Below are 55,015 nucleotides of genomic sequence, written 5' to 3'. Positions count from 1 at the left end.
CAACAAAAAAGTTCAACTGGGGTTATTTTAAGAAATCGAGCAGAAGTTGCCGACTTATTTACATTTCATGCAATAAGACACTGAGAAATGTTGTGTTTAGACAGTTTATTAGTTGCACTTTTTCATTGTTCTTATGTTGAAAGTAGGTGCCAGTATCTTTTTAAAGGTAGAAGTGTTTTAAAATGCACAATTGTTTTTATTTAAGAAATGTTAAATATAGATCAGAGACCTATACAGTTTAGGTTGAGTTTAAGTGAACCGGAATCTCTTCACTGCAATATGGACCTATAACCTAGAGGAGGATGACAAACAGCCCATACTAATGCACTTTCTGTTAAGACAGGATGTCAGGGAAACACATCAAACAGGGAGGTGTACAGAAATGGTTGGACACAGGCCTCTCTCTTATCTGATATTAAAAAGGTGTGGGGGGGATTGTCTAATAGTCTACAGCCAGTTTAGTAGCTTTATATAGTTGTAATGTACATTGTAAAAGAAGCCAAACTGCATAATGGATAAAGGTGAAGCAGTTGTAGTTAAGTAAATCCAAAAAAAAAAAGGAAGTGTAATTTAGTTAGAAATCAGAGTATTGGACAAATGAACATGATTTGATGATGGCACAAGATGAAAAGTCAGAGGATCAAGTTATTACAATTCATCATGAGGTGAACATGAATGTTTGTACCAAACTCCACAGCAATAGATAGATAGATACTTTATGTCCTAGGGGAAATTCATGATACATCCAGTATATGTAGAGATATTTGACTCAATCAAAAATGTTTACTTGCTGGTGGCACAACATCACACAACACAACAAATGTCAGGGGATCACCAAAATCATTTTGATATATCATCTGGGAACCATGTATGTCTGTACAAGATTTTGTGCCAATCTATCTGGTAGATATCAAAATACTTCATGAAAACATGAATGTCTACATGATATTTCATGGCAAACCATCTGCTAGATGTTGATATTTCTGTCTAGAGCAAATGGGTGGAACAACACGACACTGCCATCCCGACAATGAAAACATGACATGACAAGCTTCATTACAGAAAGAAATTATACATTTTCTTTAAAAAAACCCAAAAAAAACAACAATAATTTAGGTGTTTGGTGGATAAACTGACAAATTAACACATTGAGACTTTGAGACAGACAATGATGATCCTTTGTTTTTCTACTTCCTGCACTGATTTAATCACCTAAACTCACAGTGTTATACAGTGGCCATAAAAGCTCATTAACACGCTAATGAAAACAACAAAATTACTGTCATTTACATATCAAGCCTGTGTCTTACATGCCGCCGCCTCTGTTACTCTCTTTGATCAGGGAGTGGAAGCCTCGGGGAAACGACGCTGCTTTCTAGGTTAAAGTGCAAGCCAGAGAATCGGATTGTAAAAAAAAAAAAAAAAAAAAAAGAGGCAACAGGTCCCAAAGCGAGTGAGAACACAAGGATACAGATGCTGTGTGAGTGCGGAATCTGGGTAAAAGGTCATTGTGTTGGAAGTGAATGAATGGAGTATCAACCTTTGAATTGTAAATAATAGCTGCTTTAAAAGAATGCCCCATGTATGACATCAACATATGAAGCTGTATACAAGCTCTACCTCTCACACACTTTTCAGTTCTGCCAAACGTCTCCCTTAGATGTAAAAAAAAAAAAACAGGAGTCAGGCTAGGACGGAGACTGTTTTCCAAAAATGACATCTTCTGTTTATGAATGGCTCTAACGTGAATAAAGCAATAAGATAAATAAAAGGCTGAAGCATTAAAGTACAATCCTGGTAAGTTTTTAAAATAGTGCTGGTAATTTGTGGTGAATAACAAATATATTTAAAAAAAAATTGATACCACTCTTGCCGACTAGAAACGAATTATTTAATATAGAGTTGATAAAATTCATGTAAATAAAAAAATAATATACTGCCTAACAATTTTACTCCACAAAATAAAATTTTAAATAGTGAAAAACAATGCAAAACTAGATTTAATTAAAGGAACAGTTTCACATAATGGGAAATACACTGACTTGTCTTCATCTTGAGAGTTAGATGAGAAGATCTCATGTCTTCCCAGTAAATATGAAGCTACAGCTAGTAGCCGTTAGCTTAGCTTAGCTTAGCTTAGCATAGCATAAAGACTGGAAACAGGGAAAAAGCTAGTCTGGCGCTGTTTCAAGGTAACAAAATACAACTACAGCATCTCTAAAGGCCACTGATGTAGACATTGTATCTCAATTGTTTAATCCATAGAAAAACTGAAGTGTAAGAGCGACATGTTATGGTTTCGTGGGGTGTTATGTGCCATATTATTTCTTAACGACGTCACTACACGTGGCCAAGACAAAATCCAGCACATAACTGAGTTCTTACTTCTTGGTCTTTGTATAAATTAAACAAAAGAGATATAACATGTTGTCAATTTTGTTACCTTTGGACGGAGGCAGGCTAACTGTTCCCCTCTCTTCCCAGTCTTTATGCTAAGCTACACTAACCAGCTGCTGGCTGTGGCTTCATATTTACCACACAGACAAGAGTGATATAAATCTTCTCAATTTACCAGAGGGTGAAAATGAATATTTCTATTTCTATTGAACTATTCCTTTGATCTACATTAACTCAATATACTAAAACGGAGATAGACTGACACATGAAGAATGAATATAATTTCTAGGATTATTGGTGATCAATCAATAACCTCACAGTATGCATATAGTCCCAGAAATAAATGAACACAATGATCTAAAATCCAGTTTAGTACTAGAACTGTATATCAGTTTTGGGAAATGAAACTGTTGGAATCTATGCGACAACTATAAATAACTCTGAATTATGTCAAATAGGAAACTGCAGTCATCAACAAAAAAGAGAAAATTCGATAATAGACAAAAAAACTCCAAATACACAGAAACGGCTTTCAAGCAAATTACAAGCTCAGACTGAAACAGTTTTAGAGATTTAAAGAGAAACAGACAGAAATGTTTCACCATTATCTGACAAAAACAGTTTAGTGTGGTGAATCTGGAAATATTGTAAATTAATGTCTCTGCTGTAGCAGCTCGAATACGCAAACCAAACCTGGGTCTGTTATTTTCAGATTTAGGTTTTCTGTTGACGGTTTTATTTTCCTCATCTGTTGTCTCTGTGATTTTTTTGTTTGTTATTTGAGGTTACTGATAATTACAACAGGAGGTTAAAGATCACAATAAATGTTAAAAATAACCTCTGATCCAGCTGCACTGTGCACTTCTGAATGTTTTTGTCGCTTTGAGTTGAGGTTCCTGCCGCGTTGGTCTTGCTGTCCAGCTGTGCATGTCTGATCCTGAACAGAGTCAGGGGGTATTTTCTGCCCCTGAGAGGCTGATGCAACATACCAGGCACGTGACAACACCCTCACCTTTCACACACTAACCCACTGGTGCCTAAAAACACTGTCTACCCCCACCTCCCCGCCCTTCGGTGGAAGCTCATGTACTGTACATGTGCAGATCTGATGGGACGTGTTGTGTTGTTGTAATCTCCACAGTTACTGTGCCCTCAAGGTTCATCAACAATCCAGGAATGTTTTTGTATGTGTTTGAAGATGAAGACCGTCTTAACTTCCAAACGTAACAGTATGAGGTGTTGAGATTTATAATCTGCAGATAACCACACTCAGTCTGATGTTTAGGGACAATAGCACCACTTTATCAGATTTCTCAGTACATCCGAGAATCAGTATTAGTTGTATCAGTACAGATACAGAAACTCACAGGAAAGTAATAGTCGTTTTGTGTCTCTCTTTTCCTTGGACATTTTATAAAATATGCAGGGGGATCACTGCAATCAGCATCCACAATTTAACTTTGCCATATCCCAAATTATATTTTCATTTATGGGTAATTTGAAGTGAAATATATATGTAAATTGAAAATTTGAATATGTTAAGGTTTTAAGGTTTGAAATCTACAGATGATGAGTGTTTCATACTCAAAAGACTGATTTTTGCGTGGAGCATCATGAAACTGCATTGTTTGATTTTTTTGGACACTAGTGAGGAGCACATCAAGCTGTAACAACATTGACAAAGTATCACCTTATAAATCTGTTATGATGAACCTTTCAATGAACGCTGAATTAATGTTTTTTTACACGTCAAGGAGACATGGAGGAAAATTAGCATTCATTCAAATTCATGTTTCTGAACTCCTGAGGGAAATATCTGAAAATATCTTCAGCTGCTAAATGCTCCACAATGTTCACCAGCTAGTGGCTAATTTTGTCCGTCTACTGTTTGGTGCTGTGCAGGTGATGTACAGTGCGTTTTTAGAGCTTGTTTTTAGCTAAAAGCAGCTGCCTGAAAAAGACGCTATGAGAGCAGTGAGAGTGAATCAAAGGATTCAATTTGTTGGCTGTAAAACCAAAACAAAGAGCTGAAAGATGCTAAAAAAGCTCAGTGGAGCTGAGGGGACCTGCAGTGTCAGGTGATAATTCTTTCACTACCAGTGAGGCCACTGACATTACACATATAAAAAAAATAAGCTGCTAACAGTGTCAATAAGAATTAGAATAACTTGAGTAACTTTGTTAAATTAGTCAAAAGGACTGTGTGCTGTCAACACATTTCTGCAAAGAGACCTTCATCAGGCATTTCACACAGCGACGCACAATTCTGTGTAAGTACATAAAATCATCCAATATTAGTGACCAAGCAACCGGCAATCTAAGAACAACACAGGACTGGGCAGAGAAAATACACTGAGGCCCAACAGGTGAATCAGTTATTGTTTGAAAACAACTATCAATATAAACTAGTAAACAATCCATAAATATATTCTAATGCAAGTAGGTTCAAGATCAGTGAACATAAAAATATATGCAATTACCCAAAAAGTTAAGTGTTTTACTGGACCCCATCCAATATATTTAGAAGACTAACATTCTCACAATACGCATAATATCTTATTACATTAATAAATAGGTCAAAATGTATTACTCCCCAAAAATGTGTACAAGAAACACTGATTCTCACACTGATGATGGGTCAAAAGTGCACAATCTCAATACAATGTGAGACTAGAAAGTTTCCAACACCCTGACTGAAGATTTAGTTTCAAGATTTTGTGATGACTACCACCACAAATTTAAATCAGTGTTTTTATAACTTTTTATACAAACACTCGTCTCTTCCAGTGTGTGAACCTCCCGGTTGTGTGACGTTCGACTTGTACATGACCTCGCTCTGCGGCTGTGTGATGTTGAATGGGCTTGGACACACATCCTCATTTGCAAGTTGAACATTGTGTTCTGATACAGCTGAGTGAAGGAGGGAAAACTGCCTCGTCCAGCTGATTTTGGATGGAACTGCAGACACGATGCTCTGCCTCACATCAGCTGAGAGCAGGAACTTCGAGGGTACATGCAGAGCAGCAGACTGCAGCACAGTTACGTGCACATGCACCAGCTACTAGGAACTACCATGTTCCCCATTACAGTCTCATGATGCGACAATAAAACCACCCCTGGTATTAGCAGTGTCATATTGTGGGCAGAGCTCAGGGCAGCATGAAAAATGATCATATAAACAATCTGAACATGTAAAGGTCCTGTAGCTATATTAGGAACACAAACACACATGGACTAAGGTATCCTCGTTCATATTTCAGCAATTTGTCAATGTTTGTTCTAGTTTTATCTTACTGTACTTTGTACTGTGTAAAACGCCATGCAAATAAAGTTCCCCTTAGTGTGATTTAATTTTCAGCTTTTTCTCGTCATGTTTTTTGTAAAAAGATTAAACAAATGGATCAGCTGTCAAGTCATATGCTCTTGCATTCAGTCAGAATATGGAGTTTTCTTTCAGTTTCAGTTTCTAAATATACAATATTATGAATTTTGTTTATCACCATAATGACAGGGTGTTATTCAGTGCCCTCCCTCAAACATTAATCACAATGACCTCTTTCTTCTGTTCACATTTGTTGTCATGTAGTTCTTGCCTTGCCAGCAGCACGGCTCTGGTGACGTCTGTATCTCATCCATTCACTAAAATATCTCAACAACTGCGAGATGCACTGCCATAAAATCTGGTTCAGGCATTCAGTAATTACTTTATCGACCCTCTTTTCCTCTATAGCGCCACCTTGAAGTCGATATTTGTTGTTCTAAGTGAACTATCTCAACAACTATTTGATGGACTATCATGAAATTTGGTACAAACATTGTTCGCCTCAGGATGAATTTTAGTAACTTTGGTGAAACCCTGAACGCCTCATCTAGCACCAGAGCAAAATTCACTTTGTCCTATTCTTTGGTTTAAGACCAAATTCCTGCAAAGCCAAAAACATTCCCATCAGCTGCAGCTGCACTTTGCATTTAGAGCTAATTGTGAAATGTTAGCATGAGAAACATCACAATTGCTATACTTCAATATGCTAGCATTGTCATTGTTAGCATGCTAATCTTAGCATTTAGCTCAAAACCCTGCTGAGCCTAATGTTGTGTTCCATTTTCCTTGGAGGTCGGATGTCGGACATCACACCTGAGTTGACCATGTTCCAGTACAAGAAATCAGAAGCTTGTTATTGCTGTTAATTGCTTTTTGTTGGTATTGTTAGCAATACCGGTTGATAACAAGACATTATGCGGTATTTTGGCAAAACAAACAGTGTAGCAACAAGTCCACGAGTAGAAGCTGAACAGTGCTGTCTTTACTACTGATTTAATGTGACACAAATAAGAAATTCTAATAAACAGTATATTACTACAGCTTTTGCTTCTGTTGATGCGCAGAGCAGCTATCTTGGATTCCTTGGCTTATCAAAAGAGCGATAATTTATTGTTGTATTGTTTGATTAAGTGAATAATGAAGTTATCACTTCATATGTCTGACGTAAGGTTTTTTATCTCACCTATTTATTCTAGAAGAATAAGTAAAATATTGAAAAAAAGCTCAACCAAAGTCACGGGCTGCTAACATGTATGTGTGTGATTCGGTGTTTGTCATCTGCACCTCATCAGTACACCACGTGCCTTGTGTCGGGGTGTGTGTGTGTGTGCATGTGCGACTGTTGGATTTTGTTGTCAGGAATGAGTGTGTAAAAAGGCCTGAGGGTTGAACTTTCCCCTACTTCTCACAGTGACTCCGTCTCTGAACATTCTGCAGCATTCCTGATTCATACCGAAGACACTGAGCAACCGGCTCGCTCCTCTCACTGAGACGAACAACAACATCAGACTGCATTTCCACACAATAATTTTGCAGACTGAAATCTTTCAGTATTGGGTTAAATCTGTTTAAATCTGCCAGAATAAATTTGAAATATAGGAAACATTATCTACAGTGTGCTGGGGATGGAAATTGTATGCTGCAGTTGGATGTATATTCCATAATAGTCTGTAATTAATGCAAACAATATGAACAATGTCAAATGTAGTTAAAGGAACCTTTGAGCTTGTGGATTATTCTGTTACACAGCATTAAATCTGCACATTTATTCAATTAATTACAAGAAAATTTATCAGCAACTATTTTGTTGATCAATTAAATCATTTTAAAAAGGAAAAATGTCAAATATTTGACAGCTCCAGCTTCTCAAATGTAAGAATTCAACTCTTCTCTTGCTCTTAAATTGTAGTAAATTAAATATTTTTGGATTTTTTCAAGATATCACTTTGTGGTCTTGAACATTGTCATGGACATTTTTCCTTTTAGTGTCTTCTTGCGTTTTACAGATTAAACAATGATTAACTGAGTATATAATAGGCAGATTATTTGGTAATGAAACTCATTGGTTGCAGCCCTACAGAGAATAATAATAGTATATGAATAACAACTGTAAGACGCAGAGCTGGAAAATAAAATTTATGGTAACATTTTATCAACAAAAATCCTAGAGACTATATCACTGGGATAAAAATCAGATGCGGCTTTACTAGAAAAGCTCAGAGCTTTGAAAATAAAATTGAATCCATGTCACGTCCCTGTATGCGTGAGTGTTTAACCAGTGATTCAGACCTTTCATTGCATCATGGTCCATGTCCTCAGAAGGGTTACCACAACGAAAAACTTTCCACGCCCCCCAATCCTGAGCTCCAAGCTCAAGCAGCCAATCAGAGGAGACCTCAGCTGCAGCACTGAGCTATAAAAACCTCACAATGCCTTTCAGCAGCACACAACAGACAGAGCGACATCAGAGCCAGCTTTCATAACGCAGCAGACCACAGACTCTCAGCACACACAAAGATGAAGATGCCACAGCTTCTCATCCTCCTCTTGACCATTTTGGTGCATGTCGCAGCAGGTTTCCCCACTGACAGAAGAGCTCTGCCAGGCCAGGACAAGCACGCCTCCTGGGACGACGTGAACGTGGTGGCTCATGGCCTCCTGCAGCTGGGCCAGGGTCTTAAGGAGCACGTGGACAAGACCAAAGCTCAGATGAGAGACATCAACGCCAAACTCAAAGCTTTCAACAGCACGATGGCCGAGCTGGAGAAGAAGCAGCAGGAGCAAAATGAAGCTCTCATGACCAGAGGAGGAGAGGTGGAGGGGAAGGAGAAGATGGCTGTAGAGCTGGCTGAGGAGGTGAGGGTGAAGGTGGAGGAGGTGAAGAAGCAGAGCGAGGACATCAGCTCCCGGATGGACAGACTGGAGGAGAAGGTGGATGAAGTGCTTACAGGATCGAAACTGGACAGCAACTACAGCGATCACTCAGGAATCCCATTTATCCAGGTGAGGGGAAAACACTGTTTTCATGTTGTTATTTCACCCCAACAGAAAACATTGATCTAATGTGGGTTTTCTTCTACAATGAGATGACTGGTAAAAACTCTTCAAAATCAGAGATCATTTAAAAGGTTTAAATACAAAATTAGATTTAAAAATCAATCAACACTTAATGAAAAATAGACACCAATCAAACAAAAAGCTTCTTTCTTTTTTGTTTTTTAACCACCAGCACTTCAAAATCCTCCATTCTAGAGAGACAGATGTTACATTTGAGACAAAGCTGTGAGAACACAATGATGCTGTGAAGCTGATGTTTTGTTTTGTTGTTTGTCCTGCTCTTTCCAGAGGCTGGTGGCAGCTCAGAACAGACGAATTGACCAGCTGGTGGAGAAAATCAAGCAGCAACAAAGCAAACTGGAGAAGCAGAGTCTGCACCTGCAAGCGCTGCAGAGCAAGGTGAGTTACACGGCGTGGACATATATATAATATTCATATAACACTGACTGTACTGATAAGAGGGGACAAAAATATAGGATGATGCCTCTAGCCGTAAGACTACCGTAACTTTAACAAGAATACAGTTTGTGCTTTTCAGTTTTGAAACAGAAGTGATCTGTTCTGATTTCTGGACTCTGCTCTGTGATTCCTTCAGGTTTCACATAAAAGAGTGAAATCACACAGACGGAGAGATGAAGAGAGGGCACTGAGAGGAGAGGCGGAGGAGAGCAAAGGCACATCAGGTAAGAAAACTGTTCGTCTTAAAAAGTTTATAATGATCATGTTGAAAAGACTTTTTATTAGTGACCAGTGTGAGAGGTTTGAAATCTCAGGCTGCCCTGCAAACATTAACAGCTGAGTTAAAGCTCATCTCCCCCTCAGAGCAGATCTTAAACCATCACCCAGGAGCAAGTAACCTTTGCCCTCATTTCCTCCGGGAATCCCTCTATTAGCATTGAGCCCCACAAACAAAAACAAACCATCCCGTGAGGGACACACCTTGTACCAACCATGGTTCATAGTTAACATAAAGTATTTTGAGGTGAAACACAAATGGTTTAACCCAAACTCATCAAATCAACAGATGCCTGAAAAAAAAAGACACAAAAAGTCTATAGGTCATTAGATAAAACAGCTGTAAAACCTGAATAAATGTCATTCGGTTTGCGTCAGCCAAGAATAAAAAGCACGTACAGTGACATAAGAACAAAAAAAAAAAACTTCACCTTTGCACCTGATTTATAAAAACTTGACTCAGTGGCTGAGCAGCTCACACAGTCCAAAGATCAGGGAAATGAGGACAGCAGCTTCAATAACACACCCACTGTACTGTATGTCTGTAGGACACTGCAAGCTTTGCTCTTAGCAGACTTTAAACTCTAGGTATTTTTTTTTTCGAGTTGCACAGAGCTGAAAATTATGATTAATATTGAAAACTCCAGCATATCTGCAGCTGGACTGAGATTCTGCAGCTGTGAACAAAAACCTCAGTGATTTGATTTACTGAATGATCTGATCTTTTTTTCTGTGTTCTGGTTTTCTCAGGTTTGGCCAGAGATTGTCATGATCTGTTTGTGCAAGGGCAGCGAGCCAGCGGCATCTACACAGTCCAACCCGAGAATTCCCAGCCCTTCAGTGTCCTCTGTGAAATGACTTCAGGTGAGTCAACAGATACGATGCCTGAACACCTCTGGTTTTAATTAGATTAGACCACATTACACAGCTTTTTATCCAAAAACACACACACTTAACAGCACATAAGCAGAGCACAGAGCAGAGTCTCAGAGAGGATTCGTGGCCTTATAAATGGAGTTAAATTTGCTGTATTTTTTAGTGAAATACTGTTTTGTCCTCTTCGGCTCAACCTTTCCTCTCCTCTCTCTGCAGAAGGTGGATGGACCATCATCCAGAAACGTCAAGATGGATCTCAGAACTTCAACCAGCTGTGGGAGAGCTACAAGAAAGGCTTTGGCAGCCTGAATGGTGAGTACAGTTTGCTTAAAATGTTAAAATAAAAAGAATAAAAAATCAAACCTCAGTCACAAAGATGTTAACCTGAACTTTTGTCGTCCCTCAGGTGAGTTTTGGCTGGGCTTGGAGAACATCCACTCCCTCTCCAAACAGGGCCAGTATGTCCTGCAGGTGGAGCTCTCTGATCGTGCGGGAGAGCAGCACATGGCTCATTATCGATTCCAACTTGACGGAGAGGAGAAGAAGTTCGCTCTCCACCTGGAGCAGGAGACATCATCTGGGGCTGAGGAGGAAATCATGACCACTGCAGCTTCTGGTCGTCCCTTCTCCACAGCCGACAGAGACAATGACCTCACTGCAGACGTCAACTGTGCTGAGCTGCTCACAGGTACAACCGCTTCTCTAAAAGGGTCAAATCACCCAAATCACACAACACAAAACATTTCCTCACTTCCCCATTGTCCTCAGCACATGAAGACAAAATTCTCTACTCTTTTCAAATGAAAATAAAAGTTAGTAGCAGTGGCTTTAACAAGGAAACTCTTTTGTTACAGGTGGTTGGTGGTTCAGTAGCTGTGGTGAGTCAAACCTCAACGGCAGATATCCCAGAAGGCCGAGCCTGCTCAGGAGACAGAAGTCCAGAAGACAAGCAATGTTTTGGACGTCCTTAAAGGGACAAAACAATTCTCTGAAGACCACGCTTCTGAAGATCGCACCCGTCACAATAAAGCAATGAGCTGCTCAGTCCGTCTCAAAAAAGTTCATCAGGAAAAAACCAAAGAAAACAAATGTTTTATAACTTAAATGTTGAACTACATCAACAAGCTCTCCTGATGTTTATTTATTTCTATGCTATGCCATATGACAACTATTGTCTCAGTCATATTGACAGTTGTAAAGTTCTTGCCTTTATAAGGGTTTTATGTCTTATTTTGTAATATCTGTTGTATGTGTTTTAATTGCTTTGTACTTAAATAGTGTATAATTTCTTACTGTCAACATTTATACACTTTAAACATTTTATATTTCATTTGTATGAAGTGGATGAAAACAAAGTTTTTAAACTTTAAATAATAAACTCAACACAACTAACTGAACTAACTGAAATAATGGTGTCAGTACTTTGTCTCTATTTTTCCTGTAATTAGCACCAAACCACACGGTTCTTTCCAGGAAACTTTAAAGACGTTATAAAGAAATTACAGACCTGTAAAATAAAGCCATAAAGTCAACTGGCACAGTGTGCTGCATTTAAATTTCTCTCCACAAATGATGCAATTGAACAACAATTAAACAGTGAGATTTGAATTCAACATCATACATCTTTAGTGTCGATTAAACAACTAAATGACACAAACCAAATTTCAGTGTTTGTTGTACTTAAATTAATAAGAATTTGTATCTTCATGTGCTTGACATCTATTATCTAGCAGAGTTAAATCAAAGGCTCTCAATGGCTTCCAATACTTTTTTTCCATTTACTGTAATTTTGTTTTGACGTCTCATGAGTTTCATAAAGGATCCCTTTGGCACTACTGCCCCCTGCTGGAGAAATGACAAAAGCATATCTTTCTCCAAAATAAAACAGCCTAATTTCTTAACGGGTTTTCACCTTGTTATAAATGGTTAACATATATCTGACTAACAAATTCTTTCTCATTCTTACTGCTGCTTTGATCTGTAATTTTAGACCAAAGAAATAGGAGCTATTTTCTGATCTGGGGGTCTGATGATAAGAGAGCAACTATGTGGCACAGACTGTAAAGCCCCCTCAGCTGAATGTATGAATTTGGGTTATGGAGGTAAAACTGACTACACTTTAGTTTTGTCTGTGTTGAGAGGAACCCCCTTAGGCTGTCTTACTCTTCCTGACAAAATATCTGAACTTTGTTTTCGATACTGGCTTATACATTGAGGTTGATTAAACAGGTTTATTTTCTAATTCAAATCTGTTTTATCCTTCTGCTCCAAAACATATAAGGCTAAAACTGCTTTAACTCTCACAAGCCTGTAATTTTTCAGCTTTATTTTTTCACAAAATTACCACTGAAATTGTTTTTTAAAATAATACAGTTTGTTTGGTGACAAGACTTTGAAAAAAGATTGTTCACTTCTGTTTATTTCTTCAGTATCTGAGAGTACAGGTGATGGTAGCTCATCTCACAGATGGTCATCAACAAACATGTAACAAGGCAATTTATTGTCATAGGTCCTCAGACAGATTCCCTGATATAAACTATATGAGCAGGTGCTCTTAAGCTCTTGCAAGGCACCTCAGGCTGCCAACAGTTGGGTCAAACATCATCTCATTGGTCGATGAGTTTGTTGGCACCAAGGCAAATATGTAATATGTGCAAAAGTCCTCAGCAGCAGAAGAAAAAGAAGCTCCCGCAAAATGAAAGCGAGCGATTGTGTGAAGAGGTCAGCAAGAGGTCACTACATATTTCCACCAGTTATGGATGCATAATAATCCATAAAAATATTTTTTGAATAATACACAATAAAATGTGACAAGTAACTTTTTTTTGTAGATCTGCCAAAGAGTGACACACCACATAAAACAGCACACACAAGAACATGGAGTCAAAGCAACACAAAAAAGAGGGGAAGGGGTTTAAGATCTTGTTTGTATGATCTTATAGAGGTTTACATTTTCTAACTTCACTCCAGTGTTTATTTGTGGAAACAGGAGAACAATAAAAGAGTTGGGAATGGCACGAAAGAGCATAAGTGCTAAATCACTTGAAATTGCTTCCAGAGACTGGACGCAGCAGGCCCACTTCTCCATGTTTGCATCGCGGAAAATTCTGTTCTGTTAAAGGTGCATTAAGAAGCGTTTTATAACATCAGTATTCATCACTTTCAAATTTTGATTTGGTGTTTTTTTTCTTATCCACCGTAGAATCTGTTAAAGCTTCAGCCATGTTTGTTCTGGGCAAACGGCGCCCCCTGCTTGTTTTGAGGCAGTTTTCCCCTCAACTGTAAAAATCAAGCTTCAAGACTACGAGACGGTTATTTGTGGTAATTACACTAACGTGTGAATATTAATCTCATGATGATTTATCGATGCTAAAAAGCTACAGCACCTATAAGACTGATGAACGACTCTTGAGGTGTGATGAGGTTTGGCATAGCCTGCATTCAGCATATAATAAAATCAAGTGAAAGAGAAGGTGATGCAGGTTTAAATAAATGAAGGAATGTGAAGGAGGAGACAAAGAGAAGAGGGTTAGGAAGCGAAGAAGGAAAGGTCAGTGTGTTGAAAGGCTTATCAGAGGTTCTGCTGGAGGAAGTGCAGCAGCGTAATCTCATAATGTTCTCCAGACTCTGGACATCGGATGCTGTGTCGCTCATTTGGATAAACCTGGAAAAATAGGAAACCACCGAAAAACATCTTCAGTCATTGTGGGAGCAGCTGGATACTTCAAATACTTCACATTTTATTCCACCTCACTTTTAATTCCAATCTGTTTTTTGTTTTTTTCATACAATACGATGCATGATGCTGGTGACTGGAGAAAAGCATCATGTGATTCTTTTCTTGTCTACAGGCAATTATCATTAAGTTTTTAGGCAACAACAATATCCAGGGTTGTAGATGTACTTTTCTTGACTGGTAGGAAACTATCATATCCAAACTTGGATCTTGGATTGAAACATTTGTAAAACCACTGAAGTTTTGACCTTAAAACGTTGCACCTTGCTCTCTGCCACTGTCCCAAACAAGAACAAGACCCAATATGACAAGTTATCTTTTAGATTTGTTGTTTCATACTCATCTCATCTAAAAAAGTTTTCACCCTTGCTTTAGTGAATGGAAGTAACCCATTCAGACATTTTGTTCACATCTATATCAGAGTCTACAACTAAAATCAGTGTATGTGAGTAAATCCTCCTACCTGCAGGTTGTATGGTTTCCCTGCCCGGATGAGCTGAGACACCAGAAAGTTGGTGTGGAAAAAGTGCACATTCTCATCTAGAAACCCGTGCAGGATCAGCAGTCTGTTGGGCCTGTATTCGATGGAAAGATAGAGGTCTTAGTTTCTCTGCTTCCATTCACATATAAACATGTAGAAGTGAATACAGCTAACACCAAGCCTGTCAGAATCAAATCGTACACTTCTACACTACACCTCCTGACGAACCACCATCTGCGCCAGACTGCAAAATCAACTACGTTGAGACCGGACGTGTTCGCTAACAGACGTGGATAATAGAAAGTACAGTATAATATTGCTTTTCTTTATCTTTTTCCTATTGCGGTGCTCATAGCTGTTCGGTAGACACAGTAACTGAACGGCAATGAATTGAAAGCATTAATATGAAAGTATGTATTTTAAAACATGACAGCTCTCACTCGTTTGGGAGTTTGTTGACATGCAGGGCGACAGAACAATCCTCGTATCCCTTCTGGTTTTTTTCAGGCGTGTCCAAATATCGCTCTGTGTAGCCGGTGTCATAGGCCATCCACAATGTCACCGGTGCTCCTGCAATGGCAACCTAAAACAAAACAAACTAAAACTGTTTTTTTTTGTTTTTTTTTTTAAGTTGTTTCTTTAAATATTCATTATCAATCATTTGAGCCTGTAACAGTAATTGATGCAAACAAATCTGACGACACGAAAAAACACTATGAAGATAAAAGTTTTTCAAAAAAAGCAATTTTCAATGAAGCTGAAACTGTCACTTAAGTAGCTGTTACTGTCTGACAGGTCTCCACAGGATTATCTCGTACATATATTTTCATGAACCAATCTGCCGTTAAAGGATCTGTAAACATGTTTTAAATCTCCATGTGAAGTCTCCTACTTGGCCACCAACTGTAAACTCACTATTAACAGAGTAAATGTTCATGATTTTTACCTTGAAGATGTCAGGTTTATGGACCAGGCCCATGAGGGAGAGGAAGCCTCCATACGACCAGCCATGGATGGCAACACGACTCAGGTCCACAAACTTGTACTTTTCAGCTACATAGTGCAAACCTTCCACCTGGTCTTCAATCTCCACCTGACCCTGGTTGAAAAAGGAGGTAAAAGCAGAGGTCGCTCACTCGAAAACAATGTTTAAAAATGCTAAAACTCAAACTCAAACACAAATTCGATGAAAGTATTAAAAAAAATTGAGTCACTATACCATATATGTTCCCACAAGTTATTAAATTTCCATTTATCATGCAGTTATTGAATAACAGAAGGGGCGGGCTGCTCTCTCTTCATCACTATACAGTTCCTCTGATAGACAGACGGATGCTTGAGTAAATTAAATACCATTTTGTCCTTCACAGCTCCTTCAAACTGGAGTCCTCGCTGACAGGATCCCCGCCCATCGATGACCAGCACAGCGTAGCCCAGAGAAGCCAGAGTGCTCAACCGCAGGTACTTCACTCCTTTATAAGAGTTATTCACTAACTGCACCTGGAGGAAAAAAATCAAGCATGTTTACAGTGATGTAAGTTGTTAAAAACTGAGCCCCTTCCATCACCCACTTCAGTCACAGCAACTTTGACAACGATGGCATCAAGGCATCAGACACAGTCATATCTTTTATTGAATTTACTTAAGCACCAAAATATACTGGAAGTACCAAAAGTACAAGTGATCATTTCAGAATAATAAATACTATATTATTGGATTATAATTATTTTATGTTTACTTATGTAGCAGCTGTTAGAGGTGGGGCTACATGTAATTTCTTTACATACTGCTCAGTAGCTTGTCAGTTTTATTTGTGGATTATATTTTGTAGTATTAATCTGAATCTGCAAAGTAACTTAAAAGTTCTCAAAATGAAGTTTTTCAAATACTTAAATGTATATTTTACTGTGCAATGTAGTGGAGTACTAACGTACAGTAGTTGAGAAAATGTAATTAACTACTTTTCACCACTGACTCTACAGCAATCACAGATTTTACAAAACAGGGCAGTTACAGACAAATGTGGTAGAAATCTTTTTTTAACAATGAAAGTAATTATTTGTATGTCTTCACTAGGCAAGACAGTTAACAAGCAGCAGCTAGACCAAGTGGAGATTAAAGATTCAGATTAATTGTTATGCAGTGTTGAACAGCTGTTGTAAAATAAGTGATAAACCATCACCAAAACCATGTTATCTGAAGTTAATTCTGCTTCAGTTGACAGAAGTTCACAAAAAAGGCAAATTCCTTATTGTTCTACAGCTTCTAAGGCGACACAACATCAATCTGATTTTAAAGTGGGAGAGATCAAACCTGCGGACCGCCGTAAACAAAGATGACAGTGGGATGCTTCCTGCCGGGGACCAGGTTGTACGGTTTGTACAACATGCCGTACAGCTCAAAGCCTGACTTCCCTGTGAAGCTGAAGATCTCTGGAGGAGTGTAGTCAAATGGGAAACCTGGAAACAAACAGCGGACACAAGAAACACAAGAAAAGAATTTCTTAAGAAAATCTCACAGCTGCCAGACGACAATTCATCTGTCATAAACAAACTGTCCAGTACCAGCAGGCTCCATCATGCTCGCCCAGAACTGCGGCTCTTTGTGTAGCGGGTCGCTGTCTGAGCCAATCAGCTTGAAGATGTGCACACAGGGTGCGGCGGTCAAGCTACTGTAATGGCTGATAAACATGTCAAAGGTCTGTGTGGAAGAAAAGAAAATTTTATAATTATATTTACATATTTAAAGACACTAAAATTTAATAAAATAAAATTGTCATGTACAGGAATGAAGCAGTCTCCGAAACAGTATTTGCACTGCAAGGAAACACTTGAATACAAATGAAATTAGCACGTTTTTATGTCAGTTATCTTTGGTTTTCCAGACAGTGTTGCAGCAGCTGTCAGACAGGAGCTTCCATCACATCAGTGGTGAATGACACCGACTGATATGTGATGATTAACAGCTCCAATACAGCTTCAATACAAGTGATGTATCTGTAAAATCCTGATTTCAAGCTCCACAAAAGCATAAAATATGCTACTGCTGCTAAATACAACAATTTAATGCTGCAACTTTTGGAAACAAGCTAACTCTGGCCAGCATCACTTACAATTAATCTGACATTAAAAAACATTTGTACTCTGTAGATTTGCACAGTTTTATTTTAGCTCAAAATTTAAGAGTTGTACTTGTAAGAGTGTGAGTTTCGATACCTGGCTCACTGAGCAGCTGTGGGAGAATCCCGGTTTGGTGAGTCGGACGATTTCACCCGGTGAGTCGTAGCTCACCACATAAAGATGATGCTCCAGAGGAGAGTCTTTGGTTCCCTGGAAGTAAACCAGCTTTGCCGTCTCATCCACCCAAATCTGAGGACTGGACGAACGCTACACCAAACACCACAGGGCGAGAAAAACTGTTGGTACGTTTTGTTAGTACAAAGACGAGAGAAAAATAAAGTCCTAATGCAAGAATGTTTTCATATTCTGGTCCTAAAAGGTTTGTTCATACGAGCGCACCAAGTCAGATTCACCAAACTCTCTTTACTGCACAAACTTTTTGTTAATCGCTCCTTTCAGACTGATGACTAACTGATGACTGATGTGTTGTCCCTCTGTGAAGAAAGGAAGTCTATATGTTCATGACTCATACGCTCTGGACCACTCGTGAATTTTTTTCGTACCTAAGAGAAACATCTGTCCGAGAACATTTGGTGAATGCCACAAATTCTCTTGTACGTGCCACTTAAGAACAAATCTGCATGACGGTTTCTTGTATGAGGCCCACTGTTTTATTTTTAACTTAGTTTGTTTATTTATTTTAGTCTCACTGTTCATCCTGTCTAATTTCATGTCTACTTTTCTTGATCGGTTGTAAAAGAATGTGTTTTTAAGCACTATTTGAAAAAGCACTATTAACATACCATGATTACAAAATCCTTTTATATAGTACTAAAAACAAGTTCAGCGCAGCTTGTTTTAATGAAAATATTTAAATCATAGTCTACAGCACTGGACCAGTGACACAGTAAAATGCTTTACCTTTGCTCCATGATTTGCCAGCACCTCCCACTCCCCACTGGTTATCGTCACCTCCTCTTTGACCGGACACTTGAAATCATCTGAAAATAGAGGAGCAAAGATGTAAGTGGATCAACTGAAAGACCAGTCAGCTTTGGTAACTCTATAAGTCCGCCTAGTTAACATTCACAAGCAGTATATAAACATACATAAATAGTTTATACCACAAGATAATGTAGTTGTAATCATAAAATTTAAATATATCTTCCTAGTGGAAGATTTACTGACAAATACTATTAATAAAATACCTTACAACTACATTATGGAGTGTTATAAACATTTTAAACAATTTTTAAAATATCTTTGTGGCACAACATGAATATAATAAATCAAAACTGAAACTCTGATATTACAATGTTAAACTTAAACTGAACATAAAAATTAAATCGTCAAGCAAAAAAAAAAGGGAACAAAAAATGCCACTGTACAAACAGAATTGTCGATTAAATGTCGGAAAACAAAATGGTTTGATGGTGAGGTTGAGTTACAGGGTTTATATATTTTATTTCATCTTTTTATTTGTTGTATACATCTCAACAATGAATCTGTGACACGCGCCTGTGTTCTCCACAGTGTTACCTTCAGAGTGTGTGTAGCCTTTGGCCCAGTGATAGCTGCCCCGCTGTAACACTGAGGTGATCTTATACAGGTGGCAGAAGCCTGTTTTAGACTCATTTACTGTGATGAAGCTGATCTCATCATCACTGGTTTGGGTGAAAGGATGGAAGATATCATGCACCTGTAGGACAAACACACAGTAATTTTGGTTTTTTTTTCTTTTTTTCACTGCACTAGACAAAAATCTTTTTGCATAAATTGTAAGCAGAAAAGTTTCCACAGCTAATGACTGATACACAACATTACAGCTGCTCAAATTTGTTTGTGTGGGAATAGATGAAAAGATCTAATTTGAGTCAGACATGAGGGGAAAACTAAACTGGGAAACCTTTAAGATTCAATGTTAACAGATCTAGAGACAGATGTGGTGTTAAGTCTCACATTGATCCAGATGTCGCTGGTCTCTTGGTAGATGATGAAGGGCTGGACTGTGTCTCCGAGGGCCTCCAGACTCTCTTGTCTGCTGGTCTCATCCTGATTTGCTGGGATAAAGAGCTCTGGAGGAAGCAGGACCAACTGGAGACGCTGCTGTCGCCTTTCCATCATGACCGCCCACGCACTGACACGCACAGAGACGAACGGAAACGTGTTACCAGGTTTTGGAGTTTCAGAAGCTTGGTGAAGTTTAAAGGCAACGAGATGTGCTTCTATAACGATAGACTGAATGATCTGTTCTTTTCAACCTCTTAGGGAAGAAACTTACTATCGGCCATCCTTTGTCCAACCAGCTCTGGTGATGTATTCAGCACATGGGAACAGGCTGGTGAAGGGAACAGGCAGCTCCTTTTCCTGTGTGCTGACAATCTGAGGGAGAAAAAACACCAAGCTGACTACAGCGGTTCGACGGTTTGTTCACTGTGGCGGGATAAATGCATCATCACATATTGGGATATTTTGTGGATGAGCACTCACTTTGCCGGCATCATCTGTCCTGATTTCTGCTATTTTGAGAGTAATATCTGGATTCTTGCTGCCTGGAAATAAATAAAACTGAGTTACGTATCAAAATATGAACAAGAATTGTCAAACACTATTAACGTAAACACAAGTTAGTTAGTTAAGTATTATTGTTTACTGACACAAGAAAAAAACACACGCGCACACATATAATATATATATATATATAGCTGCAACTTATAGTTATTTTCATTCAAGATGAATCCACAGATTATTTTTCTTGATGAATCGATTAATCAGAAAATTGTTGCAGCTCTATATACATATGTATGGTTTTAATTAAACATGTCTGCTCTTTGAAACATAATACACACATCTCACAGACAAAACCATGAAGCTCTAGGTGTATCACATATAAATACATCACAAATACAGTTTTCAGTGCCTGCCTACCTGCACGTGGATATCTGTAGACATCTGTTTTACGCTCCTCCAGAGCCGGAGACGGGACATGGATGATCTCAACCTCAGACTCGTCCACCTCCTCGTATAAAATCTGTAAAGTCTTACCACCATCTGATTCTGAGCCAGAGAGACAACCAGTAAAGCATGCAGGTGTTATTTTGAAATCTTTGTCTTTGGGAAAAAAACTGCACAGGCAAAGTTAAGACCCCATTTGTGTTTGTTTCCAAAACATTTTGTACACTACGATTCTGCTTGATGCCTTGCTCTTAAGTCAACAATGTATAACTCACCTTCTCGAGCAGCTGGTGACCACCAGTATCCAGTGAAGCGGTCAAACTCCTCCTGTGTGACAAAAGTGGCTACACCAGCAGATTTGGGGTCCTCTTTTGGGTTATCAATGCCTAAAATGAAAACACAGATACATTTAAAAAGAAAATTCAGAGTTCCAGGTAAGACTGAGTCTGCGAACCGCCAACAAGTCTGTGAACACGTTTCATTCCTGACCTTTGTGGCAGAAGGTGAGCCTCCTCTCTTCACCCGTCTCGATGCTGGTCACCCAAATGTCATTGTTATTGATGAAGCCGATAAAGTTGGGGTCCCCCGGGCAGATCTTGGGGTCCATGCGTGTGCCTGAACTCTGGCTCTTGATCTCTACAGGATTCATGGGAGAAGTCTGCAACGAATGCACAAATGGACAAAGAAGAACCTGGTCACAGCTGCTGTAGTTCAACACTTCATTATCACTGATCAAAGACATAAAAAAGACATCAATCTATTCATTTTCTATTCTAGAAGATGATCAAGTCTGGACTTTTGAGGCTGATATGGATGTTTCAGAGTTTAAAAGAATCTTGTGAAAACTAAATGTTTTCTAACATGATGATGATGTACGTAACGATTCAACATAATGATGAGTGATCCTCTATTCATTGAAAATTATAATGATATTTAACAGTCAACCAATAATGAAAGTATTGATAAAGACATTTTGCAGATGAAAAATAAACTTATCAGTGCTCTCTGGTGGACAACCTGCTACTGTAGTAATGAAACAGGGTTTTCTAAATTATCTCTGGCAGACAATATACAAACTGATCTATCTGTATCAAGCTAATATGGACTGATAATAAACAGGTATAAGACAAAGCCATGCTGATACATTCGCATGGTTCTAGGCTATCCCGCCTTATCCTGTGCAGGGTCATGGGGGCTGGAAATAAGTTCAGAGTACAATGGATCAGAGCACGAGTGCAGCCAAATTTTTATCTTAACTATAAGTATTTATACCCTTACAGTGGAACTAAATAGAGGCCCAAATGTGACTTTAAAAAGACAGAAATCTCCCCCTCTGGCTGGGAATTGTTGAAGCACTGGCCTAATCAGCAAACCTATCAAAACCTGCAGATCTGTAATAATCATTCTGTGACTGCCTTATTCAACTTTCCTTTAACTCACAATGAAGCTGCTGTTTCCACCGTCACGGCAGTAGTACAGACTGCTGTTGGCCTGGAACAGGAAGAGGCCACTGGGTCGGTGGTAGTCATAGGAAGTTATGCCAGACACCCCCAAACGCTTCCTCTCTCGCAGTAGCTCCTCCTCCCGGGAGAAGCCCCCGTGGTGTGGGCTGGCCTGAGGTCATGGGTGACAGGAGGACACACAACGTGACAATTCTGGCCGAGCGAGGTCAAGGTCAAAGACAGTTTGTTCAGGGCATGGAAAACAAACAAACGGTGAGAAAACATTATCATACTAAATTAAAAAGAGAGAAAAGCCAAATATTAACAAACAGAACCACTTATCTCCTCCTAAGAACTTCTGTTTATGAAATCAGTACAGCCCAGTATAACAGCTGGATAGCAACAAACATCAATCCCAATATTATCAATATTTTGTCTTTAAGGGGACATTTGCAACAGTAGCTTTAAGCTCCATGGAGAAAGACGCCATTATGAGGAAAAGGTTCACAATCACTCTCTAAACAATTAAATATCTAGTGGGAATAGGATCTGAGTGGAGAAAGAGGACTAATATTCCTCCTCACCTGAAAGCGATCCAGCAGCTGTTTCCATGACAAAACCAGCAGGGCATCTTTGCGGACCTTCTTGGGAATGTCTGAGTAGAGTAATGCGTTGTCCCTGCTGGCGTAAGGCATTCCTGTAAGAACAGAAAGAGAAAAAAAAGATTCTGTGATCCCAAGTAAAGTTGACCTGTCGTGTTGTAGATGAACTTAGGTTCAACTACAGAAGACTTAAAATATGCTTGCCTTGATTATAAAATATAGTAGGGAAGAATTTGATTAATGACCAGCTGCATGTAAAGTGAACCTCAGGCTCAACCTGTCTGGTGGCTGTTTTGCATTTTGGCATACGTTTGGCAATGGTGCATCTGAAAACTGGTTCTGGTTTTGCTTTTGCTTTGATGGTTGAACCCTGCAGCTTTCAGAAAAAGCCATTAACTTTTTCATTCTAATTCTTGACGAAACTGCTTACCATAGCTGTTTTACACAGCAGAAACATTTTCTGCTATAAAACATTACACTACTGTAACTGTGCAGTCCACAGGAGTAAGAAAAATACACCCATTAATAAGTCATTTTTAAAAGTATTAACGTGGTTTGCATTGGATTTTCCCATTATATCTCAAGCTGGTGTAGTTATATTTGAGAATCAACAAATCGACAACAAATAAGCAGAGTATTTGGGGGAAAAGCTTTAAAGACTAAACTTTTGCTTTAGAAATTGCAGGATGATAGTAGATGTTTAAACATAGTATAACTATACTCAAGTAGAGAAGAGTCATGAAAAGTAAGTGAATTTAGTAATGTCACTTATCTAAAGTTTGCCTACATTCGCCACCACATGTAACGGTTACACCAGACCAAGTGAAGCTGAAGCAGCAAAATCCATGAGTGTGTTGATCTGAACCAGTGTTTTATTATTTGATATGAATTCAACTTTTGATCTACAAAAAGAAAATTGTGTTACTACTTGTTTTCCAAAGGTTACATGGTATCCGTTTGAAGGCTACAACTGCAGCAAAGTCTAAAAAATAAATTTAAACCAGCAACCACCAACAATTGGCCTGACTGCTTAGTGCTTGTATAGTGAACAAGCGAGCTACCATGACTACAGATTTTACAGGCTCTATGTAGTGCACATTACAAAACTTGCCATAGCTCAGGAGATAATATCACACACTGCTTGAGATATGATAGGAAAATAACTGGAACCATTTTCCAAAAATTCTGTGCACTACAGCTTCACCAGAAACAAGCAGAAATACGTCCACGAAGCAACATGAGTTTAGCTGAGTTTCATTTCTTCCTCCAGCACACATTGACTCAAGTCACTGCAGATCTTTGGATTTCAAATGAGCTTGAAAACAGTTCCAGGCTGACAACTCTGACTCACCAGCTGTATCCACAGATTATTCACAGAGGCATGCTAACTTTCAAACTGGCTGAAAAGAATCATCTGAATCTGTGGGTCAACAAGTCAACGCCCGCTAAAAGTATTTAATCTCTGCTCTTTGTTTGACCTTTACTGTAGAAAAGTGGGATTATTTGTCTGAAAATGAATATATTTCAACAACTGTGACAGATCCCTGGTTTCAGTTCCCCCAGCTCACCGAGGTAATAGATGCGGTGAGAGTGCGGGCTGGCCTCGTCCTTCTGCATGAACTGGAAGTCATGCGGCGCCTTGTTGATGACCACGCCGGTGTTCTTGCGGCTGTTGTGGATGATTTTCCGCAGGCCATCCCATGTATGCTTCTCCACCTGGAACTCGGTGGCATTCACATCCTCCATCTCCACCACCTCCGTGCTGTCCGAGAGCTCGTCCACCCCCGTCATACCTGCCAGTGCTTCTCTGTCCCTGCGGACAGCCTCAGACTGATCAGTTCATCAGACAGGTATATTTCCGACGTGACGAATGCAGGTGTATTTTTGACTGAAGATGGCATAAAAATACTTTGCACTTCAAACAAGCAAAAGTTTACTTTCAAGTTACATTCAACATACAGGTTTACATTGAATGTTTCACACCAAAACGCACTGTATCCTTGAGGATTAATACATTTGTATGGGACACATTTATTTTCCCATAAAACATTTTCAAAGCCACTTTTATGAATATTATAATATATTTTACAACCATGATTGCTCACAAGCAGTCTTCTTCTTTTTGGCTTTGTTGACACATTAATAAATGTCTCTGAGCATTGAACAAGTGTGAAACTGGTGACAAGCATTCGTGGCCCATGCTGCACCATACCGGTAGGTACTAGTGGTAAAAAACTCCAAAGACATTTCAGCTGACAACGGATTGATTGATGTTAATCTGATCATCAAATCTAGTTGTCTGGTAAAGTAGTTAACATCTTGAGAGAAATGTATGTGAAAATGTATGATTTTTTTGACAGTTCATCAGTTCTTTCTTAGGTAGTTGTCTATTTTCTGTACTTTTCAAAAAGCTAATAAAATCTTATTACACTGATACATTTTCTAATCACTGAAAGTTAAAAGGGACAACAGTGTCAAATAACAACTTCTGGCCTTCAGAGTATAATCTAAAATACAGAATTTATCTTTTAAGGCAGCAAAAGAAATAAAAACATTTCAGTTCAAATCTTTCATTTATAAAAATGAATGAAAATAAAAACTGAATGAATGTGGGTCAGGCAACTGTGAGTGAAAAAGTTTCCATACCTTTCCTGGCCGTCTTCTGATTGGTCTTCGATTTTCAGCCTCTTTACTTTGTGCATTAACCGTTCAACAACCCTGGACCAGACCTGACACCCTGTGGAAAACCAAGTAACGACATGACAGTTAAAGATGTGAGAGTTTTGTTTCAAGGTAACAGAAATGACAGACCTTTACATCACAGCACCTGGTCTAACTGACCTGAATAACCTTAACCTTAAACCTGAATAAGTAAAAAACTAGATCTTGCCCTACGCTAAGCTCACATGCGATCAACAGTGAAACTGTTACTGAGGTGACGGCCCCATTCAGGGCCGACATGTCTTTGCTGCTTCATCGTGGAGCTGCTGTTCTTTAGCTGACCACCGCCACACTTCCAGCTGTGTGTTCCTGGTATGAAATCTCACGGTCTGTGTGACTCAGCTGCATGACTCCAACACTTCAACGTCTGTGTCATAACTGTGGCAAATGTTACACTGTTACTCCACATTTTAGTGGAGACTGTATACTGTAGGCTGTGCAGGTGGCTGTTTTGTTGCCTGGGGCCTAAATGAACTGCAAATTCTACAGAAGTTAATTCCCAGAAAACACTTCAGCAGCCCTTTTGACCAAATCATGACCCATGTCAGGTCTGCCAGAAGAACAAATGTCATAGTTGAGATTTGACATGATTTGATTCAGTCATTCTTCCCCATATATGACCATCAGTAATCACATGACTGAAGTTCCTGATCATAAGATCTGCCAATGAAGATGTGAGATGGAGTCAAAAGCTCTATAAAAACCTATTCAGTGAACCATGAGTTAAGATTTTTTTAAAATCCTAATCCATATGAAGTATCCTAGAACTACTAGGAATGTTCTTTATACTTGCATGGCTAAAAATGCATTGGTTTGCCACCACTTTATATTGTGTATTTCTGCATTGAAATGGCACTATAACTTTCTTAATCTATCCCATTTTATTTCCATTATTTAAGACTATTATAGTCTTAAAAATGATAAATGATTCAGTGTTGTATGAAAAGCATTTTGAACAATCTTTGCATTTCAACGAATGATACAAATATACCTGTGAGCAAGAAACATTACCATGTTGTTAGCTTTTATCTTGGGTCTAGTTATGCACCATGTGGTCACTGATCAACTTAAAGAATTTATGACATTATTCATCTGAAAATATCTGCTAGCGGGAACAGTCTAATTCTAATTCAGCTTTAAATCACTGTAAATCAAGTCCTGATATATTCTCCCACAGTCTGTACGCAACAACTGTAGAAGAATCTTTATTTTCTGTTTCTGTTCCAACATAACCTGCAGGCTTTTGGCACACAATTGAACACAACTGATTTGGGTATAAATTTAAAAATGGGTATGTATTACTGTCGATACTGACTACAAGCCTTACTTAATTTTTCAACACAAACTCATCAGTGGTGGGGTAAGTATTCAGATCCTTTACCCAAGTAAAACACACTGTAAAAATACTCTATTATAAGTAAAGATCCTATATTCAAAATGTAATTTAAGTATAAGCAGCTAAATGTACTTGAGTATTTAAGTAAAACTAAGTGCAGAATAATGGCCCCTGCGACTGATATAGTACCACATAAAACATCTTTCGACTATTAAAATTAATTAAACGATTAGTTCATTATAAAAAATAGTCGCCCTTTTTTCTGTTGATATTTTATAAGCATTTCATATGCTTTGTATCCAATAATCTCATTTTTCATTTTTTTTAAGTAACTAATGCTGTCAAATAAATGTAGTGAAGTAGAGGTATTAAGTAACATGAAAAGAAAATACTCCATAACTCATTGTGGCATTTTCGACACAGGTTTTCACAATCATGTCTGTGTCGCCGTCCTGTTAGTTTGTACGCATCTCATGTTCTTTAATATGTAAAAATACGTTTTGTGTGTGAAATAGTTGCACTATTATTTCTGTTTTGACACATCAGCTGATGAAGCTCGAGGGTCCACCGACTGACCGACAGCTTCAGTCCAGACAGAAAACATCTGGCTGAAAGTGTCCTGTCCCTGAAACCTGACGAACACTAAATAAACAACTTTAAATGAAAACCCAGGGTCACTTCACTTTCCTTTTGATGCTACCAGCTTAGCCGCCCGACTCGTTAGCTAACGTACCAAAACGGCACTTATACACAGAAAACAACTCAAAACAGCAAAACACTCATTCACTTTCAGCTTACACTCTGCCAAAGACCTTGGGAGACTTTATCCTTGTGTTGAAGAAACGCCTGTGTTGATATCAGCAGTAAGGGTCTGAATAGATTACAGAAGTCAACTATTTTCAAAGAGAGCAGGTAGTTAGCTTGATGCTAATATGCTAACAACGAGGAAATGGCTTGTAGAATCAAACGTTACAAGATTACAACCTTTACCCCGGATATGATCCATCAAGGCTGGATCTGCGTACTACACGTATTTACCAGATTTTATTTCTTTTAACTCGATTTTTTCAATTTTCAGTCTATAGCCGAAATAACCCTGCTGCTATGTTGTGAAACAATCAAGTCTCATTAAGGAAATAAATTCTGAAATATCTCCTTTTTCTTTAAAGTTCTTAAAATCAGCTGAACACTGGTGGGATTTCAGTTCCATCCCAGTAAAGGTACCAGTGACTCCTCTCCTTGCTTTAGAGCTGCAACTAATGATTATTTTCATTATCGATTAATCCAACGATTATCCGCTTAATTAAGCAATAAGTCATTTTAGTCTATGAAATATAAAAAATCGTTAAAAAATCTTTTCCATGGCTGTTTTATGAGCCCGGTATGACACCTACTAAGGTCTCATTTTGTCTGATCAAAGTTTTGTTTTACAATTTTCTAAAACAGAAAAAACTAGCAAACCCTCATATTGGAGATGCTGTAACCTGTGAAATATTTTCATTATTAATTAATTTAATTATTTTGTTGATTAATCATTTAGTTTATAAAATATCTGAAAATATTTAAAACCCAGCCGTTTCTTGGACTCATAGTTGAGTTGTAATTTTTGTCTGACCAACAGTCAACTAAAAGATCTTGTTTACAAAGATTAAAAAAAACAGAAAAATAGCAGAAAATATTTAACCCCACTCAAATATTTGCTTGAAAAATAACTTAAATTAATTGATAATAAAAATTGTTGCTGATTAATTTTCCAGCCATCAACTAGTTGTTTCAGCCCTACTTTGCAGGGCTTCCACCAAAACACCAGAAGCAAATACACTCCACATCCATGAGAAGCATTGTATCGTTAAAACATTTATTTTTGTAATAATTTGTCCTTTTTTTCTTTTTGCATAAGTGCAAAAAATGCACCCAAAACAGCCACCTGAGGGAAGTCTACATCTTTAAATAAAAAAACAAGCAAAGTGTACATTTATAGTACAAAATTCTCTTTTTAAAAAATTGCACAGTTTGTGTATAATATATATATTCATAATCTCCATTTTAAACAAACTTTAAAGGCTCAGAAAGTAAACAAAATTCACCAAATGAAAAATAAAAACATTTTTTCCCTAGAATTTAAAGCTGAGGAAACTTGAGACCCTGTTTTCATTTGTGTCCACCATAAATATACATATTTATATGCAAGTCTCTTTACATATAGTCTCTGTGCTAGTGTTTGACCAGACAATCAAAATTATTGCAAAGTAGTTTAGTTCTACTATAAAACATGGGGTAGGAGGTGGGGGATAAAAGCTTCTTTCTGCTGAATGTTCCTTAAGTTAGGCAAAAAAAAAACCTGGGTTTCAATACACCCTTTTTGAATTTACTGGAATCCCTGCTTTCACAAAGGTTTCTGTTTCACAAACTGTGTGCATTCAACATTCCCATAGAACGATCCAGAACTCCAGTTTTGCTTTTTAGCGAAAACAAACATTTCCCTGACTTCTTTTTTTGTTTTTGTTTTTCAATTTTACACAGCTGCCATGGCCAGAGGTGGTGGTCAGCGTCGATACGGGTGGAAGCCCTGTACGTTGTGGTTCTGCCCTCTGCCGAATGCGCTGGCGGCAGGCTGGGGGGCAGCGGTGGGCTGTGCTGTCGGTGCCCCGTATGAAGCTGTCGGCTGGGTGGGGTCTGCGAAGCTGTGGCCGAAGGCTGTCAGGTCCTGGCCGTACCCTGAGGTGGACAACACACAACAGTGGAAAGAAGAGGGTGTTAATGTCCACGTCACCAGACGGAGTTTAGGGACAAGCCTTGCTCCTTTAAAAGTATTGATTATGTAAAGTGTCTTCTGTAAAGTTCTCACAATTTTGATGTTGAGGAAAAATCCACCACTTACCCTCACACTGTTACATTTACTGGTACATGTCTGATGTAAAGTATATTCTAATTGTTATTTTTAGGTGAAGTGTTGTAGCTTCTGAAAAGTACTGGGATATGACATTGCATCATACATTATTGTTAATATCACAATGCCTTCTTATTTCAATTTTACAATTCCGTCCCTGCATCTACATAATACTACGACCAAAACAATAAGTTGGAGAATCAATTAGTCAATGGACAGAAAATGAATTGTTAGTATAATAATGATTGATCATTTATTTTTAAATTATCAAACACAAACAGAAACCATCTGCTGTGAAGATTTGCTGCCTTTCTGTTTTATGTCCTTGTAAAGTGAGTAAAATTCTGTTGGGGAACAGAAATTGCAATTTGAAAACTTCACCTTGCGCTCTGAGAACTTGCCATGAACTACTTTTCATTATTTTATTTAGATTTTTGAAGTCTAATCATTTCATCTTGAAGAATAATCATCAGATTAATTGATAGTCAATATAATTTAGTTGCAGCCATACATAATATCTCCAATACCTCACATTTTCTTGTTTTTTTTTTGTTTTTTTTTAACAGTTTTTCCTTCTGTGCAAAGAGACTTTAAGGCTGCAGTTGTATCCTCAAACAGCTTTAAGATACGATTAATTTATGTTCATAAATGACCTCGAATTTGAGAAAAGGTAATACACAAAACAACAAAATGGCCCAAGAAATGTTAAGTGCATTACTAACAGTGTTGAAAGGCTTTGTGGTGGATTTTTCCACTAGATTCAAATACTGTATTCCATCAATGACCCTTCAGTGTTGTAACAGTACTATACTGTAAAAGTACAAAGACAAAAATGTCAATTTCATTTCAATTTAAAAAGTAGTTTAAGTTGATTTCATTGAGGAAAACATGTCTAGATTCTCTTAAATGATGTTCTTCTATTTAGACACTGGATGGCACCATCTCCTTGCAAATGGACAAGGGACACCCAGGGAAGGAAACTAATCCATCCGGAAAAGTGGCTAGTGTATTCCAAAATTCAGCAGGCACTATCCAAGCCAAATGGACTTCTAGGTTTAAAAAAAAAAAAAGACTGATTTGTTAGCTACCAAATGGCTGGTAGAATACAAAAACTAGATGCAGCCGAATCTTTCCAGCATCTTACTGATGAGTGGTTATTTCCCTGCCCTGGTAACATCCAATTAGTACTAGACTCTTAAGGCTGGAAACCAATACATACTGGAGCAGATAGAAGTTATAAATAACTGGAATGGAAAGACAAGAGAGAGAAAAGGATAGAAAAAAGGGAGAACTTTTGAAAATGAAACATTTCTTTTGGTGTGCTCCAAGAATGAAAGACAAATAGGAACTCTGTAGAACAGGGAGCAGTCCCAACAGGACCATCAGACAGAAGAATCAGAGAAATTGGAAATTTACTGGCACCGTGTCCTTCTTTATATCTTCTTTCCTTTCTCACCCCTTTAGCTACAATGTGGAGACAGTACATGGGGAAAAAACAACGGGTGAATGGACTGCTGATGCATAGAGACAACTGAACCATGAACAAATTTTCTGACAATTAGATCATCCTTTTATAATCAGCAAAGCAATGCGGACAGAGAGAGGGAACAAAAAAGGAGGACATGGTCAGTCTTGGTATAGTAAAGCTACAGCCGCTGAGGGAGATGACATGTCAGAGCTCAAAATGCTAAATTTCTATGTAAATTTCTTTCAAATCCACTCAGCAAAGACATTGTCACAGGCTGCCTTTTACTATACAAGAGTACACACGGTAATTTGTATGTACATGCAAAATGTACATGCAAAATACTACACACAGAGCAAAAGAAAAGAGGCAGAACCAGGTTGCAGCTCTATAAACACTACAGTACTGAACAAATGCTACTTTTGTGGTTGGAGAAGACGATGCTGGCACCTACCTGCACTATATCCTCCCTGTTCATCCTGACCATAACTGTGAGAAGGACGCGTTGGTCCGTAGGCAGAGGGGTCCTGAGGGTAGTTACCCAAGCCTATCAGGGAGATGAGGAGACCAGGTTGACTGAACCCAGATACTGCTGGCCGACTACTTTACATACTTTCCCCCTTACTGAGCTATCAGAGCTTTACATTTATACTCATTTACTGGGTCTGCGCTACGCTTGGTGAGGCGTCACTGCTTAGCTTCATCTTGAAGTCAAAACAAAATTGAATGTGAGTGTGTGAGCTATCTGCTAGCACGCCTGACTTCTTATCATGCCAGCCTGGTCTCAGGAAATTTTGTGAAATGTGCATTGTATGCTAAGATGCAAGTAACATGTGAGAAATATGTTTTCCCACCAAGAAAATATTATGAGAAGAGGGCAACTACAAACAGGAACAAGAAAACCCACACCAGCAGTTCTGCATGTCGTAGGGCATAAAATATTACTTGTATACACAGCAGAAATTTTCCAAAGCATACCATACGTTTCTAGATTAATTTCATATCTTCCAACCTGCCGCTGGTTTCCATTCATCTCAGCACGCTGTGACATTCAACATGAAATTGACTCGAAACTTGTTTCAGACAGGCAATGTGCCAGATTTATCTTTGTGTCCTTTCATTTGTTTGGGTTATTTGGGAAACCCCAGCTCTGAGTAGCATGACGTAAAAACGAGTGCAGAGATTCTTTATTGGGCATTAAACGGCATTTCAACATCCAAAAGTTGCCAAAAAGCACTCCATTGGTGAGCTAGATTGTTGAGAAAAATTTAATCCATAAAACAAACATGGACATCACTCAAGGGACAATGTGGAGCTTCTTGCATTAACCAAGGCTGCTGCTTAGTAGTAATTTCTCAAATTTCAGATATTGGAGTGTTCTTAGATGCAGTTTTGAGACAAAAGTCAACAAAAGGTTTATTGTGTTGAATAACCCATAATTTAAGTTTCAAGTTTCACAGTGTACTGTAATAAAAGTGAAGTCAGTGCCCACCTGATGGGCAGATGGGAATAATTAAAATATATATGGTATGCACTAGAAAATGGTTGGCATTAATTAAATATTAATGAATTTACATGCAAAACCACTGGTTTGATCCTTTATTTGACTGCCTAACTCCACACAACCCAAACTTAACCAAACCAAACTTACTTAATTTGCCTAACCTCCACCATTTACTAATTTTACACAATGAAAATGTCATATCCAGTGCCTGCTATTGTCATATATAAGTATTCATGGCAAAGGCATGTGATTTGTCTCCACAATACCAACATCATCAGCATTTCTGATTTTCTGCTCATTTCACAAAAACTTGTGACTGTCTTGTCATTACTGGCTTTTAATACTGGACTAAATGCCTGAACAGGCGGCGGACACTAAATGCAGAAAGCTGGATGAAAGATAAGCACAAGCAGGAAACACTGAACAAGATGGGCACCTGTCATGATTGACAGCGATCATATGACTGCTTAAAAAACGTAGATCCAGCAGTGTGAAGCAGCTGTAAGCCAAGTCAGACAAAAAATACCAGCCAGCCACAAAACTGGGTGTAGACTCTGAATGAATATCTGCTACTTGTCTGACTGTGTGCTTATGTCACTGAATGGGTGAATGTTCAATGAAGACGAAGCTCGTCCCTTTTCCCTGGATGCTGGTTAGTTTTCACAGTATCTCTGTCTTTGTTTTGGTTCAAAACCTCCAGCCTCCAGTCGTGCTCTCAGCATGATCTCAGACTCTTAATCCTGCATGAGCATACAGTACGTCACTGGAAAAGCTACCCCTCTAACAGTTTGAATCATAGACGTTAATAATCATTTTCCATATTTAAACTGGAGTGGCTTGATGAAATGTCTCATTTTCAAGTCCCTACATGCTGACTGAAATTTGGCAAAGTTTTGAACAGCTCAGTGAGGATCCAGGAGAAATAATTATCCGGCCTAACACGGTCTTATGGTAATATTATACTAGAGTAACAGTCCAGTTCAAACCACAAAGACACCCACCAGAAAGTAATTCCTACAGACACATCAGTTAAAAAAAGACTTGCCCAGGACTCTATTAACTGCAGGGCAGGGGGGAAATGCTCATATTTTGCAGACAAGCATGCAAAGCTCCAGTGTGATAAACATGATGGACATGTTGAAAATTTTTGATAGGTAACTTGGCAGGTTGGACATGCCTAATTCCAGAAATAAGGATTCATGGGCATAATATTGTCATGCTGGTACTCTTCTGTGGCGATCGTGCCAAGACCAGGAAAAGAAGCCAGCAAAGTCATCAACAGGGATAAAGAGGGAGAGGAGGTGTAGGAGGGAGTAATTAACAGGTAGGGTTATTTGAATCAAGTCAAATGTCAGTACAGTCAGTCAGGAGAAGGTTGCACTCCCTTAAAAAATAAAATAAAATAAAAATGCAAAACAAGAAAAACATTGCAAGGCAGGATGATCTAATTAAAACCTACCAATCTTTTAACCAATCCACAGCCCAGCTGGAAAAACTTGACAGAAATGACTGCTGAAGACTCCTGGATATGGTGAAACTTCAGCAGCATCTTCATGGCAGAGCCAGGGCGGGTTCATGTATGCAAGAAGCATGTATGCATGTGTAGCTGTTCAAGCTAAATGGAACCAAGAGCAAGCTCCTGCTTGTTTTAGGATTGTAAATATGAACTTAAAAGAGCTGTAGTTGCACCCATAAAGTATTGAGGGAGATGGGTGGGCTGGAGGGGTGAATAAAATTAAATGGGAGAGAAAAGGGTAGCAAACTGCTTTATGCACAATGCTTTTCTTACCATACTGGCTATAAGGGAAGTCAGGTTGCCCAGTGGGGGCTTTGCTCAAGTCCTGAGTTGGTGTGGTGGCGGGGGCAAAGCCCAGAGGTGCAGTTCCTGGAGTGGTGGGCGGAGGTGGAACCTGTGGAGCATACTGGTCTGCTTGGGGTGTGCCGAAACTGTAACCTGTTGGATAGGAATAAGATTATTCCAAAGATCTTTCCCTAAGGACCATTTCCTAGTGTTGCCTTATCACAGATTGTACATTATGTTGTGTAGTATGACATTGGTTAAGCCCCACCATTGCTGTTCTCAAGTAAAATACAAAATTTCTTCCACAAGTAGTATTTGACTTAAGTTAAAGTCTTGTCTGTATTTTGAATGTAAAAAAATCCAGTTGACTATACCATTGCAAAAAAACACTACTAGCCAAGGTATTAATCAATTTCTCCACCAAATCTCTTCTCACTTTAGACTGTAAGAATACCAAGTTGCAACCACATGTCTTTTATAATTACCAGCTGCCAGATCAAATTGTGGCCACTCCGCCAACACACTTGTAAAGGATTGTTCGGAGCTTCTTTCTCACTTGTTTTACTAATATTTTGTGCAGGATTTACAAAACATGAACCTGGTCTGCTAACAAGTTTAATCTATAGAAGCATTTCATGAAATGCCGGGTATCTGCGAGTCCCACTGTCCATCTCTGATAAGATGGAGGTTCCTCCCTGACCACAGCAACAGCAAAGCTGCCTGGAGAACCTGATATAGATTCAATTTACACATTTTACATATCTTAGTAAAAAATAAATAAATAAAAATACTGCCATGAGGAGCTAGGGGTTATAAAAATGTAAAGTTCTCAGTCAAAATCAATATCAGGTATAAGAAAATCCTAATAATTCACAGTATTACCTTTATATATGCTATATATGCTACATTATCTGTAATCACCTTCTAGTGATGTCAAATAAACACTTAAGTATAATGAGTGAGTGGATCATGTATTACTGACCAAACTGAGGTGCTGTGCTGTAGCCCTGTTGAGGGTAGCCCTGAGGTGCAGCAAAGCTGCCCGCCGGGGTCGTGACCAGGAATGCGTTGAAAGGTGATGGAGGTTGTGTGGGTGTTCCTCGGCCTGCAGACAACGGAGGTCCATACCCGCCTGCTCCAACAGAGAACAGAACTATGTCATATGCATGTTTTTATACAAATATCTGTATATGTTTTATATAAATCATCGGTTCTTGAATTATGAAAAAAGAAAAGTGCCAGCACAGATGTACTCTATCTGAATTGCATCATTTCAATTTGTCATGGTCTTACTGAGCATCTGAATAAAACATTGATAAATAAATGGTTTAAAAAACTGAATAAGGATGCTATCTGAAACTGAATGAAACTGTAGTATCCTTTGAGCGAGCACAGGGCCGACACTGCAGTGAGTGCTGCAGGTTGACCCGGAGGTGGTGATATGAAACCAAGCCTGACCAATAGCAGAGGGAGGCCGGAATACATTCAAGGCTGCCATCTGTCTCGAGCAGCAAATTATCAGCAGCCTCAGCCATTATGAATCAGTGATAACACGTGCTGTTAACTGTCATCAGCTTATTGGCCACACTGAGTGCATGCTTGCTCTGTGACACAGGCATTTCAAGATAAGCACATGATCACATGGCAAACACACACATCTATCTTCTCAGTTGTGCAATATACAAAAGAAACCCCCAACTAATTCACTAGACTGGAAAGACAGGATATTATCTATGTGTGGTCAAGTGGCGGTCTAACACCTACCTATGGGTTGGCCAGTAGTCGACACCCACACTCCTTCAGGAAGAGAGAAAAAAAATTTAGACTGAGGGCAGTACCGATGCCTGAAATATAAAATGTTCACATAACACAGTTTAACATTCAAACAAACAGTGCGAGCAGTGACCACCACGCACAGGGTTAATGTTAAAGCAGTGGGTTAAACACATTTTAACAGTTACTACTAGGTCTTCATCTGAACAGCGAGCGTCACTGGCTCTGCTCTTGGACTTGTTCCCACTCACCCTGTGGCCCGTAAGGCTGTTGCCAGCCCTGAGCAGGCTGTGCTGTCCAACCATTAGCTGCACTCAAGATGCCCCTGGGTGCCCACTGGCCAGGGCCAAGCTGGCCAGGAGCTTTGCTGTCACGAGGTTCAGCCTTCTTTACTTCCACCTGGACAAAGGACAAGGAGGGCACATTTGGCAACACCAGCATACGATCTAGAAGTCCCTCACCTAGACATACCTGTCCTACCTCTGATATTCAATATCAACATTTTGGGCCAGGTTGGAATCTTTCACTTTAGGCTCTTTCGAATAATGTGGGGCAGCCATGTTAATTAATATTACTGTGTAGCCAGGAGAGCTGTACAACTATGTGTCTCAGGTACTAATTATCAAGCGGGAATTTCAGAGTGCCCAAAATCATATGGCGACAGTACACGTACATTTTTTCAAAGCATCGTGTCTAGATAACAACTTCTTGAGAGTACCTGAGAAACATAGATTTCTTTTTTTCCCTTAAATGAATTGCCCTATATATGATAAAGACATCTAACGGAAGGTCATGACTTACCTTTCTCCGGCTAACGCTTATAAAGAATCTCATTTTTACTTTATTTGGAATAAGTTTTTTGGGGGAAGGGGTGGATGTAGAGAGAAATTTGTATCTCAGTCCTAACAGAATATTAAGTAAACATGCAGATAGTACAAATGAAAAGTCTTTTCAGTCAATCTAAAACCGAATCTTCATACTGTGTCAAAGGTGAGAAAACATTTTTCAATTGAGCACAAGTGACTGATACAGTAAGACCCCAATACCATGTCAAATCGCTGCTGGAGGACACGTCTACAAAACTAAAGGCTAAAATATTACAATAGTGACGCCAAGTTTCTTTTTTGTTGATATTTTAAATATATACAATATAAAGAACACTTATTGAAAGCCACAAATGTTACTCAGATTTTTTTTTTTTTTTTTTTTTTTAGGAACTAGTGTCTTAGACTGTTGATTTATTAATGCTCTGAAACTAACTTTATTCATCCATTCCTTTACTTATATTTGTGTTTTATACAGAATATCATCCATCGCTGTAATAGGTTAAAGCCTTGAGTCAAATATAAATGTATTGCCCCAATAACAAAACTTCCTGTCTAACTGTCTGTAACTAGGCAAAGCTACCAGCAGTTAACCAGAGCATAGAAACAGGCTGAGACTAAGGGGGAGCCAACCAGAAATAGACTGAGAGGTTGAGTTATTGGGGTCACCTTGCAGGAGGAAAACGAATCACAGATTCCTCCCCGCTTTAAGGTGTTGCCACCTTCCCCAGCCTCCCCTCTTCCTTCTCTGTCGACCTAATTACATGCACATGTTTCCGGCAGTGTCCTCGCCGCCGCCGGCAGCTACCTGAGCACTTTCTCCCGTGGGCATCACAGCTACGAGTGATGGATACCATGACTTCTGTACAGTACCCAACAGCAGAAGTGGGATTTCTTCCACAGTTTGATGTGCTCCAATTTCTAATTTTGTAACTCATATCTCCCAGCCTCCCTCAAGTCCCATCGTAAGGTAATGTCAAGTCAAGAACAATGGATTAAGTCGAGCCGTGGTTCTTGCTGAAAACCAGGGCAAAGTCAAGGGGGGCGGCTAGCACTGGAGAGTACACATGCAGGGCTGAATTATTTACCAAGGAAATGGGATTGAGATCATCGCTGAAATAATCGGTGACATTCCAACAAAAATGTCTTGCTACTCTTTATCTTTGATTAACATAAGAAAAATCCATCTTAAATAACACAATTACATATACTGGCATAAGCAGGTGTCTGGAAGCTCTTTTCTAGGGAAATAATGCACTTCATTTATAGTTTGTTTAGAATAAACTGAAAAGGAGCGCCCCAGGTGGTCAAGACATTTGAGGTGGTGACCACAAACCGCAATGTGCCTGGTTTGCATGTGGCTGGGGTACTTTAGTGAAGTGTCATTTTCTAATTCAGACCTGACACACTCTCTCCCCTCTTGTCATCTCTCCACTGTCCACTCTCAAATACAAGAACAAAAGGCTCCAAAAAATAACCATGACTTAATAGATAAAGAGTGCACCACTGAAAGAAATTTAAGCTTCATAAAGAAAAAAACACAGTTGAATACTGCTAACTCTATCCTAGGAAGTGCAGAAACACCGCAGCAAACAGCACTTTTCACCAAATGTGGATGCTGCTTGAATGTTGTCAAGAGAAGTTAAAACCGTCACATAAACGCCAAAATATACAAATGGGTCTTCAGAGTGTCAAATACTGCAGACTGACATTCAAAAATTTAAAACACTTGTAAAGTGCAGCCACGTAAAGATCAGAAGGACGGAAATGAGATACCTGCTATGATATGATATGACTGAGTGGATTTAACTACACTGTGTTTGACTTTGATCATTTTCTTATGCCCACAAATCATTAATGTTTGCACAGAGGGCAGAAAGGAGACTGTCTCTCTCCTGGTATCTCTGTAGAGTAGTTTAAAAGCTGCTAATTACAAAATGTCTCTTTTGGGGAAAAGGGGGATTGTTAATGAATGAGAGCTTTAAGTGCCTTTAAAACCCAAGTGTCGGACCAATCCTTTAATATACGTGGTATATGTACAATATGTTTTTGGTTGGTTTTATTCAGCTGAGGTGCCAGGTGGGTGGTGTTTGCCACATACAGTAGAACAACAGAAGGGATGCCAGAAGATTAGGAATTGTGCTTAAATACTACACCACAGTGAATCTATGGTTTTTTTTCCCCAGATGGACCTGCCACTATCTGAATTGTCTTTGAGCAGTAAACCCCATCCATCTGGTGCACCTACTGAGTAAAAGCAAACACTAAGAAGTAACATGCAAATATTACTGTGCGACTAATGTCTCATCCTAAGCAGCATTTTAGAGACTTTTGATCTGTTATTGAGAAAACTGACACAGTGTGGAGATTCTTCAACTGAGGTCACTGATCTGAGCTTTTTCTTTAACTTTTCAAAAAGAAAAAAAAAAAACATGTTGACATTTAAGTGACCTGCCAACAAAATATCAGAAAACAAAAGAAACAGAACAGAATGGACCAATCCTTTAGGTGATTTGTGGTCTGTGAATTTCCGCAGGATTTAAAGCCTTAACCTTTTCCATTATTTCGTTATAATTTTTCATTTTATTGGCACATCAAAAGCCAGAAAATAGTATAAATTTAATGTTTTGAGGAGAATCTAATGCACTTAAGACATCCTAAAGGAGTGGTCTGTTTAAACAAAGCCTTGGGCGACAATTGTAACTGTAATATAACAGTATTTGTCAAGGATGAGTAGCTATGGAAACTATGACAGCAATACTTTAAGCAAAATAAGATAAGCAAAATAAGTCAGCAGCCTAATTATTTCAAGATGTTAAAGACTAAATTTGTACTGTATGATGCTGCAGTCACTAATGGAGAACCAATGGAAAATTAGCTATGACTAATAAAAACAGCATCATAGTAAAAGTTTTGCTCCATCGCCCAAGCCTCCGCTTGATCTTAAGGGTAAAATAAAACTACAACTACACACTTTTTTGCCCATGATGTCGTGAAAATGCATGTTGACAGCCTGGTCCACTGATTGTTCGGCCTCGAAAGTAATAAATCCAAAACCTAGCCAACGACCAAGAGTGAATCAAGGTAGCAGGGGGGTTGTGACAACACAAGATGAAGAACAGTATTGGGCTTCAGCAGAGTGAGGATCCATCAAGACTGAGCAAGAGGCTCCTGGGGTTCGGATGATGTTGCAGACTTGTAGAACACAAATCCAAGACTAAAGCCTGGGGGATTGAAGGAAATCTTTCTCTTTACTGTGCAGAGATATATTTTGTGAATATAACAATACAGGACTGAGTAACTGCTAAACATGAAGGATGACAGGTGAAGCATTTGATTTAATGTGAAATGTCACATAACAACGTCAATTAAGTCGCTCTTTCACGCCCTAACAATGATAAACGCCAATTGAACCAATACTACATTGTGTTACTTCATGCTGTTTCATCCAAACCCCACCTTGATCTGTCCCTTGGTATATTGCTGTGGAGCACACACTCGCAGCAGCCATTGTTAATGCATCACAAAAATATGGAGAAACACAAACTGTAGAATGCCTAAAGCTTTCTCCAAGCTTTCCCAATTTCAATATTTTACTTTTGAGTCAGCCAGGATAAGCCTAAAATGGACAATTAAAATATTGCTCACAACAATAACACAAAGATATAGGCCATAACTGGTTTCCCATAGTGATGAGTTCCTGATTTTGCTCAAGAGTTTTAATGGGGGATACACAACGTTCATCAACAAGAATGCGTCCAAGAAAGTCCAAAGTTTAAGGACTTTTTGGTCCAACATTTCGCCGCACCAGCTACTCAGTAAACTACTTTATCTGACTATCTGTTACAGAACTTTTCAGAACGTTAGCAGGCCGCTGCGTGCTGCTGTGATCTACTTTCAACTTGATTAACTTTCCGCTGTGGCAGAATTGGGTTGTGTTCACATCTCTACTTGGGGACTTAACCTGAATCCAACCGAACATCCTATGAGACATCTGCGATTTTAGAGACCTCTAGTAACATGCCAAGCATTTCCCAAGCCTCGTGATCTATTGCTATTAATAACATCTGTCATTGACCTGTCCTTAATCTAAATTTGAAACCAAGTTGACACATATGACAGAACAGTTTGACATATCTTGGTCACATTAACATGTCTTACTCAAATTGAGATTTGACGTGTTACTCCAATCAGATTTCAGCTATCGATGAAACTGATATGTTCTAAATAATATTAGATGACAAAAAAATAAAACTTAATGAGAACCAGCAATCATTCAGACTACCAGTCATAGAACTGAGAAATCACTTAATATTATCATTTGAGGAGCTGCAACGACTTTTTAATAGTCGGTAGGCCAATTTACATAAAACCTTTTGGCAATGATTTTGATAATTGAATAAAAAGAAGATTAAGTAAGTTTTTATGAAAAAATGGCTGTTCTCGGGTATATTTTCTTGTTTTGTTATTTTACAATGACAGTAAACTAAATACATCAGTTGGTCTTTTTACTATGTTTCGACAACACTAATGAAAATGATTGCAGCCGTAATATGACCTAAAGGAAATGGATTTTTGCCCTGTGATTTCTTTGGATATCCATTTCTGAGATTCTGGTATTTACAACAATATCGTGTAAGAATCCTACATTTAGAGGATGCGAGTCAACTCAGATGTCTATTTTCTACCATAAATGAATATGCACAGATTAAGAATGAAGGTTCAAATAAGGTGGTAAGAAAATCCTTAACAAGTTAACACTTATCAGTTTGATGCAACTTTGTGTACACCCCATTTTGACTAAATGAAAAAAATTTGGGTACTTTTACATTTGGCCTGTACCTCTGTGCTACCAGTCAATGCACAGTAACCTAAAGGAGAAAAGACAAATCTTAAGAGACACCGTTAATCACATTCAAACCATTCACAAGGAGAAGGGGGACAGAAGAAAGAAAAATAGAAAGGGCTTACTTACAAAAATACTTAACTTTCTACATATGGGAAAACACATACTATGCCGTTTAAGATAAATGTATCAGTTACGTCTAAAACAAAGTAAAGAAAACTTATTCCAATGTTGAAAGTCTAATGGTTTTAGCGAAAGAAAGTGTTTATACTATTAAAGATTATGTAATGATTGTTACTGGTGCAATACATCATGTTAAATTCCAATGACAAACTATTCTGGGTTTCTCCCAACAGAGAATGAATGGGGTTTTGAAGGAAGAGCAGTAATACATGTTGTGGGTCAGTGGCCGCTGCATCATTGCTATGTAGGACAAATGTAGATGAGACAGCTATGACTGTAACTCAGTAGGCAGAGTCTGACACCAACACAGCCGGTGGCACGGGACTGATTCCCAGTGAGGCCATCCATGCTAAAAGTGTCGGCACATGCCATACACTCATGATATGTTTATGACTTATCTGGACAAACTCCTCTGAGATATTAAAGTCTGTCATTGCTACTGTAAGGAAACCAGTTGAAGAGATTTCTGAAGTGTCAAAGGACACATAAAACATTTTTTAATTATTCCATTATTCCTGGGATAACAATACTTCATTTTAATACCCTAGCGACTGGGATGAAACCTGCCTCTCTGAAGGACAAATATCCACCTAGATACTCAAACTGTTCTCAATATGCCAGTTGCATGTTGTGATAAAGTACTGTACTTTTTGGAGCACCTACTTTCCTGCAACCTGCCTTTTCGTCTTCAGTCAGGGACTCACTTTGCATCCCAGAACACCTTTAAACAACTTTCTAATCAACTGCGTTAACTTCTTCCAATTTATAAATTGTAATGGAGAGATTTTCTAGTATTGACAACCCTAAACAAAGCATACCTTACATAATATGTAGCTGTGTTATAATCTGTTACATTAAAGCTGCTGTGGGGACAAATTGGAATCACTAATTCGGAAACATACTTTTCTCTTCTTCTTTTTACCTTTAATGGTTTAAATCTCTTAAAACTTTTGGAGTTGAACCAGTTTGTACTCTGATTAATCACGCAACAGAAAATTTGATAATCCCTTAATTGCTAAAGACATGTATAAGCAAACATGCCAAAACTTGACAGGACATGGACTGTTGGTGAAACACAAAGTAAACAATGTGATTATGTCAGTTTGGGTTTGGGAAAATAGTTGTTGCAAACCCTCATCATTTTAACTGTAGCAAAGTGATGTCATGTCATGTTTGGCCAGTTATCTAAACGAGTCTCAATGTGAAGTACATCACCTACAAATACCATAATTTGTTTCAGGGTGGAATGTTCCTTTAAAACTGAGAAGGCAGTGCGGATAAAGCTTGTAATTCTTCATACATATACTCTAATAAAACTGAATGTATCACTGCTGAACTGTATGAATCAGACAAATGTTCCTCAGAGGTTTCATCAAAATGTTTGAGGGTACTCTGTGCACCATTAGCTGGGCTACTAAATGTTGATATAGAAATCATCTTTAGCCGAACAAGAATAGTCAGCAGACAAAACAATATATTAATATATTTAGAAGAATGAAGAAGTAAAGTGCCCAACTAAAGGCTTTTAAGGTAACTCCTCTCCTTGCTCTGCTTAACAGTGCCTGAAAAACAGTTTCCTTTCACAAAAAAAGTAACTGAGTACAAATGTGTCTATGAAACAGACTGTAATTGTCCCACAAGGTCATGAAGGACATTGCAAAGATGCCATCTACTGTTGTTTTATGTGAGCAAATTACATGTAATACTAAAAATTTGTGGCCTTCACATAAACTGGAGGTACTGCCATCAGGCCTGTTCAAGAATTTGATAACTCCAGTCCGCTTTTCATCTGGAAATATCACAGTATATTTTCCATTTAATGCACGCTGCAATGACCTTGTATGGGCTTCATTTCACATGCTTTTATTGCATTTTTTGTTTTATTGTGTGTCTTTACCATGCACAGAACTCCTGTTAAGGGTCACGGTGTATTAATTGAATAGAACATCTGGGGCTGAAAGGGCTTTTTCTCTTTGGGCCAGAATAGTTTGTCATGAGATTTAAGATGGTAAGGTATGGAGAGGGGAGAGAAAAAACGGGATCAGCTTTTACCTCGGGGCCTCTGCTTCTCCGCATCATAGATCATTACCACCTCTGTGACCTTGAATGGGACAAAGGGAAACAGTGGCTCCATTTAGAAAAACCAGACAGGGTCCCTTCTTATTCCAATTAAATATTCTGCCTCAATTTGGACAAATAATTAATTGTCCTATCCCATCCCACAACATTTTTACACTGTAGTATTGACCCTGTTCAATGTCACATCCATTCAAGCAGTCTTAATGACGATATGAGCTGACTTGCATTATGCACTTGGCAATACTCACCACTCCGAATCTATTGAAATAGTCCCTGAGTTCAGGCTCGCCGCAGTTATGGGGGATTCCACCTACAAATATCTTCTTTGATTTATTGCTATCGGCTTTGCTGCCCTTCTGAAAGAAAACAGGGAGTGTATAGATTTCAATGTCTGTTAAAGGATCACTCTGGGAAGGGGCCAGTTAGCCATCATCTATTCAGACAGTGAAGAAGAAATTAGGTTCTCCTCTTGCCCTCGGGTATAATTCTTAACATGTCATGTCAATGCAAACACTGGTCTCCACAGATCAGAGAACACAGCTTCCTCCACTTACTCTCAACCACTAAGCATTTCAACACTGCTGTGTACTGCACTCATGCTATAAAGGCTAGAGGCTGCTTACGACAACAATGATTTTTACCAATTACATCTTCTGCTTTGTTAGTAAAACATTCAGTACCAACTACATGACTTAAACTCAGTGAAATGAGCTCCAGCAGCACCAAGATTGCCTCATTTATAAAATCTTCTAACATACAGGCTGTGTGCTTACAGCCAAACATCTGACTAATAAAAATGTTTTATTGACAGCAAAGGTGCAATAATTAAAACCTTGGCTGCCAAAAGGGACAAAATGACTATAACAGATCTGCAGGGGTTTGATAGCATTGTTGATCGACCCACAAATTGCCCAAATTGGTGCAGAGATTTCTGCCCAACAAAAAAATTCACTGCTGTTCTCTACTATAGTAGCTTAGAAATCTTCCCGTGTTTTCACAGTTTTACACTTGCAAGAACAACATATTTGAAATACCAAGGCTAGAATTTTGTTCTTAACTTAAAGATCAAGAAAACTGTAATAGGTAATGCGAGGTGCTATTATAATTCCAATATTTAGCATGGTAATACAGGTTTGTCACATCCTCATGAGGCATTTTTCTAACATCTGGGAAATTGCGACCTTATTATGTGTCAATCCCAGGCCAGTGTAAGCTGTACCAGAGATCTGCTGATATTGCTGCAGTCCCTTGGTCACAAATAGAGGTCGATACAAGTCATAGATTCTTTAATGCTTCTGTGATTTTTCAAAGCCCCAAACTAATTTCTAGGATTCTCAAAGGTATGAAGCCTGTGCAATGTGATCTTTAAAATAAAATCCCACTCTTTGAAGAAAACAAAAAATCGGAAAATGAGATTTAGGTCAAATGCCAGAGTGATTTTATAAATGAAGCTCAAGGTCTCCTCATGGCCCATGAACAGATACCAGAGTTCAACCTAAAGAGGAGGAGAGGATGGAGAGACTGACAGCCTTATTCCATCAGAAACACCTAACCTAACCTTCCCAGAAGAAATCAGATTCCTCTTACCCAGCCCTCCTTGGTTCGAGACTTTTCAGGTTGCATTCCTCTAGGAGTGCATGGCTTCGGGTCAATCTGACAGCAAAGAGAGAGAAAATGTTTGCCCCAAATAATCTTCAAATGTTCATCTTCACTGCTTCCAGTTCAGTATATTGGCATGCCTAACACAACTGGTCTACATACTGTATGAACTGACATACATCCTTTTGAATATGTGGCCAATAAAATACCATGCCCTTCTCTGTCTCTGTCAACAGAACAAATGAGGCAAAATGTCATTCATAGGGGAGGAGACACAACAGCACAATAAATGCAGAGGGGAAACTGGATTAACAACAGCTTGTTTCTTTTCAGCCATCTCAGGGAAATCCAACTTCAACTGCCAATTTTGCCCATTTGACTTTGAACAGGTAAGTCTTGTTAGGCAAACAAATGTTAGTCATTGCAAAGTAAATCATCTGTACTATTGGCTGCAGGCAGGTACAACCCAAGTCATAATTGTATTTCTCCTTGAATAACTTCTAACTACTGTGGATGATGAAATACAGTTAGTTTTTCACTATGCTCACACAAAGCGCAGGAAGATTACTCAGACTGATTTGACTATCTGCTCCTTTGATTTAAAATACTCACATTTCTTCCATCAAGATTATGCGGCTTTGTTTCCAGCACTGTCCGTACACAATTGGGGTCTTTGAATTTGACGAAGCCGAAGCCCCGCGACTGATTTGTAGTTTTGTCCTTCATGATGACACAATCCACTACTTCTCCATACTGTGAGAAGTAGTTTCTAAGTGTCTCTGAGAAAAGACAAAAATTACATAACATGGAGTGTCACAAAAATAAGCACAGAATCATACAATAATATTGCAAATGTGCAATTATAATAAAAGATTTAACTCAACCAAGTTAGCCTCTAGAAACAAAGAAGTGCATGACATGATTTATAGAACTCATGCTTTAATCATGACAAATTGTACTATGAAAATATCTTCAGCACTTTAACCTGCACTAAAACCGTAAATGGGACTAAAACAAAAAAACAAAAAATACCAGCGCCACTTCATAAAATTACACAGGGAATACTAAAAGTCATTCAGTGACCTTGATTTTGTCTTATAGTGGAACATTGTGCCCATGTTTTTTTAAGTGAAAACATAAACATACAAACACATTCAAATCACATATTGCCACTCCTAAAGAGCAAACAAAGGACTGACCCACTGTCATCTTACATAGAACCAAACATATACGCAACTACTGCATTGCCAGCACACACCCACAGAGGCAAGGCGTGCAAGTTTGAACAAATGAGGAGTCACTTTGGAGAAAGTTATCGTAATTGTTTTTCTCATTGCTGAAAAGCCCTGGGGCATCGAGCTCAGACTTACATAGCACTGTGGTTCAAATCTTAATGTTAACAGTGCTGCTAACACAGACAAACCCTTGTGTAAAGTTACACAATGGCCAACCGAGCATGAGCCAGTAAAGTGCTTTGGACAAACTACACCAACTCCGTGCAGCTCTGAAGGAGAGAAGAATATATACACAGGCCCAATATATGTCATGTAGTGTAGACTCTACCACCCGTGTTTGCGGTTTGCAACTGATCATCAGTAATTATGAAATGTGTAAAGAAAGAAATTATCAAAAATCACAATGACAAATTCCAAATAAAGGAAAACTGCATTAAAAAGGAGGAAAATTGGCCACTGACACTGACTGGAAGACACTTAGTGGGATATTTGCTGTAAACTACAAAACCACTGAGCTGAGCTGTACCAAAGTGATATTTTATATGCAGGGCTATTGTACTCTAATGTGTTTTTGTTATTTTGTCCACTTTGGTGTTATATTGTCCACTCAATGCAATATGAATGCATTAATTTTATCATACAACACTTGATATTGTCTGTAATTATAGTGATTGTGTGACAAAGTTAAATGTTATATTTTGCAAGTTACTTATAAGGACACACTTGTCAAAATTTTACATTAGTGGATATAAACATGCTTTTTCCACATGAAATTACTATTTTACAAAAAATCAACCAAGCTTCTCAAGTACATCAGTATTAATGTGAGCCTCAGATACAAATATATATGAATATATTCCCTGAATACAACAAAACATTTATTTAAATCATATCAGGCATTATCGGAGCAATAAATAAAAAACAATATCTTTATATGCTTGACCATGATAGCCATGTTAATGATAATTATTGTCAGAGACCATGTCACACACATTAATTATCGATTATTGCGTAAAAACAACCTGATTCACAAAAATACCATTCAATATTGATGTCAAGGCAGAAGCCAAATATATCATGATTTTATGACTAAAATCTTCCAGATTTAGACTTTACTCCTAAACTAAGTGCTACCTACTTGGGGCCTGACAATCTCATAATTACTTTCCAAACAAGCAACCAGCCAGATCCTCCAGTCTGACAAAAAATCCATGCAGCTACAACAGCATCATCCAGACAAATTCCTGTTAATTAAAAAATACTTTGCACATGAAAAGGCTGAGCCTACACAGATTAGAAAGTGTGACTTACCTTGTGTGGTACTCCAGTCCAATCCACCCACAAAAAGTTTCCTGTTAAGAGTAGATAAATTACCATCAAGTCAGTCATTGATCATCACATTAAGTTAGAGTAAATGATAAACTATTAAAAGCATCTTGACAACACTCATCCATAAAGGCAGGCTAAAACCATAGAAAATGTTGCTTGGCCAGAGGCCTTGAAAAGACTAAAAACACAAAAATCTTGTGTGTTTTTTTGTTTTTTGTTTTTTTTGCAATTTTCAGAACCATAACAACGCTACAGCTGACTAAACAGCCAAGTACACAGATATTACACAACACGAGGCAACGCGCCACCAAAGCGCTGCTGCTGCAGCATGGGGAGATATACACACAACTACAGTTTAAATACCCCTGTTTTATTTGACTCATGTTTATGTCCAGCCCTGGTCGTGGATGTCACTTTAGTCCTCTAACACAGACTGTAATGGCCTCGACAATAAAGGTCTTTTTATGAACCTCCTGCCACGTAAGTTACTCCGGGACAGAGCCATGGCGTTTAGCAAGCTAACACAACACTGAGCTGACTCCAGAAGCTCAAGCAGTTACCCTCCACCACCGGCTTCAGCCTTAAACACTGAAATCCCGAGTATTCTCCAGTCGGAGCGGAGGAGAGGAGAGCGGCTGCACAGCTCCCTGCATGCGGACCGGTGAACTCGGGTGCAGGAAGTTTAACGACAGTTTAAACGGCACCACTCTCACTCTAGCTAGCGAGTTTATTAAGGTGTTAACAAAATCCCTACTACATAATACTGGCAAATGCAGCGACTGTGACAGAAGCGGAGGTTTAGTGCAGACGAGGATGCTCCATCCTCCAGCAGTGCCCGCTAAATGTCCTCGCATTGGCGAAGTCGAGAAGAGGAGACTTTCGCTTCGCTGGCAAGCGTTAGCTAAGCTAGCTCAGCTGCTTCGAGCTAACTGAAAACAACACTGAAATAAGTAACTACACCTTCACACGTTCCCTTGGCAAGCAAAGTGGCAGCACTACAGACAAACGTGGCATCTTTCTCCCTAAACAATGACAGTGACAACTGAGGTACTTCAATGATTAGTTTCACTTTTTATCCGTCTTTCCTCGGGCTAGCGATCTCGCTAAGTTACTACAGCTAGCTTAGCCTGCTAGCTAGCGTTAGCTGTCAAATGACAGCTTGACCATAGAGCGCGCTAACTGTCAGTTAAAAAGCTTTTTACAGTTTGATGCATCCGCAGCGAAAGGCTTTGTTAAATGGATCTTACCCGACTTCATCTCCGACTAAGTTGTTGTTCATTTCTGAGGCTAGAGTGGGGGACTGTAGGAGCTGTGACCGGCTTATTGCTTCAGTGCTGCCCCTCTCAGACTGAGAGCGGAGGAAGGTCACTCCGCTTTTTGGTTCAAACTGTTCTGCGCAATGACGACGCTGCAGGGGGCAGCGGCCTTTAAAGGAACATTACACCCAACAAAACGCTCAATTTACTGTTTCAATCATTCCAGGGGGTAGCTAAGTGCTTTAAACCCAGAGGTCTTTTTATTTCGCAGTTAGTTCAATAAGCATTCCTGTCAGCCAGTAAGCTTTTATAAGGAAAACAGCAATAAATAACCCTAACAATACTGAATGATGACCAACAAAAGGCATTTGATCAACAGCGAAACAATGGAAAGCAGATAGACCTTCCTGCAACTCTCCTATCTGATCCTTTAATTTTTGATCTTGGGTTGATTATGCAATTCAAAGATATCTAACATGTGGCCAAAGATGGATTACTAACTGAGCAAATGTTAATCTATTTAATTTGGGTATGCATAATTTCAATAATCGCAACTTGAAGCATGTACCACTTGAAGCACTCTCATATATCAACCCTCACTGGTCCTCCACCATTCATCTTGTGGTCATGGTCTTGCAGAGTTAAAATCTGGTTTTAAGAGCTTTAAGACCACAGAAAATGTCAGGCAATGTAGTGTTATTTCATCACTAGCAATTATTTTCATTATCAATACATTAAACAGTTATTTTCTTTAATTGTTCATTGTGTAAAATTCCAGAAAATAGTGAAAATTAAATAATTAAGCTGCCGTGTATAGTGGGAGTCAATATGGGCCCTGAGAACAAGTTTTTGCCCCTGGGGATCCTCAGGAGGTTAATCCGGCCATGCGTGTGGCCTGATTATTAGACCCATGATGGGATAAAAGGAAAGATAACATGGTAAAGAAAATCAGCCAGAAGCATTCTGTCTATAGGTCAGAGGATATTATGTTGAACAACATCTGAAAAAATTTCCCTTTTTCCAGACCTGTCTATAAGAAAAAAAACATATACAGTATAAAAGTATACGCAGATCAAATTCAAACTCACAATTACATATGCAATAGACAAATTACTTCTGGCTACATTAAAGAAAACAATAACAAGTAGCATTCAGAGTGCCACAGTGTAATGTTGTGAAACCTTCGAACAAAATAAGAGATTTTAACTTTACAGCCCATTCCATGCAAGGAGCATGGTATTTAAAACCAGTTTAAGTTAGAAACAATAGATACAACCATCACCAATCTATTTTATTTTATTTTATTTGAAAACTGAAAGCTTGGCCTGTGTTGGTGCTACAACAAAGGTCCCAGTGAGCGTCCTAATGTCCAAAATCAAAAAGGTACCTTCCTCTTTGCATCAAAGAGGAAAAAGCAAATTTTATGTAAATTCAGCCCTTAGTTTTCAAAATCTGTTGCTGACAAATTGCACAGAGGAAATTGCACACACAACATCCACTCTTTCGCTGAGTTAATAAAACACCACACAGCATGCATTAAGTTGTGGCATTTAAAACTTGAAATGCAAATCCAAGTGACAGAGGTGACACATAATGTAGTGTGATTAAATAACACCTCTCAGGCACAATGCCCATTAATTTCCTTTTTAAAAATAGCCTGTGACAACACGAGTGACTGAAGTGTTAGAAGTGAGTAAATCTCTGTTTATGTTAACAAGCCACACTGATGTACGGCAGTGTCCAAGCACGGACCAACCACATAGATACTACAGTATATTCATTTCATCTTCAGAGAACTGATCTGAAGAATTACAGTATGTACAGAAACAGTGGCTATGTGTAAACTGAACACTGTGACATCTTCACAATTACATATTCACTCATTGTCACATTTCTACATCACCGGCAGCAGCTAACAAACTCTTCTATCTTCACATCAAACATCAGAATGGGAAAAAATCTGATCTCAGTGACTGTGGCATGATTGTGGGTGCCCTTTAATACTAATCAATCAATCAATCAATTTGACCATGTGTTTCCATTTATGGCCAAAATCTACCATCTACTTCCAGCATGATGATGCTGTCACAAAGCAAACGCCGTCTCAAACTAGTTTCATGAACCTGACAGTGAGTTCAGTTTACTTCAGCGGTCTCCCCAGTCGCCAGATCTGAATCCAATAGAACATTTTTGTGGTTGAACAGGAGATTGGCAGCGTGAATGTGCAGCTGACAAATCTGCAGAAATGATGTGATGCAGTCATTAACACGGAGCAGAAACTCATGTTCAATGTTTCCACCTTCTTGTGGAATCCATGACACAAAGAAGTGAGGCTGTTTTGAGAGCAAAGGGAGCCTCTCCCCAATACTAGTATGGTGTTAATAATAAAACGAGTATATGATCAGTTTATAAAATACAACACACTGTTATAGAATAAACTTTCCAAAATTAGTAACTCTGTTACTCTTACTTTAGTAAATTATCTAAATACATCTATTATTATTTATTATTTAGTTTTCTTACAATTTTTTGTTTAGATTATCTTTTTCAAAAGTATTATTATTTTATTTTGCAATGAAGCAGTTTTTCCATTTTTCTAGTTTTATGACAAATCAACAAAACTGATAGGACTGAATTTTCTTGGGTATAAAAATACACAAGATATCTGTTAATATAAAGATACTTTGTGTGAAAACCAGACCATCACATTTGCACAAGTTGCCTATCTATAGTGTGTGATTTAAGACATATGCAAAGTCAAATATGTAGCTTACTCCATGACATTATTGAAGAACTAATTAACAATAAAAATAGCAACACACAGATGTTCTTTTTGGTAGTATTCCCCAAGCTTTCACAGAGCTGCCAGTGGGAATCACAAGTGTCAGAACGAATTCACCTTCTCATTCAGTTTAATGTTTGTCTCTGGTAGATATTCTTGTTTCTATGTATCCCTTTTGTATCAGTCTTAGAGGACAAAATGAGGTCACACATCAGTTTGTCAGGATTTCTAACAGACCCTCTACTGGGACCGTAGTCCATCTAAACAGGGTTTTTCAAATTACAACGTAAGTGGGGAAAACAGCTTGATCAGGTTTCTCAGAGGAAACTGGCACGTGTGAAATGGGTCCTATTTTGTTAATAAAGACTTGAAATAGAGCAGGAGGAGAAGGCAATGTCATGTTGTTGGTGTGATTACCTAATGTCCCCTGGATTGTCTGTAACTACCCTCTGCTTTGAAATAACTCTGGTTATGTTAGAATGGCTCTACGGGGGTTATTATCATCAGACTCAGGACTGTTAAATTGTTCAGCTATATTCTCCAGATAAATTACATTTTTTACATTTTTTCATTAGCTTATAGCAGACCTTTCAATCTGGCTTTAGCCATGTTTCTGAGCCAGTTCAGATATTTCTCCTCACAGATCCAAGGTTTTCAAATCAGTGAGTCAGAATTTTTAATTCGAATCTGATGTGGATGAAGTGCTACAGTTCAAAGAGGCATTTGACGTAAAGGGAAGACTGTAATGAAAGTCAATCTTGCATCAGCCATTTGAGACAATTTTCATCATACCATAAAACCGAGGACTGCCATTGCCAAAAAAAAAAAAAAATGTCACTGAGAGAACAGCACCCTCTCCCTGTTGTCTGCAATACAGGAAGACGGCAGATTTCCCTCCAAATCTGAGCTAATGGCACCATATCCATTACACCTCATAATATCTTAAGTTAAGTTGTTTTTCCTTGTTCAGGTTTTGTCAAGATATCGTTCTGGGTTTTGTCTCTGAGATTAATCACCACAAATTTCTTTATTTGTACATAAATGAATACATTTTTTATGCTTCCGTGTCCACACCATGAAGATGAACTGAATTTTATTTGTGATGCTCACTCTAAATTTAAAAAATCAACAGTAGCATCTTTCCAGAAACAGTCTCTGTTACTTTGGATCCACGGAACAAGCTGTAAACAATTTTCTTTTGGCCGTTTGTTTTTGGGAGAAAGTGAAATCTTAACACAAAAAACACCTTCTGTGACAAAATTACCCAAAACTTAAATTTATAAACAAATTTTGAAATGTATAATGGCTATCTTTGGTTTCTAAATACATTGCCAATCACAATGCATAGCCTTAATGTGTTAGGCCAATCTTCTAATATTAAATGAAATAGATAAATTGATCAACTGTTAAATGGGAGATTCAATGATTTGATAAATAAATGTTTTGCTGTATAAATACTACAAAATTCTGTAGTATAATATATAATACAACAATCATATAATAATTATGGCACATATATGGTTTGACATACAATCCCAATCTAGCTAAAATTATGAAATTGCAAAAAACTGCTTATTCCTTTGTCCCTGCAGCAGCACTTGTACAGTGTAACATCCCATAATCTCTTCACACTGCTCATTTGGTGGGGCAGAGAGCAGTGGAGAGGAGCAGTGAATTCAAATGGGGTTTGCAAATGATATGAGTGTTTGTTTGGAGCATAGGTGGAGTTTACCTTAGAGTAAAAAAGAATAAAAGCAAGAAGGTTTAAACTGCTTAACAATTGACTAAGTGTACTTACCTGTGACTGACAACTTCTTTGAACTGTAATTTACAGTTAAACCCATGACAATTTGTCTCTAAGATACTATAGCTGACTCGTTCAAATGCTTTAATACCTCCAACTGTTAGGCAAAGAATTGCAGTTGAAAGAAGAATTTGTGTACCAAGAGGCTTGACTTATGATGTCATCCTCGTCCTGTTGTACCGTAGAAAGCAGAAGAAGAATGCATCTAAATGCCACACCTTAGACATTTTATATTTCGATTTTATGAACTTAATCTGCTGAGTTTGGTGAATTCGCTGCTCACTCCCTATTCTGGCACATTTCCACAGTCTGTAATTCTGTGAACAGATGTCTGAGTGAAAGCCATCCCACATCATGGAGAGCAGGGTGCTGTAAAGACCAGAGGAGCATGTTCAGCCAGAGACTCACAAGTGCTCCTGGATGCCACAGGAGGTCCTTCCTTTCTGCACAGTACTCTTCAGTACACTTTTCATACTTTTGCACAGTATGGTTGATTTGCTGTTAAATTACTGTCTATTTATTCTCACACGTTTCCATTTTTTGCAGTTGGTGGCAGGTATTGTTTTCAGTGTGTGTGTGCGTGCGTGTGTGTGTGTGTGTGCGTGCGTCATGGCAAAATGTGTTCCTAGAGACACCTTCTGTAGTGGGAACAACTGAAGAGGTGGTTCTAAGTACTTTGGCAGGTGTTTGTGTGTCAGTCTGTCTGTGGACAGATTTTGTCAACACAAGAGTCACAACTGTGCATAATAGAGTCATGAAACATAACAGATGTGTTGTGGACATCAAAACGAAAGCTGAGTTCAAAGATGTGGGGTGTGGTCTGAGCCATGAATACTGAGTACTTGTGTAATAATGTGGTAATGACT

The 55,015-nt window shown here is 38.6% G+C and overlaps 3 protein-coding genes across 7 annotated transcripts; 1 reads left to right on the top strand and 2 right to left on the bottom strand.

Annotated features, from left to right (window-relative positions):
- The first annotated feature begins 8,163 nt into the window (after nt 1-8,163).
- On the top strand, nt 8,164-11,960 carry LOC111217267 (angiopoietin-related protein 4-like). Its single transcript, XM_022739087.1, has 7 exons — nt 8,164-8,722; nt 9,065-9,175; nt 9,372-9,459; nt 10,262-10,375; nt 10,604-10,699; nt 10,794-11,075; nt 11,242-11,960. The coding sequence occupies exons 1-7, from the start codon at nt 8,237-8,239 to the stop codon at nt 11,421-11,423; spliced, it is 1,359 nt and encodes a 452-aa protein (XP_022594808.1). The 5' UTR covers nt 8,164-8,236; the 3' UTR covers nt 11,424-11,960.
- Nucleotides 11,961-12,788: 828 nt separating this feature from the next.
- On the bottom strand, nt 12,789-27,733 carry LOC111217121 (dipeptidyl peptidase 9-like). Of its 2 annotated transcripts, none has more exons than XM_022738888.1 (21): nt 27,578-27,733; nt 25,369-25,459; nt 24,291-24,535; nt 22,705-22,817; nt 22,119-22,292; nt 21,168-21,336; nt 20,954-21,064; nt 20,652-20,780; nt 20,214-20,275; nt 20,005-20,105; nt 19,683-19,860; nt 19,263-19,422; nt 18,645-18,724; nt 17,820-17,990; nt 17,169-17,304; nt 16,918-17,063; nt 15,958-16,104; nt 15,551-15,703; nt 15,045-15,187; nt 14,587-14,698; nt 12,789-14,051 (listed from the first exon to the last, which is right to left on the bottom strand). In XM_022738888.1, the coding sequence occupies exons 2-21, from the start codon at nt 25,422-25,424 to the stop codon at nt 13,959-13,961; spliced, it is 2,679 nt and encodes an 892-aa protein (XP_022594609.1). In that variant the 5' UTR covers nt 25,425-25,459; nt 27,578-27,733; the 3' UTR covers nt 12,789-13,958. The 2 variants fall into 2 exon arrangements, with proteins under 2 accessions (XP_022594609.1, XP_022594692.1); XM_022738971.1 differs by having other exon boundaries at nt 27,592-27,733.
- Nucleotides 27,734-29,097: 1,364 nt separating this feature from the next.
- On the bottom strand, nt 29,098-49,672 carry dazap1 (DAZ associated protein 1). Of its 4 annotated transcripts, XM_022742989.1 has the most exons (14): nt 49,555-49,672; nt 48,290-48,330; nt 46,356-46,522; nt 45,732-45,797; nt 44,393-44,500; nt 44,118-44,166; nt 40,011-40,093; nt 36,464-36,611; nt 36,204-36,236; nt 35,422-35,571; nt 34,428-34,592; nt 32,042-32,051; nt 31,589-31,734; nt 29,098-29,497 (listed from the first exon to the last, which is right to left on the bottom strand). In XM_022742989.1, exons 1-14 carry the CDS (start codon nt 49,584-49,586, stop codon nt 29,325-29,327), a joined length of 1,371 nt encoding a protein of 456 aa, XP_022598710.1. In that variant the 5' UTR covers nt 49,587-49,672; the 3' UTR covers nt 29,098-29,324. The 4 variants fall into 4 exon arrangements, with proteins under 4 accessions (XP_022598710.1, XP_022598544.1, XP_022598459.1 ...); XM_022742823.1 differs by lacking the exons at nt 31,589-31,734; nt 32,042-32,051 and adding an exon at nt 31,086-31,133; XM_022742738.1 differs by lacking the exons at nt 31,589-31,734; nt 32,042-32,051 and adding an exon at nt 31,086-31,133 and having other exon boundaries at nt 44,393-44,497; nt 49,555-49,666.
- Between the last annotated feature and the right edge of the window lie 5,343 nt (nt 49,673-55,015).

The sequence above is a fragment of the Seriola dumerili genome, unplaced genomic scaffold (genome assembly GCF_002260705.1).
Source record: "Seriola dumerili isolate Sdu_G_001 unplaced genomic scaffold, Sdu_1.0 BDQW01000002.1, whole genome shotgun sequence".
Lineage (NCBI taxonomy): Eukaryota > Metazoa > Chordata > Actinopteri > Carangiformes > Carangidae > Seriola > Seriola dumerili.
The sequence above is the reverse complement of the archived record's forward strand: the minus strand, read 5'-3'. Positions and strand labels throughout refer to the sequence as shown.

What these genes read in the sequence shown, in the direction of transcription:
- dazap1 (XM_022742989.1), bottom strand. Translation starts at nt 49,586, where the DNA reads ATGAACAACAACTTAGTCGGAGATGAAGTCGG. An exon ending in CTCGAACCAAGGAGGGCTGG is followed by an intron (nt 44,501 to 45,731) that starts GTAAGAGGAATC and finishes GTTTTCTTTCAG; the next exon opens with AAGGGCAGCAAAGCCGATAG. An exon ending in CAGCACAGCACCTCAGTTTG is followed by an intron (nt 34,593 to 35,421) that starts GTCAGTAATACA and finishes CCTATCCAACAG; the next exon opens with GTTACAGTTTCGGCACACCC.
- LOC111217121 (XM_022738888.1), bottom strand. Translation starts at nt 25,424, where the DNA reads ATGCACAAAGTAAAGAGGCTGAAAATCGAAGACCAATCAGAAGACGGC. An exon ending in GCTCACCTTCTGCCACAAAG is followed by an intron (nt 21,065 to 21,167) that starts GTCAGGAATGAA and finishes TTTTCATTTTAG; the next exon opens with GCATTGATAACCCAAAAGAG. An exon ending in GAGCATGATGGAGCCTGCTG is followed by an intron (nt 17,064 to 17,168) that starts GTACTGGACAGT and finishes GTTTGTTTCCAG; the next exon opens with GTTTCCCATTTGACTACACT.
- LOC111217267 (XM_022739087.1), top strand. Translation starts at nt 8,237, where the DNA reads ATGAAGATGCCACAGCTTCTCATCCTCCTCTTGACCATTTTGGTGCAT. An exon ending in GGAGAGCAAAGGCACATCAG is followed by an intron (nt 9,460 to 10,261) that starts GTAAGAAAACTG and finishes TGGTTTTCTCAG; the next exon opens with GTTTGGCCAGAGATTGTCAT. An exon ending in CTGTGCTGAGCTGCTCACAG is followed by an intron (nt 11,076 to 11,241) that starts GTACAACCGCTT and finishes CTTTTGTTACAG; the next exon opens with GTGGTTGGTGGTTCAGTAGC.